The sequence below is a fragment of the Anomaloglossus baeobatrachus genome, chromosome 1 (genome assembly GCF_048569485.1).
Source record: "Anomaloglossus baeobatrachus isolate aAnoBae1 chromosome 1, aAnoBae1.hap1, whole genome shotgun sequence".
Lineage (NCBI taxonomy): Eukaryota > Metazoa > Chordata > Amphibia > Anura > Aromobatidae > Anomaloglossus > Anomaloglossus baeobatrachus.
This window is the reverse complement of record NC_134353.1, coordinates 635397102-635469190: the sequence shown is the minus strand read 5'-3', so window position 1 is coordinate 635469190 and position 72089 is coordinate 635397102.

Sequence of the window (72089 nt, the reverse complement as noted above, 5' to 3'; positions counted from 1 at the left end):
GTTGACAATGGTGAGGCCTGTTCTGCGTTGATCCTTTCTTGTTAAACCACTATATGGTCTTGACCACAGGGCTGCAGCTCAATTTCAGGGTGTTGACAATCTTCTTATAGCCTAGGCCATCTTTATGTAGAGCTACAATTCTTAATTTTTTCAGATCCTCAGAGAATTCTTTGGCATGAGGTGCCATGTTGAACTTCCAATGACCAGAATGAGAGATTGTGTGACACACCTGCTCCCTATTCACACCTGAGGCCTTGTAACAATAATGAGTCACATGACATCGGAGAGGGAAAATAGCTAATTGGGCACAATTTGGCCATTTTCATTTAGGGCATGTACTTTTGTTGCTGGCAGTTTAGACATTAATGGCTGTGTGTTATTTAGAGGGCTCATCAAATTTACATGGTTATACAAGCTGTACACTGATTAATTTACAGTGTATCAAAGTGCCATACCTTTAGTGTTTTGCCATGAAAAAATATAATAAAATATTTTAAAAATGTGAGGGGTGTACTCACTTTTGTAATATACTGTGTAGCGCCCAGGGATATGGGGTTCCTCGGTCCCGGGCAGTATATGGAATTGGAATGTCATTTTGGTGGCCGTTGCCCGGTCCCGTGCCCTGGGCCCCTTTTGCAATGGGGGATATTTACAGGGGGATTAAGAGTTATTGTCATGTGATGCCACCTGCGGGTTGCGGTTCGGGATGGAGAACCGCTGCTGCTGAATGTAGGTACTCCCAGAGCTGGTGGTGATTGCAGCAATGGTGTTAGGCCCTCCACAGGTAGGGCTGTGCCTGGGAGATGTAACAGGGGTAATAACGGAGACCACACCAGGTTTTAACAGTCTCTACTCACTTGGACCCAGGGATGGCTGGTTCAGGTCCCAGGAGTATCAGTGCCGATGTAGTGACCCAGGTTGCTCTGTCCCCGGCACTCTCTGAAGCTTGGGTCCCCGTAACATAGAGCGTTTGGGGGCCCCGACTGTCCCTTTTGGGGTACAGTCTCCTTCTCCGTACGACGGGCAGTACGGACCCTGCGGGGAGGTAAGTGTCTGAACCCCCGATCCTAGTTTACTGCTGATGCCCCCAGATTATTTGGTTCGGTGAAGTCCATGAAGGTGTCCTCACCGGGCAGGTATTTATCAAACTGTTTGAAACTGACGCTTGACCTAGGGCCCTGTGCCCTGTTCGTGTTCTGTTCCCAGCGGTATCTCCGGTACCAGTCCTGGTGACCTCTCTCCTGTGCCCCCAGGTCACCGTTACACGGATCCAGCTCAGGAATGTCTGTACACCTCTTTTGTGTACTACTCTCCAACTCACTATTGACCGACTGCTGACCCCTCCCACCAGGCTGGCTATACCCAGGGATTCGTTCCCATGCCGACCATCCCCTTACATGGTTAACCGTCTATGCCCAGTGTGGAGTGGAGAACTAGGATTTTGGTTGTGTTTTGGTAGTGTTGGCAGTAATACTCCAGGTCCCAGGGGTTAGGTCCTACATCCCCAAGAGGATGCAGTTCCCTGTAGTGCCCTGAGTGTCTCAGGGGCACTACAACTGCATCTATCCTAACCCCTAACCATTTTTGAAATTATCTTTACTACACTATACCCTACACTTCTCTCTATCAAGCTAATACCTAAATGTGTTTTTTTTTACTGCACTTCCTTTTATGTTTCATTTGAGAGGTGCTGGGGCTGCACTCACTCTCCACAGTGTCTATCGCCCTTCCTGGAACAGGACGTCATCAGGGGTTGGCGCTGCAGTCGCATATTACGGTTTCTTGTATCGCCGCCCCCTCTGAAGATGTTCTCTATGCTTGTTGATAGATGCTGTGAAATATGAGTGCAGGCAGCGCTGGCAATATGCTGCTATCTCTGTTGCCACCTTTCTTCTGTGAAAGAAGAGGTCAGGGGGACAAAGATAGAAGCCATGAGTGTCACTAGCACCACCCCACAGCTTCTAACACCGCCCTCCAAGACATCGTCATTATCATGCACACGCAGACCTGTAGTAGTGTTTGGCCACATGAAACGGCCATCGTCTCATATGGCTGTGTGACGCCCTGGGCAAGCCAGGGGTCACAGGTCACAACACCACCACACCCCACACTCCAGGTAGGCACATCACAGCTAAACTACAAACCCTTGTTGCCTTCCTCCAGAGGCTGATGATTCACACCAGGGGGTGGGCCAGGCGGTTGGCTCCGCCCACCAAGGAGATCACAGCTCTGGAGGCAGGAAGTACCAGGCAGTCCAGTGAGGGACGTGAAAGAGTAGCCCAGGCAGGGCAAGAGTGAAGTCTAGCTGAGGGCTAGAAAGGAGTAAACAACTAAGTGAAAGTGGAAAAGTGGAAAAGGAGGAAAGCAAGTGAGGTGACAAGAAGGAAGGAAAGCCTGAAGGGTCCAGCTTTGTGTAGGGCCAGAACAGCAAGGTCAGCGACGGCGGTGACTGTCTGGAGGGGGACCGTTTGGAAGTTCCTGGAAGGACCCCGTTGGCTGTGTGCCCGGTGGTCTGGAGCAGTGTTCCAAAGGACAGTCAGCACCAGGGCAGGGGCCTCTCGGACCCCGGCAAGGCTAGGAGTCGCCAAATTTGCCGAATCCGTCAGTGAAGGGGACGTAGATCCCCCAGCAACCAAGTCCCGATTGAAGGCAACAGCTCAACCTGGAGCAGAGAGACACCGCCACCGCCAAGGCACCAGTTTCTCAGGGCCAGCGCCTGCGGGCAAAGTATAGAGCTCCTCCGGCCCAGATTGTAGTCGGGGAGCGGGTAACCGGAGGGAATCCACCGCTACCACAAGTCAACCATAGGTGCAAGGAAGAGGGACATCACCGTCACCTACCGGGAGTGCAGGTGCAGCCATCTGTGGGACCGTCCTACCAGCCGTTTGGTTTACCGTACAAACTGTGTCCGTGTCTCAGGCTGAGTGAGTACTACAGTGCCGCAAGGCACAGCGCTGCCCCCGCGTCCCTGCGCCCACCAGGCCCCGCACCTCACAAACCATCACCGGGCCCCGGGATCACCAACCCCTGCCCACGGAGGGGCAACACAACACCTGGCTGCTCCGCATCACCATCCCCGGGACCCCCGCATTGAGCAGCGATGGTGAAATCACCACAACCGTGGGTGGCGTCACGAACTATAACAATCCCCGCACCCAACAAACCCCTTTCACTCACGGGCGAGGAGTGCCGCTCGAGAGACCCCCGGGATCCGGCCTACTGCTCGAGCCACCACTGAGCAGCGGCCGCCGGACCCGAGCAGAAGGGGGTGAGCGCGGTGTGCTGACACCCTCCTCCCCGCCCGCGACAACTTGGCGTCACGAACAGGATCTTACCGCTCTGCCGTCTGGTAGAGGTGCGCCTTGTTACCGCCGGAGGTATCCGGCAGAAAAATTGCAGAAGCCGCCATCTTTGGCGCGAAAAGTTCCCGCTCGAGCATCTTCTCGAGCAGTAGAGGCGCGAAGGCCAAGACGCCGCCCCGAGAGAGGAGGGGCCGAAAAGAGCTAAGGGGGACGAAATGGCGGCTGGCCGCATGTGAGCGCGGCTGTGGAAGCAGGGACGCCAGGACCCTGCGGCCATTTATTGGTTCCTGGAAGAGGCCGCTGCTAAAGATGCTGAGTCCGACCAACAACACCGTGGTCCCCGCGCCCGGCATGGCGGCGTGGGTGGAAGTCCGGACCGCCCAACTAAGCAGCCGTCTGCAGGTCCGCATGCAGCTCCTCCTGGAGGAGTGGGAGGCCGACATGGTGGAAGTGGTGGCTGCTATGTGGAGATGCGAGGTGGAGGAAGATTTGGAGGAACGGGTAAAAGACCCACGTCCCTGTATTCCCGAGGGATCGGCCGCTGCGGCTGAGGGGCCCGGCCTACACCCGTTCACCCTGCTGCCTCTCCCGCTACCCGCGTTAGCTGCTGCTGCCCCGCCACTAGGCCCGCTACCACCACCACCGGTAGCGGTACCCTGCCAATCCGCCCCGGCGGACCGACCTGCAGCAGAAGCTCGTGACCACCCTGAACCGCTTCTATGGAAGAAGCCAAAGGCTGAGCCCGTCAGCAAAGATGCACCGGAGGCACGGCGGGGATGCAGCTGCCAGGAGGCAGAGGAGGCCATGTCACAGCGGGGTCCCTCATTACTGAAGGTGCCAGTCGTAGCCGACACGGAGGGACTCTGGCTGGGTCCGTCCCCCGCACACGCTGAACCGGAGCAAACAGAAAGTACTCCCGGCTGGGAGCGGCGGCAACATCAGCTGCGCAGGGAGATCGATGCCCGAGAGGGGTGTAGAGCGGATGTGCATGCCCGCATGAATATGGAAGAAGATCACCTGCAGCGAGCTACCATTGGGGTCCAGAGCGGTGCACCATGTGAAGGTGGCACTAGAGCCCCACGAGTGAGAATGGACTGTTGAGCCGCAAAAGGCAGCGGAGTGCCGCTGCACAATCCCCGTTGGGACCACCAGTCAGCATGTTTACAAGTTTGTTTGAAAGTTTGAAAGAATGATAAGAAAGATGATTAACCGAAGTTTCACCTGATTCACCGTGTGATTTGCAACCGGCTGAAGCCGGCACCGTTGTCCCCGTGGGGACCGTTTAAAAATGCATGGGAACTATCCATGGACAAGACCGTGAACTTGCAGGGCAACCACAGACGTTAGTGGCTTGTAAATATGTTGGTTACCGTTACCGTTTTCCGCAATGCTGCCTCCGGAGAGGCAGGTTGGAGGGAGGGCCCTCAGCAGAGCAGGCTGGGGCCCAGCCACCAAAGGAACCAGTGGCTACCCTCTGGAGGGAAGGACAGATCCCGCTCGGGTACCGTGTGCTGGACTGTGGGTCAAGGGGTGCTGCCTGGGTTTTAGGGGCAGCATCAGGGCCAGGTTGCTTGGGTGGGAGAGAGCGGAAACCGTAACCGTAAACCGTTGCAACGTTAAAAGTAAATGTGCCTCCCGTCTTGGGAAGAGTTATTAAAAATGTTATATGTTGATTTTCCAAATGTTATCTTTTTCAGAAAAATAAAACCAGTGTAGGACGGCAGCCCGCGGACGGTCTGCATTTTGCTAAGGGGGAATGTGACGCCCTGGGCAAGCCAGGGGTCACAGGTCACAACACCACCACACCCCACACTCCAGGTAGGCACATCACAGCTAAACTACAAACCCTTGTTGCCTTCCTCCAGAGGCTGATGATTCACACCAGGGGGTGGGCCAGGTGGTTGGCTCCGCCCACCAAGGAGATCACAGCTCTGGAGGCAGGAAGTACCAGGCAGTCCAGTGAGGGACGTGAAAGAGTAGCCCAGGCAGGGCAAGAGTGAAGTCTAGCTGAGGGCTAGAAAGGAGTAAACAACTAAGTGAAAGTGGAAAAGTGGAAAAGGAGGAAAGCAAGTGAGGTGACAAGAAGGAAGGAAAGCCTGAAGGGTCCAGCTTTGTGTAGGGCCAGAACAGCAAGGTCAGCGACGGCGGTGACTGTCTGGAGGGGGACCGTTTGGAAGTTCCTGGAAGGACCCCGTTGGCTGTGTGCCCGGTGGTCTGGAGCAGTGTTCCGAAGGACAGTCAGCACCAGGGCAGGGGCCTCTCGGACCCCGGCAAGGCTAGGAGTCGCCAAATTTGCCGAATCCGTCAGTGAAGGGGACGTAGATCCCCCAGCAACCAAGTCCCGATTGAAGGCAACAGCTCAACCTGGAGCAGAGAGACACCGCCACCGCCAAGGCACCAGTTTCTCAGGGCCAGCGCATGCGGGCAAAGTGTAGAGCTCCTCCGGCCCAGATTGTAGTCGGGGAGCGGGTAACCGGAGGGAATCCACCGCTACCACAAGTCAACCATAGGTGCAAGGAAGAGGGACATCACCGTCACCTACCGGGAGTGCAGGTGCAGCCGTCTGTGGGACCGTCCTACCAGCCGTTTGGTTTACCGTACAAACTGTGTCCGTGTCTCAGGCTGAGTGAGTACTACAGTGCCGCAAGGCACAGCGCTGCCCCCGCGTCCCTGCGCCCACCAGGCCCCGCACCTCACAAACCATCACCGGGCCCCGGGATCACCAACCCCTGCCCACGGAGGGGCAACACAACACCTGGCTGCTCCGCATCACCATCCCCGGGACCCCCGCATTGAGCAGCGGTGGTGAAATCACCACAACCGTGGGTGGCGTCACGAACTATAACAATCCCCGCACCCAACAAACCCCTTTCACTCACGGGCGAGGAGTGCCGCTCGAGAGACCCCCGGGATCCGGCCTACGGCTCGAGCCACCACTGAGCAGCGGCCGCCGGACCCGAGCAGAAGGGGGTGAGCGCGGTGTGCTGACACCCTCCTCCCCGCCCGCGACAGCTGCACCTTGCAAGCTCCATACTGGCTGCATCTTGAAAGCTTCCAACCGCCTGTATGTTTAATGCATTATAATAAAGGATTTTTTTACTTCAGATGGTGAATACCACTATATCTTCTTCAATATAAAACATAGAATACTTTCATTCAGTTTGATGAACATTTCAGTGACAATTTCAGGCTGAATATCTGCCAATACAATTATTTTATGATCAATAAAGTTATTTTTTATTGCATGCATATAATAATATTAATAATATTTTAATAATGATATTGATTATCTGCGATATATGAATACGGCCTTACAGTTAGCTCTGTCTTGAGTTACTTACGTTGCCCAAGAAACTAAAAATCACATACTGTAGTATATTGCTCTTCATGTAATAGGCATCATTCCTATATCATACATCAAAATTATTGACATCCCTTAAGAATATTATATGAAAATTAAAGGAAAATTGTATGTTTGAGCAAAAGAAAAATTTCTATTTTTATAGCTCCTAGGCCCCAGGAGTGTTTGTCTGCCTGGTAAATATGAGGCTACACGCATGTAAAATCCCCTTGTCATCCATCAACGTGGGTAAAACCAAAGAGCTGTCAGCACGAGACAAAAGGTTGTGGACCTGCACAGATTAGGAATTGTTAGCCGTCAGTTTAAATTACCATTGAGCACTTGTAAGAGGACGTATGAGTATACAGCCCCCATGCAGAATGAGGAGAATGGCAAGAAGAGCAAAAACAAACTGGAAAAGAATAGCCTCAGAACTGTACAGTTCAGTTGAGTCTTGTCAGATGCCATCTCCATGTGCGGAATACTTTTGGAAGAGGTTCATGGTAGAAGCCTTTCCAAACATCATGCACAACCGAAACCTTAGAAAATGGTTTATGATGGCCATGATGAGGTCTGATGAAACAAAAACTATTTCAGGTACTGTACGTGATAACTGCTTTCAAATATTGTGCTGTATTATTTATTTATGATTCACGCGTTATTGTCAATATTCTCATGTGCATGGCACTAGGTACCTAAGGCACTCTCCCCCTTACGGAGGTGCCTGAGCAACATGTTCATTCAGTTCATACATTTGCTCCTTGTCAGGTCCCATATCCTGTGCTGCTAACTAGGGCTAGACAGGGACTCAAACACAGCCCTGCCACATAGCCTATGCCAACCCACATACAATATTGCCTTTACCCCGATCCCAAAATTAGAGTTCACCATGAGCCATAGCATAATTTTTTTGTCACACAACTCACCTCTCTCCTAAAGGGACTCACTCAATTCTAAATTGGGAGGTGCACAGCGCTAATGACGTCACATCTGCACATACCTGCTGGGAAGTGTGCACATTAAGCAGATACAGTACAGTTCACCTGTCCTTTTGATCAGATAGGACAGGCACACCTGTGTATTATTCTCGTGTATTTATACGGAAGTGAAAACATGACATTACCAGTGGTGCTCATATCCTGATGCAGAAGTGAACAACCTTTTTAGTCTGTGTTCACACATTGCAGTGGGTTTTTTACCGCAATTTTTGAAACTTGTGGTAAGACAGTGCTTTTTTGCCACAATGTTGGCAAAAACCTCTAAAAGTAGCCTTAAAGGGAACCTGTCATGTAATAAAAACCCTGCAGATATGGGGTTAATCGGCAGGTTAAAAATGTTCTGACGCCATTCGGCTGCCGCACTTAGAGCTCCAGTGCACAGGGGCACACATAGAGGGGTGTACACACAGAGGGGCACATGCACAGCGGGGTGAATGCACAGCGGGGCGCATGGACAGTGGGGTGCACACACAGAGGGGCGAACACACAGATGCACATGAAAAGGTCTATGCCACTCATCTGACGCTCTAGATTGATGAATAGGTGTACACAACATCATGAATTGGAAGCGTCTGAATCCAGCACATCTCCTTATCAAGACAAACTTGATTTGAGCCCTACACTACTACATACACTGCATACACTAAATACTATTTGCACAAACCAGTAAATACACTATACACTACACCCTCCTGTATATACACCCCAGTATATATATAGTATACACCAAGATATATACATTATACACAACACACACCAGCAGGGCCGCCACTAGGAATTTCAGGGTCCCATACTGGCAAACTTTTTGGGACCTTTTGAGACTCCGCTCAGGCTCCAACACAGCTCCACCTTCACCCCTCAAACGCTCCACATTCTCACCACCATTCTTACAAAAACGTGTGTATATATATATATATATATATATATATGGCCAAAAGTGTTAGCAGCACCCTTGAAGTTGTTCCAGAAAATGAAGTATTTCCCTCAGAAAATTAATAATACGCCCCCTGCACCACCCCTCTCCATAATACACCCTCTACACTGCTCCTCTCCATAATGTCTCTCCCACGTTGCCCCTATGTATAATATCCCCCAAACACACTGCCCCTCAGTATAATATACCTGCACACAATGCTCCTCTATGTAATATCCCTAATATCCCTCACACACACTGCCTCATGTATAATATCTCCACACACACTGCTCCTCTGTGTAATATCCTCCACACACATTGTTCCTCTGTATAATATACCCCCCACACACTGCCCCACTGTGTAATATCCACACACACAGTCCCTCAAGTTCACTGCCCCTTTGTATACTATCCCCCTACACAAGTTGTCCCTCTTTATATATATATATATCCTCCCACACACTACCCCCCTGTATACTACCCCCCCCCCCACACACACACACACACACATTGCCCCTCTGTATAATATCCTTCTGGTATATATCCTCCTGCTGGCATATATGTCTCCTTCCTGGTATTTATGTGCCCATCCTGGTATATATGTCCCCATTCTGGGCCCTTCCTCATATGTATATCCCCATCTTGGTTTATTGTCCCCTTACTAGCATATATGTCTTCCTCCTGGTATATATGTCCCCTTCCTGGTTTATTTGTCCCCATACTGGTATGTATGTCCCATCCTGGGTACCTCCAGGTATGTATATCCCCTCCTGGGCACATTCTGGTATATATGTCCCCATCCTCGTTTCTGTACTCTTCCTTGTATATACAGTGGATACGGAAAGTATTCAGACCCCTTTAAATTTTTCATTCTTTTTTCATTGCAGCCATTTGGTATATTCAAAAAAGTTCATTTTGTTCTCATTAATGTACAATCTGCACCCCATCTTGACAGAAATACCCAGAAATGTAGAAATTTTTGCAAATTTATTAAACAAGAAAAATTGAAATATCACATGGTCATATGTATTCAAACCCTTTGCTTAGACATTCATATTTAAGTCACATGCTGTCCATTTTCTTGTGATCCTCCTTGAAATGGTTCTACTCCTTCATTGGAGTCCAGCTGTGTTTAATTAAACTGATAGAACTTGATTTGGAAAGGTACACACCTTTCTATATAAGACCTCACAGCTCAAAGTACATGTCAGACCAAATGAGAATCATGAAGTCAAATGAACTGCCCGAGGAGCTCAGAGACAGAATTGTGGCAAGGCACACATCTGGCCAAGGTTACAAAAGAATTTCTGCAGTACTCAAGGTTCCTAAGAGCACAGTGGCCTCCATAATCCTTAAATGGAAGAGGTTTGAGACCACCAGAACTCTTCCTAGACCTGGCCGTGCAGCCAAACTGAGCAATCATGGGAGAAGATCCTTGGTGAGAGAGGTAAAAAAGAACCCCAAGATCACTGGGGTTGAGATGCAGTAGGGAGATGTGTTGTGAATGTCGTCTGTGTGCGTGCTGTTTTGAAGCTCCCTTTGGTGGTCAGGAATGGTAGTGGAGCTGAATCTGAGTCTGTGACTCAGACAGGTGTCGGCGTTAATTGAGAATTAGGGGAGTCCTATTGAAGACAAGTCAGGTCTATATAGGAAAGCGCTTTTTGCCTTGCTGGCGCCGGTTATAATTGTATATTCCTATGTCTCTGTTCCTGGTTTGCAGTTTTGTCCTTCCCTGTTTCCCTGAGCAAGACTTCAGCAGATAAGTTCTCAGTTTTTTGCTTCCTTCCTGGTTTACACCTTAGAGTGTTGTTTTTCCTTGTTTTACTTTTTATCTGTTTTCTTGCAGATGAAGTTTGGTTTCTCTTGTTTTGTGAGCATGGGGGTTCCCTTTGCTAGTTCTCCTGCAGGAAAAGGGATTTTCTCCCTTTCTAATTTGATTATTTGCTCTTCTATATTTTGTGTTCTTTTTTGTATTTTGTTTTCCCATTATTTACAGGAGTACCTGATATAGTGGGGGTGAGGTCGTTGGACCTCCAGGGCCATTTTTACTATCAGGAGTTTGGTATTTTTCTATAGGGATTTTGCACTGACCACAATCAGTTTCCTTTTCTTTTCTTTGTATCAAGGTAGTTGGGCCTCGCCTTTGTATGTGGCGGGGCTATCTACTCCTTTGGGGACTACTCTGAGGCATGGTAGATTTCCTAATTTCTTCTGTGAGGCGTAGCTAGTTTCTACAGATGTGACCTGGCTTCTAGGTGTTTAGGAACGCTCCACGGCTACTTCTAGTGTGGTCTGATAGTTAGGGGATTGCGGTCAGCCCAATTTCCAACTACTCCTGTTTTCTTGGTGTATTTTCACCAATGGGAGTTTTTTGTAATCTTCAATGGTTACCAGATAAAAGTATAACCGGCCTACAAAAGAAAAAAGGTACTCAAAAGACAGGAAAATATTCTTTTTATCTCCATTTATTTTTCCTCTTTTTCTTTGGGTACCGTGGAAGATTTTTTGTTGCCATGAATACAGAGCAGTTGGTTGGGCATGTTGAGCATCTCTCCTCTGAGGTCCAGGCAATTTTAGCTTATTTTAGACAGAATCCTGTTTTAGAACCTAAAATTCCTGTTCTTGAATTGTTCTCGGGGATAGATCTAAATGTTCAAACTTTAAAAATAATTGTAATTTGCTTTAAAACCTAAGCACTCTGGGAGTCCCGTGCAGCAGGTTAGGATTGTCATCTCTTTGTTGAGCGGTGACCCTCAGGACTGGGCTTTTTCATTGGCCCCTGATGATCCGATTCTTGCTACTGTGGATTCTTTTTTTCAGGCCCTGGGATTGTTGTATGATGAACCCAATGTTATTGATCAAGCAAAGAAAGCCTTGCTGGCTTTGATGCAAGGTCAGGATTCCGCTGAAATTTTTTGTCAGAAATCCAGAAAGTGGGCGGTCCTTACTAAATGGAATGATGATGCTCTTGTGGCACTTTTTCATATGGGTCTCGCGGATGCAGTGAAGGAGTTATGGTGGGATTTCCTGTTCCTTCTGGTCTCGATGCCTTTATGACTTTAGCCATTCAGATTGATAGGCGTTTGCGCGAGTGTAAAGGCCCCATCACACACACAGATAAATCTTTGGCAGATCTGTGGTTGTAGTGAAATCATGGACATATTGTTCCATTTGTACAGTTACAAACCTGGCACTGATTGTCCCTGTCGCGAGCGGGGAGGAGGGTGTCAGCACTGCGCTCCCCCCTCTGCTCGGGTCCGGCTGCTGCTGCTCAGTGGTGGCTCGAGCGGTGGGCCGGATCCCGGGGGTTCTCGAGCGGCGCTCCTCGCCCATGAGTGAAAGGGGATTGGGTTCTGGGATATAGTCTATTGTCCGTGACGCCACCCACGGTTGTGGTGATCTGTTAGCACCACTGCTGCTCGGTGTGGGGATCCCGGGAGTGATGGTGTGAAGCAGCAAGTTGTTATGTTGCCCCTCCGTGGGTAGGGGTTGGTGATCCCGGGGCCCAGTGTTGAGGTGGGTAGATGCAGGGCTTGGTGGGCGCAGGGACGCGGGGGCAGCGCTGTGCCTTGCGGCACAGTGGTACTCACTCAGCCTGAGACGTTGACACAGTTCTCGGTAAAACACACGGCTGGAAAAATGGTTCCCACGGATGGCTGCACTTGCTTTCCCCAGTAGGTGACGGTGATGTCCCTTTTCCTGCACCTAATGTTGTTGATGGTCTCGATGGGTTCCCACTGGTAACCCGCTCCCCGGCTTCAAGCTGGACCGGAGGAGCTCTACTCTTTGCCCGCAGGCGCTGGCCCTTAGAAACTGGTGCCCTGGCGGTGGCGGTGTCTCTACTGTAATGGTTGGGCTGTTGCCTTCAATCGGGACTTGGTTGTTGGGAGACAGACGTCCCCTTCACTGACGGATTTGGCAAATTATGGCGACTCCTAGCCTTGCCGGGGTCCGAGAGGCCCCTGCCCTGGTGCTGACTGTCCTTTGTACACTGCTCCAGACCGCCGGGCCACCACCCGTCCGCGGTCCTTCCAGGAACTTCCAAACGGTCACCCCTCCGGACAATCACCGCCGTTGCTGACCTTGCTGACTCCGTCCTGCACACAGCTGGACTAACTTCAGGCTTTTCTACTCTCACTCTTACTCTTTTCTTCTTTGCTCCACTACTACTTCACTTTCACTTCACTTAGCTCCTCTACCACTTCACTGTTTACTCCTCCACTTCCCTCACTGTTCTGCCTGGTTTCTCCCGCCTCCAGGGCTGTGAACTCCTTGGTGGGCGGAGCCAACCGCCTGGCCCACCCCCTGGTGTGAACATCAGCCCCTGAAGGAAGGCAACAAGGATTTTGGTTAGCTGTGATGTTCCTAACTGGGGTGTAGGGTGTGGTGGTGTAATGACCTGTGACCCCTGGCTTGCCCAGGGCGTCACATTTCCCCTTAGCAAAATGCAGACCGTCCGCGGGCTGCCCGTCCAACACCGGTTTTATTTTTCTGAAAAATATATAACATTATAAACGGTAACATATTTACATTTTTATTAATTCTTCCCATAACGGGAGGCACTTTTACTTAAACGTTGCCAAACGGTTCACGGTTACGGTTTCCGCTCTCTCCCACCCAAGCAACCTGGCCCTGATGCTGCCCCTAAAACCCAGGCAGCACCCCTTGTCCCCAAGTCCAGCACACGTTACCCGAGCGGGATCTGTCCTTCCCCTCCAGAGGGTAGCCACCGGTTCCTTTGGTGGCTGGGCCCCAGCCTGCTCTGCTGAGGGCCCTCCCTCCAACTTGCCTCTCCGGAGGCGGTAATGCGGAAACGGTAACGGTAAACAACTTATTTACAAGCCACTAACGTTTGTGGTTGCCCTGCAAGTTCACGGGCTTGTCCATGAGCAGTTCCTCATGCAAAACAACTTAAACAGTCCCCATGGGGACAACGGTGCCGGCTCCGGCCGGTTCAATCACTGGTAGACAATCAGATGACTTTTTCGGTATTATTTTCAGTTATCATCATTTTCAAAACTTTCAAACAAAACTTCAACAGAAACTCAGTGGTGGCCCCAACGGGGGCTGCTGCAGTGGGCATCCGCTGCCCTACTCTTACTCTTCTGCTGAGGCGGCCCCATCTTCCGCCACCAGCATATCAAACATGCACTGACATGCCTGCTGTGGCAGGGGTACCCAGTACCCATTTCCACCGGTACGCGGGGTATGAAAAACCACGGGGTCCCCTACATAGCGGGAACGCTCACTTGCCTCTTCAAACTCAGCAGCGGACCCGGGGCTGGGGCAGGAGTCGTCATCTCTTGTTCTTGCATCAGGCGGGTTGCCACCAGCTGTCACAGCCTCCTGGCCTCCGGCATCCATCACTTCAGCCCCTTCTGCGGTAGCACGGAGCAGCAGATTAGGCGAGCTTACACTGAGGCGCCCCATAAGTAACGGCAAGGGTGATGCATAGGCCGAGACTAGGCCGGGCCCCTCAGCCGCAGTGGCCGGTCCAGGTAGGACATAGGGACGTGGGTCACCAGTCGACTCTGCTACATCCATTCCCCCTCCGTACCTCGGGGTAGTCGTAGTCAGCATCTCCACCTCGCTGGTCCACTGCTCCATCATCTGGAGGATTTGTTCCTGTTGACGCTGGTGGAACTAAATCACCCGGGCCCTCATCCAGGCCACGATCCTGGGCTCAGGGTCTGGCACAGTCTCCACTGGGACCTCTGGCACCATGCTGTTAAGGGGCCGCGGTTCTAGCGGTTCCCCCTGGTGTACTTCAGGGACGTCCCGGACGTCTGCAGCCGGCAGGTCCGCCAGAGCGGCTGGGCAGGGTATCGCTACCAATTGGGCAGGTAGCGGGCCTAATGGCGGAGCGGCAGCAGCCATCACGGGTAGCGGGGAGATAGGCAGGGTGAGCGGAAGCCGGCCGGGCCCCTCAGCTCCAATGGCCGATCCTTCAGGAATACAGGGGCGTGGGCCGCTTACCCGCTCCTCCAAATCCTCTTCTACCTCGCGTCTCCACATAGCAGCCACCACATCCGCCATGTCGGTCTCCCACTCCTCCAGGAGGAGTTTCATATGGGCCTGCAGACGATTACTCAGCGGGACGGTTCGGTCCCTCAACCACGTCGCCGTGCCGGGCGCGGGGGTCTCGCTGTTATTGATTGGAGCGGACATCTCGGCAGTCGTGCTTTCCAGGAACTAGCAACAAGATGGCCGCAGGGTCCTGGCGTCCCTGCTTTCATAGCCACCTCACATGCGTCCAGCTGCCATCGCGTCCCCCTTAGCTCTTTCCGGCCCCTCCTCTCTTGGGGCGGAGTTTTGGCCTTCGCGCCTCTGCTACTCGAGAAGACGCTCGAGCGGGAACTTTTCGCGCCAAAGATGGCGATTTCTGAAATTTTTCGGCCGGATACCTCCGGCGGTTACAAGGCGCACCTCTACCCAACGGCAGAGCGGTAAGATCCTGTTCGTGACGCCAAGTTGTCGCAGGCGGGGAGGAGGGTGTCAGCACTGCGCTCCCCCCTCTGCTCGGGTCCGGCTGCTGCTGCTCAGTGGTGGCTCGAGCGGTGGGCCGGATCCCGGGGGTTCTCGAGCGGCGCTCCTCGCCCGTGAGTGAAAGGGGATTGGGTTTTGGGATATAGTCTATTGTCCGTGACGCCACCCACGGTTGTGGTGATCTGTTAGCACCACTGCTGCTCGGTGTGTGGGGATCCCGGGAGTGATGGTGTGAAGCAGCAAGTTGTTGTGTTGCCCCTCCATGGGTAGGGGTTGGTGATCCCGGGGCCCACCAATGTTGAGGTGGGTAGATGCAGGGCTTGGTGGGCGCAGGGACGCGGGGGCAGCGCTGTGCCTTGCGGCACAGTGGTACTCACTCAGCCTGAGACGTTGACACAGTTCTCGGTAAAACACACGGCTGGAAAGACGGTTCCCACGGACGGCTGCACTTGCTTTCCCCAGTAGGTGACGGTGATGTCCCTTTTCCTGCACCTAATGTTGTTGATGGTCTCGATGGGTTCCCACCGGTAACCCGCTCCCCGGCTTCAAGCTGGACCGGAGGAGCTCTACTCTTTGCCCGCAGGCGCTGGCCCTTAGAAACTGGTGCCGTGGCGGTGTCTCTACTGTAATGGTTGGGCTGTTGCCTTCAATCGGGATTTGGTTGTTGGGAGACAGACATCCCCTTCACTGACGGATTTGGCAAATTATGGCAACTCCTAGCCTTGCCGGGGTCCGAGAGGCCCCTGCCCTGGTGCTGACTGTCCTTTGTACACTGCTCCAGACCGCCGGGCCACCACCCGTCCGCGGTCCTTCCAGGAACTTCCAAACGGTCACCCCTCCGGACAATCACCGCCGTTGCTGACCTTGCTGACTCCGTCCTGCACACAGCTGGACTAACTTCAGGCTTTTCTACTCTCACTCTTACTCTTTTCTTTTTTGCTCCACTACTACTTCACTTTCACTTCACTTAGCTCCTCTACCACTTCACTGTTTACTCCTCCACTTCCCTCACTGTTCTGCCTGGTTTCTCCCGCCTCCAGGGCTGTGAACTCCTTGGTGGGCGGAGCTAACCGCCTGGCCCACCCCCTGGTGTGAACATCAGCCCCTGGAGGAAGGCAACAAGGATTTTGGTTAGCTGTGATGTTCCTAACTGGGGTGTAGGGTGTGGTGGTGTAATGACTTGTGACCCCTGGCTTGCCCACGGCGTCACATCCCCAATTTCACTGCAACCACAGATCTGCCGCAGATTTATCTCTGTGTGTGACAGGGCCTTAAGATAATGCATACTGATGTATTGCTTGTGGAATGGTTTTCAGAGGCTATGCAGTGTGATAGGGTCCTCTCTAAAGGTGCCTTCACACTTTAGCGATGCAGCAGCGATCCGACCAGCGATCTGACCTGGTCAGGATCGCTGCTGCATCGCTACATGGTCGCTGGTGAGCTGTCAAACAGGCAGATCTCACCAGCGACCAGTGACCAGCCCCCAGCCAGCAGCGACGTGCAAGCGACGCTGCGCTTGCACAGAGCCGGCGTCTGGAAGCTGCGGAGACTGGTAACTAAGGTAAACATCGGGTATGGTTACCCGATGTTTACATTAGTTACCAGCGCACACCGCTTAGCTGTGTGTGCAGGGAGCAGGAGCCGGGACTGGCAGCATGAGAGCTGCGGAGGATGGTAACGAAGGTAAATATCGGGTAACCACCTTGGTTACCCGATGTTTACCTTGGTTACAGCTTACCGCAGGCTGTCAGACGCCGGCTCCTGCTCCCTTGTTGCTCTCTCGCTGTCACACACAGCGATGTGTGCTTATCAGTGGGAGAGCAACAATAAAAAAACGAACCAGGGCTGTGTGTAACGAGCAGCGATCTCACAGCAGGGGCCAGATCGCTGCTCAGTGTCACACACAGCGAGATCGCTAATGAGGTCACAAAAAACGTGACTCAGCAGCGATCTCAGTAGCGATCTCGCTGTGTGTGAAGCACCCCTAATGCTAAGCGGCAGGGTTTTAGACGAATAAATGAGTTGTGTTTCTTGTGGGGTGACGCGTCTCACACTATTTCTGTCTGCCCTAAACAGGACAAGAGATTTGCTCGTTCATTTACTGTGGGTACTGTGCAACCTAAATTTCTTTTGTCAGTCTCTCTGATTTGCTCCTTATCCTCATTTTCGGCTATGGCCTTTCTTGATTCAGGAGCCGCCCTGAACTTGATGTGTGACGCCCTGGCAAAACCAGGTAGTCACAGTTGGGCCCCCGTATAACACCATCCCTCAATAGGAAACACACAGCCAACCATTAAACCTTAGTCACCCCCCTTAGGGACAGTTAGACACACTAGTGGGTGTGGCCAGGCAGTTGGTGCACGCCCACCCAGGGGTTTAGACAGCCCGGGGGTGGGAAAGTAGGGAGATCAGTTTAGAGCTCAGTGTGAGTGGAGGTCAGGCCTGTGTGTCAGGCCTGAAGCAACCTGACAGGTACCAGGGTAGGAGCCCTGGTGCCTTGGCTAGGAGGCAGACGGTGGTCTCCGTGAACAGGAGACGGGAAGATGGCTCGGTGGAACCAAGGTGGACCGGGCCAGGGTTGGAGCCCGCCGGTACCGACACGGGGAACCGACCCGGAAACCGTAGCAAAAAGGGGGGTACTCGGACCCTGAAGCCAGGAACCAGGACCTACTGTAACTGGATAATTAACCGATTGAAGCCAGGACTAGGGGTCCTGTCCCACGCAAAGTCCCTCATAGAAGACAACAGCCCACCGATTAGGGATCAGAGGTCACCGCCAAGGCCCATAGATCCCACGGGCCAGCATCTGCGGGCACGGCTCCTTAGGCCACAGCCAGCCAGGAGCGGACTCCTACATTTCATACAAGGAAGCCTTTTCTACTTAAACAGTGCAGGAAAAGGATAGAGACCACCAGCCAGGTGGGGGATCCCGAACGCAACCGGCCACGGCACCGGCCACGACTACCTTGGTTTACCAGAGACTCGTGTGTTTTACTGAAAGTGAGTACACCAACACCCCCTGCGGTCGTCATTTCCCCTGCACCAGAGCCATCGGGTCCCGGGGCCACCATCCCTGCCCACGGAGGGGTTAATATCTTGCTGCACAACATCCCCCTCGGGTGCCTCGGAACAGCAGCAGTGGTGTACCACCTCACCATGCACCGTGGGTGGCGTCACGAACCTATTACGGCCTAGCCCGTACATCTACGTCCCCCATTTTATTCGGCATGTCCGCGAGACCCCTGGGTCCGGAGACCCTCGAGCCACCACCCCTGAAGGTCTGGATCCGAGTAGCATCGGCTGCTGGCACGGGGGCGGCACAAATGGATTTTAGTTTTGCTAAGAATTGCGGTTTTACTATGGTACCTTTACAAACTCCTATTCCTTTAAGGGGCATTGATGCTACTCCCCTAGCTGAAAATAAACCTCCGTTTTGGACCTAGGTAACTATGAAGGTTGCACCAGCTCATCAGAAGGATTGTAAATTTTTAGTATGGCACAACTTGCACGATATTTTGGTACTGGGATTCCCTTGGCTGCAGACCCATTATCCGGTTCTTGATTGGAGATCCTTGTCTGTGGTTAGTTGGGGTTGTGAATGTGCGCATAATGATCTGTCTGTGCTGTCTATTTCCCCACCGCCGCATGGTGTACCTAAATAGTTGTCAGATTTTCTTGACGTGTTTAATGAGACTGGTTCTGATTCTTTGCCCCCCACAGGGAGTGTGATTGTGCCATTGACTTGGTGCCAGGTTACAAGTTTCCTATGGGATGCATCTTCAATCTATCCGTTCCCGAACATGATGCTATGAGAACCTATTTAAGGAGTCATTGGAAAAAGGTCATATTAGACCATCCTCGTCCCATATGGGTGACGTTTTTTTCTTTGTGTCCAAGAAGGATGGGTCGTTGAGACCTTGTATTGACTATTGTCTCCTTACTGTAATAAAATCACTTTTTAATATCAGTATCCATTACCCTTGATGTCAGACCTGTTTTCCAGAGTAAAGGGAGCTAAGTGGTTTACGAAACTTGATCTTAGGGGAGCATACAATCTCATGCGAATTAAGGAGGAGGATGAATGGAAGACGGCCTTTAATACCCCTGAGGGGCATTTTTAGTACCTAGTGATGCCTTTTGGGCTCACTAATGCCCCCTCTGTCTTTCAATCATTCACGAATGATATTTTTCAGGAGCTAATTGGCAAATTTCTGATTGTCTATTTGTATGATATTTTGATTTTTTTCTGACGATTGGGATGCTCATGTGCAGCAGGTCCGTAAAGTTTTTCAGATAATCAGGGAACATTCATTGTAAGTTAAGGGATCAAAATGTCTCTTTGGCGTGCAGAAAATTTCCTTTTTGGGGTTTATTTTGTCCCCGGCTTCTGTTGAAATGGATCCAGTCAAGGTTCAGGCCATTCATGACTGCCTTCAGATAACCTCTTTGAAATCCCTTAAAAAAATTCTGGTTTTTGTCAATTTTTGTCATAAATTTATAGGCAATTTCTCGAGTGTGGTTAAGCCTTTGACTGATTTGACCAAAAAGGGAGCTGATGTTGAGAATTGGACTTCAGAAGCAATTATGGCCTTCCAAGAGCTTAAAAAGAGGTCCACTTCTGCCCAAGTCCTGCAGCAACCTGAAGTTTCTCTTCCATTTCAAGTGGAGATAGATGCCTCAGAGATTGGAGCAGGTGCAGTTTTGTCTCAAAGAGATCCTAGTACTTCTAAGCTTAAGCCTTGTGCCTTCTTCTCTCGGACATTTTCTCCATCTGAACAAAATTATGATGTTGGTAATTGGGAATTATTGGCAATGAAGTGGGCCTTTGAGGAATGGAGACACTGGCTGGAGGGGGCGAGACATCAAATTGTGGTGCTGCTCACTGATCATAAGAATCTGACCTATCTTGAACCTGCCAAGAGACTGAATCCTAGGCAAGCTAGGTGGGCTCTACTTTTTAACACGTTTCAATTTTGTGGTCTCTTTTCTTCCAGGCACAAAGAATATAAAAGCTGATGCTCTCTCTAGGAGTATCTTTGCTGATTTTCTGGATGTTGCAGAGCCATCTAGCATCCTGAATGGAGGTGTGGTCCTCTCCGCTATTTTGCCTGATTTAAGGTTAGCACTTTAGAGATTTTAGGGGGACAAAACTGAGAGATGTCCTGTGGGGAAGCTTTATGTTCCTGATCAATGGAGGACTAGAGTTTTGTCCTAGATTCATTGTTCCGTATTAGATGGTCATCCTGAGATTTTTGGTACAAGGGATCTTGTAAGTAGGTCTTTTTGGTGGCCTTCTTTATCTCGGGATGTCAGGAGTTTTGTGCAATCTTGTGAGATTTGTTCCACATCCAAGCCTTCTTTTGCATGTTCTAGTGGGTTGTTGTTGCCATTACATGTGCTTAAGAGACCCTGGACTCATATTGCTACGGATTTTATTTCAGATCTTCCTGTCTCTCAAAGGATGATGGTTCTTTGGGTTATTTGTGACAGATTCTCTAAGATGGTCCATTTAGCACCATTACCAAAGTTGCCGTCTTCTTCAGAGTTGGTGCCCTTGTATTTTCAACAGGTGTTTCGTTTACATGGTATTCCTGAGACTATTACAGTGGCATACAAAAGTTTGAGCACCCCTGGTCAAGTTTACTGATATTCTGAACAATTAAGCAAGTTGAAGATGAAATTATCTGTAAAAACCATAAAGTTAAGGATAACACATATCCTCTGCATTTTAGACAAAAAAAAAATATATATATATATTTTTTACATTTTTAAATTCACAACAAAAAATAAAGTTGGCCAATGCAAAATATTGGGTACCCTGCATGGTTAGTACCCTGCAGCACCCCCTTTGGCAAGTATCAAAGCTTGTAAATGTTTTTTGTAGCCAGCCAAGAGTCTTTCAATTCTTGTTTGAGGGATTTTCATGCTTTCTTCCTTGGAAAAGTCTTCTTGTTCTGTAAGATTCCTGGGTCCTCTTGCATGCACTGCTCTTTTGCGGTCTAGCCACAGATTTTTAATGATAGATCAAACATTTTTGCTAATTATTAGGTCAAAAAAAGGCGGTTAGGCCTAAACAACTGTATGACCCTGTGTCAGCGCTACACCAAATGATATATCATATAAAAATTGCGCAACTCGACATATAAAAATTCAAAATTTTTATTACATAATTCAATAAACAAAGTATCAATAAGTGGGCATGGCGTCAGCAGGGAAGTAAAGACAAAAGACAATTGTTTCACAATAGGTCAAAATAATACATTGCATAAGATTGCTAGCCAAGTCTACAAAGTACACACATGCGTGATGTATTCAAAAGTAGTAAGATAAGCACATCCCCAGTGTACACAACACAATGAATCAGGGGGTAACAACCCCAACCAATTGTAGATGTCAATAGGCAGACAGTGCAGGCAGAAAAATATCTAGTGATGTTAATAAAGTTGGTAAAATATTCCAAGTCATTCAGTAACAGAGCCAGCTGCAATTAAAAGTACATATCATCAAAAGAAAAAATTAAATAGTCAGGCTCAGTAACTAACCAAACACTACGGTAAGTCCTGCAGGCACTAATTGCCAAAGGAGACCAGTCTATCAAAACGGGGGATCACTATAATGATCACGAGTGTGCTAAAGCAATCAGGGTAATGTGCATAATTACCTGGGGAAACAAAGGTCTTGTCTGGAAATCTCCTACGCGCGTTTCGACTGGCAGTCTTTTTCCAGAGAGAGAGTGTAATAGACTTTTGAATGTACCGCTCTTAAATAGTACGGGGTATCAGCTGATAGGGTGTGCGGGCACGTAACTGCAGCTTAGGACATCACTTCCTGTGTGGCGCATAGCAACGCTGACGCCACCGTCGTCACTGCCGATAGGGGCGTCTCCAGGTAAAGAGCGACGCGCATTAGAACAATGAAACGTCACTCACCCAGTGCAGACGCCCCCCAGCTGCATAGACGAGGGAGAAGTCAGCGCGCATGTCCACAAGTGAGTCCACAGATCTGCCGTATAGAAGGTAATAGGCAGGCCAGAGCCATATATCTTGGAGAAGAGGAGGATGCAGTTTTAATCATTAGGGCACAGATTGGTAAGGGAAGAAGGAAAATAGTAACATGATGGGGTAGGATTGATCACTAACACAATATGTAAATATTGTACAATAAATTAAAAATAGGGCAAATACTATAATTTAGACAACACCAATAGTGACATACATTAAATTACAACAGTATATATATCTATCCATAAATATGACTATATATAAAAATGATTTTTTATTAATATTAAAAATATATGTATATGTATTATATATAAAGTGCAAAAATGCAATAACAATGAAAATATATAAAAAATAATTCTCTTTATACATACATATTGAATATGAAGTGCAAATGTGCAATAGTAATAAATATAAGGTAGACATAGACACACATATTAAGCTATATATGAATTAAGTTAATATAAAATTGTATGGTGTAAAAAAAAACACCAAAGCGAAAACAATGCATAAATAATTGTGATAAAAAGTGAAAATACAACCAGAAGTGATGAGAAATAATATTGAATGAAAGAAACAGCGAGAAAGCTGTCAAGTTATGATGTATGTGAAAAAATAAACAATGCAAATAAATGTGTAATAAAATACAGTGAGTTGATGATCATGTGAAAAATAAGTGGAATATACATGATGCATAATTCAGAACCAATACGCAATTTAATTAATCAAGAAGTGAAAGTGTAAACGGGAGGAAAAAAAAAAAAAAGGGAGGAGGGTGTTTGTGTGAATGAATAGTGAACAATGTGAACAAATATAAAAGTGTTGCTGTGTATAATAATAAAAGAATCCAAAAAAGAAATTCACAACACACATAAGATGTAATAGTAATTAATACAAAAAATTGCCTAAACAATTTAATCACGTATTGAGCTGTTAATTCATCCATATCTTCTAATAAATATCCTCCTTCCTTCCTCCTGTTGCCCATATACGCATCACCACGCAGAATATCACATGTAGAACAGAGCAGTACATAATTGTATAAATGTAATATTAACTGAAATAGATAGAAAAATATATTAAAATTAAAAACATAAAAACTTAAAAACACAATTTAAAAATAAAAATTGATACAATGATCAGAAAAAGGATGAAAAGCTTAAATTTTCATTAAGTCCAGCCGGTTATAGGGTCCCTAGCATCCAAATCCATCTGGCTTCTCTTTGAGCCAGGATTTGACTCAAACTACCGCCTCAAAGGTCTGTGTGTATTCGATCAATTCCCTTGATACGAAGACCAGAGGGATCACATGAATGACATAACTTAAAATGTTTAGGGAGAGTTTTTAACAGTTCCACATTGTCTTCATTTGTAGCTGCCAGGATGTCTCTGACATGTTCTCTAGCTCTAATTTTCAAGGCTCTTATTGTCAATCCAACATATATTTTGGAGCAAGGGCACGTGGCATGGTATACGACCATCTTCGTTGAGCAAGTGATGGTTTGTGTAATCACGTATTCTTATCCTTGAGATGATAGGAACATTTTTGATGTTTCTTTATTTGGACAGGCTATGCAATTACCGCATTTTTTGCACCCCCAAACTTGTGATACACTAGTAGATGAAATCAACTTTTGGTTATTGGGGCTATAATAGCTTTTCACCAAATGTTCTTTTAAATTACGAGATCGACGAGCTGTGATGCATGGCTGCTTAGTCAAATATTCCTTAAGTACAGGATCGGCCAATAGAATAGGCCAATGTTTTTTGAACACATTGACCATCATCCCCCACTGTGAATGGTACTGTGTGACCAGTCTTACCTTGGGTATTTCCTTGGGTTTGTTCCTCGGATAGACTAAGTCCTGTCGTGGTGTGTATTTGGCCCGGTTAAAAGCTCTTTTAATACTTTGCTTGCTGTAGCCATGATGTAAAAATCTCTCCTGGAGGTCCATTGCTTGTTTTTCGAACACTTCCTTTGTAGAACAAATGCGTCTGAGCCTAAGAAATTGGCCAATGGGGAGAGAATTGATCACATGTTCAGGGTGTGAAGATGATGCATGCAAAACAGAGTTTACTGATGTTTCTTTACGGAAAGATATCTGTCTGCAAACAACCCTCTTCATCCTTTATAACAAGAACATCTAAAAAATCTATTTGGTATGGATCCGACTTGTATGTCAATTTAATGTTGAGGAGGTTGGAGTTTAATGTACAAAAGAAACTCATCAGTGGTACCTCGCCAAATCAAACATACATCATCAATGTACCGGGTCCAAAATATGACCCGGTCCATTGATGATTGATTGTCCAAAGAAAATAGGACGGCGCACAAGCCGCACCCATGGCTGTCCCCTGGAGCTGCAGGTAGAAGAATCCGTTGAAAATCAAAAAAATCTTTGTCAACCAGAACTCCAACATCAACAACAGAAATTCATTTTGTTCCCTCGTGTAGTTAGTCATAGATAGAAAAAATGAGACCGCCTTAAGACCATCACTGTGACGGATGCTAGTATATAACGATTCATTGTCACAAGTGACCAATAACATATCATCGTCAATGTGAAGTGAGTCAATTTTTTGTAAAAAATCCGATGTATCTCGTGTATACGATGGAATGGTTTCAACCAACGGCTTCAAGAAGGCATCAATATATTTGCCAATTTTTTCCGTCAAACTGCCTATGCCAGAATGGCATAAGTACAAAGTAGAGACAGATGGATCCTTAACATAAAGGAGGTCCAGTATTTCTTTGGTAATCAAATTCCTGTCCAAGGCTGTCTGCAGAATCTTTAGGATTTCACTCATATACAATAACAAAAGGTTAAACGTCAATTTTTTGTAGCAAGCACGGTCCCTTAACAATCTGCACGCTTCAGCTTCATATAACCTATTTGGCCACACCACCACATTGCCTCCTTTGTCGGCTGTCTTATAGACAACGTCTTTCAAGCTCTTAAGAGGTCTGAGACAACTACGCTCCATTGGAGAGTCTTTCAATTCAAGACTCTCCATTGGAGAGTCTTTCAGCCAAGAGTCTTTCAATTCTTATTTGAGGGAATTTCATGCTTTCTTCCTTGGAAAAGTCTTGTTGTTCTGTAAGATTCCTGGGTCCTCTTGCATGCACTGCTCTTTTGCGGTCTAGCCACAGATTTTTAATGATGTTCAGATCAGGGGACTGTGAGGGCCATTGAAAACCTTCAGCTTGTACCTTTTGACATAGGCTAATGTGGATTTTGAATTGTGTTTAGGATCCTTATCCATTTGTAGAAGTTATCCTCTTTTCAACTTCAGCTTTTTTACAGATGGTGTTATGTTTGCTTGAAGAATTTGTTAAACTTTAATTGACTCCATTCTTCCCTCTACCCGTAAAATGTTCCCAGTGCCATTGGATAGAACACAACCCAAAGCTTGATTAATCCACCCCCATGCTTAATGGTTGGCGAGATGTTCTTGTCATGACATTCTGTCTCCTTTTTTTCAGAAACATTTGGTTTGATCATTGTGGCCAAGGAGTTCTATTTTAACCTCATCAGTTAACACGACTTGTTTCCAAAATACATCAGTCTTTTTTAGATGTTATTTTGCATACTTCTGATACTAAATGTTATGGTTAGGACGCAGGAGAGGTTTTCTTCAGATGACTCTTCCATGAAGGCCATTTTTCTGTAGGTGTCTCTGAACAGTAGAACAATGTACCACAACTCCAGAGTCGGCTAAATCTTCCTGAAGGACTTTTGCAGTGAAATGAAGGTTCTGATTTGCCACTCTAGCAATCCTATGAGCAGTTCTCACAGAAATTTTGCTTTGTTTTCCAGACCTTATCCTGACCTCCACTGTTTCTGTAAGTGCCATTTCTGAATTACTTTTCGAACTGAGGAAAGGGCAACTTGAAAACGCTTTGCTATTTTCTTCTAGCTTTCTTCTGCTTTGTGGGCCTTCACCATTTTGATTTTCAGAGTGCTGGGCAGCTGCTTTGAAAAACCCATGGCTGTTGTTTTATTTGCACAAGGTTAGAGGAAGCTGGGTTTTTATAAAGCTGTGAAATTTGCCCTTTCCTAACTATGATAATGAACAAGCCACAAACCTAAAAGGCTAATTAAGGTCTGAAATGATAGTCAAAGTTATCTGAGCACACAAATCTCCAAGTGTGTTCAAACTTTTGCATTGGCCCATTTTCATTTTTGTAGTTTTTAAAATGTTAAAGATGAAAATATTTTTTTTGTTCTTACCTAAAATATAAAGGAAATGTGTCATCTTTAACTTTATGCCTTTTAGAGATCATTTAATTTTCAACTTGATTAACTGTTCACAATAATAGTAATTTTGACCAGTGGTGCTCAAACTTCTGCATAGCACTGTATGTCAGACAGAGGAGTTCAGTTTGTGTTTAGATTTTGGAGAGTATTTTGTTCTAGATTAGGCATTGAACTGTCTTTTTCTTCTGCTCTTCATCCCCAGACCAATGTCCAGACTGAGAGAGCTAATCAGACCTTGGAAACATATTTGAGATGTTTTGTATCTTCTGATCAAGATGACTGGGTTTCTTTTTTGCCCTTGGCAGAGTTTGCTCTCAATAATAGGGTGAGCTCTGCTACTTTGGTGTCGCCTTTTTTCTGCAATTTTGGATTTCATCTTAGGTACTCTTCAGGGCAGGTTGTGGCTTCGGCCTGCCCGGGTGTTGACTCTGGTGGAGAGAATGCAGCAGATTTGGGCTCAAGTAGTGGACAAATTGTTTCAGTCCCAGGAGAATGCTCAAAGGTTTGCCAACCGATGTAGGACAGTTGGTCCCCGGTTTAAGGTGGGGGACATGGTTTGGTTGTCTTCCAGGAAAGTTTCTATGAGTTTCCTCGCCTAAATTTAAGCCTAGATTTATAGGACCCTATAAGATTTCGGAGATTATTAATCCTGTAACGTTTCTTTTGGCTCTTCCTGAGTCGTTTAAAATTCACAATGTTAAAGAAACATGTGGAGCCAGTAGTTTCCACGGCGGCGCCTCCGGATCCTGTGTTGGTAGAAGGGAATCTGGAGTATGAGGTAGAGAAAATTTTGGATTCCCGTTTTAATAGACGAAAACTCCAGTATCTTGTTAAGTGGAAGGGTTATGGTCAGGAGGACAATTCTTGGGTCTTTGCTTCTGACATTCACGCTGACAAATTGGTTCGTGCCTTCCACTATGCCCATCCTGACAGACCCGGTGGTACTGTTGTGAATGTCGTCTGTGTGGGTGCTATTTTAAAGCTCCCTCTGTTGGCCAGGAATGGTAGTGGAGCTGAGTCTGAGCCTGTGACTCAGACAGGTGTCGGCGTTAATTGGGAATTAGGGAAGTCCTATTGCAGACAAGTCTGGTCTATATAGGAGATCACTTTTGCCTTGCTGGCGCCGGTTATAATTGTATATTCTTCAGTCTCTGTTCCTGGAATGGAGTTTTGTCCTTCCCTGTTTCCCTGAGCAAGACTTCAGCAGATAAGTTCTCAGTTATTTCCTTGCTTCCTGGTTTATACCTTAGGGTGTTGTTTTTCCTTGTTTTGCTTTGTATCTGTTTTCTTGCGGATGAAGTTTGGTTTCTCTTGTGTTGTAAGCATGGGGGTTCCCCCTTTGCTAGTTCTCCTGCAGGAAAAGGGATTTTCTCCCTGTCTAATTTGATTATTTGCTCTTCTGTATTTTGTGCTCTTTTTTGATTTTGTTCTCCCATTATTTACAGGAGTACCTGATATAGTGGGGGTGAGGTCGTTTGACCTCCAGGGCCATTTGTACTATCAGGAGTTTGGTATTTTTCTATAGGGATTTTGCACTGACCACAATCCTTTCCTTTTCTTTGTATCAAGTTAGTTGGGCCTCGCCTTTGCTAAATCTATTTTTCCTATCTGTGTATTGTGTTTTCCTACATCACCGTAATCTTTGTATGTGGGGGGGCTATCTACTCCTTTGGGGACTACTCTGAGGCAAGGTAGATTTCTTCATTTCTTTCTGTGAGACGTAGCTAGTTTCTCCGGCTGTGACGTGGCAGCTAAGTGTTTAGGAACGCTCCACGGCTACTTCTAGTGTGGTCTGATTTTTAGGGGATTGCAGTCAACCCAGGTTCCAACTTCTCCTGTTTTTTTGGTGTTTTTTGTAATCTTCCACAGTTACCGGATCATAACAGAGATGGGAGAAAGTTCACCTTCCAACAAGACAATGACCCTAAGCACACATCTAAAATAACAAAGGAGTGGCTTCAGAACAACTCTATGACCATTCTTGACTGGCCCAGCCAGAGCCCTGACCTAAATCCAATTGAGCATCTCTGGAGAGACCTGAAAGTAGCTGTCCACCATGGTTCACCATCGAACCTGACGGAACTGGAGAGGATCTGCAAGGAAGAATGGCAGAGGATCCCGAAATCCAGGTGTGAAAACCTTGTTGCATCATTCCCAAGAAGACTCATGGCAGTACTAGCTGAAAAGGGTGTTTCTGCTCAATACTGAGCAAAGGGTCTGAATACTTATGACTGTGATATTTCAGTTTTTCTTGTTTAAAAATTTGTAAAAATTTCTACATTTCTGTTTTTTTCTGTCAGGATAGGGTGCAGAGTGCACATTATTGAGAAAAAAAATTAACTTTTTTGAATTTACCAAATGGCTGCAAAGAAACAAAGAGTGAAACATTTAGAGGGGTCTGAATACTTTCCACTGTATGTCCTCCTACTGGTATATATATATTCCCATCCTGGTTTATTTGTCTCCTTCCCAGCATATATGTCCCCATCCTGTGCCCCTCTCGGTATATATATAAGCCCCTCCTGAGCACATTCTGGTATACATGTCCCCATCCTGGTTTTTGTCCCCTTCTTGGTATATATGTCCTCCTTTTTGTATATATGTTCTGGGCCTCTCCTCGTATATTTGTCTACTGCAAAAATTAAAAAACAAACATTTTACTCAGCTTCCACATTGCGCGGTGTCATTTCTGAGCCGCGATGCATTTCAGCTGGATATGCGGCCTCCGAAGCACATCCAACTGAAGCAAGGCAGGGGCAGGAGTCATGGGCCCCCCCACCACTCATCTTCAGCTCATGAAGTGCCTACCTATCCCCAATGGATGCCGAATCCTCACCACCTCTGTGTTGCCTGAAGCAGTGTGATGAGGACGCAGAATGATGACCTCATCATGCTGGGCCGCAGGATGACGCACTGCCTCCCTACTCTACTCCACTCACCTTGCCTCCCACCACATGTCTAATTTGCATGCAATGCCCTAGAAAGACTTTGCATGCACCTTAGTCATGTGCAGTGGCTGAAGCGACACTGCCGTGCCGCTCTGCTGCGTCTGTGACTAGGCCTCGGTGAAGAGGGAGGCCCGGGTTTGAGGCTTAACAAAGTTCTTCACCAGTGCCCTTCTTCACCAGTGCCCATACACCAGTCATGGTTGTAATGCCCTAACGGTGGCCCTGTACACCATTATATATACACTACAGTGCCTACAAGTAGTATTCAACCCCCTGCAGATTTAGCAGGTTTGATAAGATGCAAATAAGTTAGAGCCTGCAAACTTCAAACAAGAGCAGGATTTATTAACAGATGCATAAATCTTACAAACCAACAAGTTATGTTGCTCAGTTAAATTTTAATAAATTTTCAACATAAAAGTGTGGGTCAATTATTATTCAACCCCTAGGTTTAATATTTTGTGGAATAACCCTTGTTTGCAATTACAGCTAATAATCGTCTTTTATAAGACCTGATCAGGCCGGCACAGGTCTCTGGAGTTATCTTGGCCCACTCCTCCATGCAGATCTGCTCCAAGTTATCCAGGTTCTTTGGGTGTCTCATGTGGACTTTAATCTTGAGCTCCTTCCACAAGTTTTCAATTGGGTTAAGGTCAGGAGACTGACTAGGCCACTGCAACACCTTGATTTTTTCCCTCTTGAACCAGGCCTTGATTTTCTTGGCTGTGTGCTTTGGGTCGTTGTCTTGTTGGAAGATATAATGACGACCCATCTTAAGATCCTTGATGGAGGAGCGGAGGTTCTTGGCCAAAATCTCCAGGTAGGCCGTGCTATCCATCTTCCCATGGATGCGGACCAGATGGCTAGGCCCCTTGGCTGAGAAACAGCCCCACAGCATGATGCTGCCACCACCATGCTTGACTGTAGGGATGGTATTCATGGGGTCGTATGCAGTGCCATCCAGTCTCCAAACATCACGTGTGTGGTTGGCACCAAAGATCTCGATCTTGGTCTCATCAGACCAGAGAACCTTGAACCAGTCTGTCTCAGAGTCCTCCAAGTGATCATGAGCAAACTGTAGACGAGCCTTGACATGACGCTTTGAAAATAAAGGTACCTTACGGGCTCGTCTGGAACGGAGACCATTGCGGTGGAGTACGTTACTTATGGTATTGACTGAAACCAATGTCCCCACTGCCATGAGATCTTCCCGGAGCTCCTTCCTTGTTGTCCTTGGGTTAGCCTTGACTCTTCGGACAAGCCTGGCCTCGGCACGGGTGGAAACTTTCAAAGGCTGTCCAGGCCGTGGAAGGCTAACAGTAGTTCCATAAGCCTTCCACTTCCGGATGATGCTCCCAACAGTGGAGACAGGTAGGCCCAACTCCTTGGAAAGGGTTTTGTATCCCTTGCCAGCCTTGTGACCCTCCACGATCTTGTCTCTGATGGCCTTGGAATGCTCCTTTGTCTTTCCCATGTTGACCAAGTATGAGTGCTGTTCACAAGTTTGGGGAGGGTCTTAATTAGTCAGAAAAGGCTGGAAAAAGAGATAATTAATCCAAACATGTGAAGCTCATTGTTCTTTGTGCCTGAAATACTTCTTAATACTTTAGGGGAACCAAACAGAATTCTTGTGGTTTGAGCTGTTGAATAATAAATGACCCTCTGAATAAACTTTTCACAATTTTAAAAAAAAAAATAACATTCTTTTTTTGCTGCAGTGCATTTCACACTTCCAGGCTGATCTACAGTCCAAATGTCACAATGCCAAGTTAATTCCGAATGTGTAAACCTGCTAAATCTGCAGGGGGTTGAATACTACTTGTAGGCACTGTATATACTATATGCACTATATATATATCGTATACTACACTGTGTACTACACCCACCAGTATATTCAATGTATACTACACAGATCAGTTATATACATATTATTACATACACTATATACTACATACATACATATACACAATATAGAACACATTATCAAATGTACTCACCTATGCTGTCTCCTGAAGCAGCCGTGGCCTTCACACTCCTGCCCCACAGCAGTCATGACCATGGCAGAAGCCAATGGTCAGGAAGAAATGTTAGCCAGCGCAGAGCAGGACTTTGGATCAAGCCGGCTCTGCGCAGGCTAAAGCTGCCATGGCCTTTCGCCTCCCTCTCAGTCCCAAATGCCTAAAGTAATAACGGAGGGTGAGGGGAGGAAGAGCCCTGGATTACCTGCTGTGGCTTCTTAGAAGTGATTGGGAAAGGGTGATAGACTTTATCAAGATTCCTGGGATCCTTCCTACTACCCACATCCTGCTGCCCCAGCTTCAGACTCTGAGTCCCCACAGTCCAGCAGAAATCTGCATCAGTCTGTGGTGCCGTCACTTGCTGGACACAACAATTGTTTTCCACTATACAGAAAACATAATTTCTTAGGATTCCTGATGCTGAGCCTTGCAACTGCTGCACAGTGATATTACACTACACATGAGCAGCCCAAGCAGTTAAGTGACTCATCAGCCCAAACGGGTGTTCCAATACCCGTCTGGTGTACCTGTCATGCCAGTCCCTATATCTGTGTGTCGGCCAGGGAAGGGGGTACCCGGTCCCGGGCGGTTACAAATGGAAATGTCACTCTGGTGCATAAACCGTCCATTAAATACAGTTCCTTAAGGCACACATCACCCGAGTAAGGATATGTGCACACGCTGCGTTTTTTTGACGCAGCGTTTTTGTGCGTTTTTGGCCGATAAAAACGCACAAAAACGCACCCGCGTCGAAAAAACGTGGTTTGGTGCGTTTTTGGCTGCGTTTTGCTGCGTTTTTGATCTCTGCGTTTTGCTGCGTTTTTCCAATGCATTGCATGGACGGAAAACGCAGAAAAACGCAGGAAAGAATTGACATGTCCATTTTTTTTTTCAAGCTCAAAAACGCAGCTTAAAAAAAAAGTTGTGTGCGGACAGCAAAAATGAAAACTCCTAGACTTTGCTGGGGAAGCAAAGTCATGCAGTTTTGAGGCCAAAAACGCACCCGAAAAACGCGCAAAAACGCTGCGAAAAACGCACTGTGTGCACATAGTCTTAATGGGCCTTGTCCGTATCCTGTTCTTGACGCCAGAAAAAGAAGCTGTGTCGCCCAGGGAAGGGGGTACTCGGTCCCGGGCGGTTACAAATGGAAATCTCATTCTGGTGGCCGTTGCCCGGTACCGTGCCCTGGGGCTTCTCTTGTAAAAGGGGAATTATTTAAAGTAGGGGTGAAAGTTAGTGTACGTGACGCCACCTGCAGGTTGTGGTTATGGGTGTAGAACCGCCGCTGCTGAATGTGGGTACTTCTAGGGCTGGTGGTGGCTGCAGCAATGATGTTGGGCCCTCCGCAGGTAGAGCCGTGCGTGGGAGATGTGAAGAGCAATAACGGAGAACACACAGGGTTGTAATGAACAGTCACTACTCACTCCGACCCTTGGATGACTGGTTCAGGTCCCATGGAGTATCAGTGCCAATGTAGTGAACCAGGTTGCTCTGTTCCCGGCACTCTCTGTTGGTTGGGTACCCGTAGTGTGACACCCTGGCAAAACCAGGTAGTTACACAGTTCAGGCCCCCGCACAACACCTTTCCCACACAGGGTTAAACCAGCCGACCTGAAACCCTAGCCACCCCATCAGGGAAGGACAGACACACCAGTGGGCGAGACCAGGTGGATGGAGAACGCCCACCTAGGGGTCTGGAGAACCCGGCGCGGGAAAACAGTCAGTTTAAGTCAGTTTAGGTTGGAGTTCAAGTTTGGAGTGGAGGTGCCAAGCTGACAGGCGTCAGGGTTGGAGCCCTGGCGTGCTGGCTAGGTGGCAGATGGTGATCAGTGGCAGGAGGAGACGTGAAGACTGCTGTCGGAGATCCGAGGTGGACCGGGACAGGGTTGTAGCCCACCGGTACCGACACCGGACAACCGACCAGGAAACCGTGCACAAAGGGGGTACTTGGACCCTGAAGCCAGGACCGGCACCAATGGCCTAGCTAATTAGCCAATTGAGGGCAGGATTTTAGGTCCTGTCACAACCTAAGTCCCGAAAAGTAGACAACCACCCACAGAGAGGGATAGGGCATCCGCCAGGGCCCAGTAGATCCCACGAGTCAGCGTCTGATGGGCATGGCTCCCAACCAAGGGACCGGGAGCGGACTCCCGCATTACACACCGGGAAGTCCATCACTGAAAAATACAGAAGTGCAGAGGAAAGAGACACTGATCACCAGCCCGGGTGTGGGACCAGATATGTCGCGGGCGGCGGGGCGCTGCACTCGCTAACGCTCCGGTCCGGCGCTGCTGCTCGGTGGCTCGAGCGGTGGGCCAGATCCGGGGACTCGAGCGGTGCTCCTCGCCCGTGAGTGAAAAGGGAGTGGTTTGTTTGGGGATTTAGTCCGTGACGCCACCCATGGGTTGTGGTGAAGATGGGCACCACCGCTGCTGGTGACGGGGATCCCGGGAGCGAAGGTAGGGAGCAGCTAGGATGTTGTTTTCTCCCTCCGTGGGTAGGGGTTGGTGGTCCCGGGGGCCCGGTGGTGTGACGGGGAGGCAGGGTTGGTGAGGTGCAGGGTTGCAGGGACAGCGCGGTGCGGTGCCGGATGGCACGGGTGTACTCACTCAGCAATAGATGTACAAAGTCTCCGGTAAACCAAACGGCTGGATGGACGGGTCCCACAGCCGGCTGCAGTGTCTCTCCCCGGACAGGTGATAGTGGCTGTCTCTCACTGCACCTTTGTGTACTGTGTTGACTCCAATGGCTTCCCAACGGTAGTCCGCTCCCCGTTGTATAGATACCGGAGGAGCCCTTTTTGCCCGCAGGCGCTGGCCCTCGGATTTCTAGCGGTGGCTGTATATCCTCACGGTGTGAGCGGTTGCCTTCAATCGGGACTTGGTTGTTAGGGAACCCCCGGGGTTCCTGTCACATTTGGATTTGACTATTGACGGCGGCTCCAAGCCAGGTCGGGGTCCGATGGCCCTGCCTGTGTGCTTAGCTTCACTCCGTTCCCCGGTCCAGGACTGGTGGGCCACCGCCCAGCCCCGGTCCTTACGGCTCTGCGGAGTTCCACCAACTCCTGCAGATGGTCACCACCGTCTGCCAACCTTGCTGTCAGTGCCTGGGCTCCGACCCAGACACTTGTAGTTTTGTGACCTCTCACTTTCACCTCCTGAACTCATCTACTGCTTTTCCCGACTCCAGGCCTGTGAACTCCTCGGTGGGTGGGGCCAACCGCCTGGCTCCGTCCCACCTGGTGTGGACATCAGACCCTGGAGGGAGGCAACAAGGGTTTTTTGTCTGACTAATGTAACTGTCTGGGGGGTGGGGGGGTGTGTGTGTTTTGTCTGTGGCTACCTGGCTAGTCCAGGGTGCCACATTCCCCCTTGGTAAAATGCAGACCGTCCGTGGGCTGCCCGTCCATCACCGGTTTTATTTTTCAAACTGAAAAAGATAAATAACATGGGAAAAACAGGAAACATAAGCATACTTTAGGTCCTCTTAAACGTTACAACACATATATACATTTTTTATAACGGACGGACGGATGTCTTCTGCTCTCCCACCCAAGCAACCTAGCCCTGATGCTGCCCCTAAGAAGTGGGCAGCACCCCTTTACCCCAGTCCAGGTTCAGGCTGCCCGAGCGGGAACGGGTACGGTAACTCGCACCCGACTGTCACTTCAGGGGACCCCACGCCCAGGGGGACCCCTGACCCCCGGAGGATCGCCACCGGTTACGGTAGTGGCGGGCCTGGGCCATCACTTCCCTCCAGGCCCATCCTCCAAATCAGCCTCTCCGGAGGCGGCAACGGTATCCATCCCACAACATTATTTACAAGCCCACAAGTTCGTGGGTGGCCTGCAAGTTCTTGGCCATGTCCATGAGCAGTTTCTCATGTGGGCGGTAAAACACAGAGAGTCCCTCCGGGGACAACTTGCAGTCAACGGCCGGTATAATCACTGGTTGCTGATTAGGTGAAATTTCGGATTGATTTACGTTCATTCATTCAACTGAAACACGGTGCAGGGGGTCCCAACGGGGACAACTGTGTTGCAACGGAGGACCGCTGCCGATTCAACTCTCTTCAGAATAAACGCGGGCATTCACATCCGCTCCCCTGCCCAGGAGCCAGGACCACTTGGGTGCCTACAGCACCGGCTACGACCGGCCTCTCATACTGCCGTGGGCCCCACCGATCAGTGGCCTGCTCTGGATCAGCCGGTGTGGGGGACGGGCCCAGCTGGAGTCCCTCCATGCCAGCTACGACCGGCACCTTCAGTAATGAGGGACCCCGCTGTGACATGGCCTGCTCTGCTTGACAGCTGCGTCCCCGCCGTGCTTCAGCCGAGGCCGGGTGTCTGGACTTCTGGGCGAGGGTCGCCTCCGTTGCAGCCGGGCGGACTGACGGGGGGCCGTCGTCATCTCCGTCGCGGCCGGGATTGAAGCCGGGACGAGTGCCAGGGCGTTGACAAAGGTAAGGCCCGGGGGCCCCAGGTCAGGGCCCTCTACCACAGATGCTGCGGACTCCGCTACCGGTGGCAGGGGTAACGGGTCGGTCGGGGGGGTTGGCCGAGGGCATGGGCAGTGAGGGAGGGAGCGTGGTAGACGGCAGCAGGCCGGGTCCCTCAGCCGTATCGACCGGTTGTGGGTCACTTACCCGCTCCTCTGAGACCTCCTCCACTCTGGATGCCCAAACGGTTGTGGCCAGCCCCTTCATCTCCGACGTCCACTTCGCCAGCATGAAGTGGACTTGGGCCTGGAGCTCCTGGCACATCTTGCGGCTGGATCCAGGAACGTGTTTCTGGCGTCCCTGCACGCTGCAGCATTAGTTACATGCCGCCATTCTTAACCCGCCACCCCCTTGGTTCTCTTTAGCACTTCCCTCTTCAGGGGACGGGGCTTCGCTTTCGCGCCTTCCCTGCTCGAGGTAGATGCTCGAGCAGGAAATCTTCGCGCCAAAGATGGCGGCGCTTCAAATTTTTTGGCCGGACGCCGCCGGTGGGAACTGCAAGGCGCACCTCTACCAGTAGGTAGATCGGTTCTATCCTGTTCGTGACGCCAAGTTGTCGCGGGCGGCAGGGCGCTGCGCTTGCTAACGCTTGGGTCCGGTGCTGCTGCTGCTCGGTGGCACGAGCGGTGGGCCGGATCCGGGGACTTGAGCGGCGTTCCTCGCCCGTGAGTGAAAAGGGGGTGGTTTGTTTGGGGATTTAGTCCGTGACGCCACCCATGGGTTGTGGTGAAGATGGGCACCACCGCTGCTGGTGACGGGGATCCCGGGAGCGATGGTAGGGAGCAGCTGGGATGTTGTTTTCCCCCTCCGTGGGTAGGGGTTGGTGGTCCCGGGGCCCGGTGGTGTGACGGGGAGGCAGGGTTGGTGAGGTGCAGGGTTGCAGGGACAGCGCAGTGCGGTGCCGGATGGCACGGGTGTACTCACTCAGCAACAGATGTACCTGAATGAAGATGAAGTCTCCGGTAAACCAAATGGATGGATGGATGGGTCCCACAGCCGGCTGCAGTGTCTCTTCCCGGACAGGTGATGGTGGCTGTCTCTCACTGCACCTTTGTGTACTGTGTTGACTCCAATGGCTTCTCAACGGTAGTCCGCTCCCCGGTGTATAAATACCGGAGGAGCCCTTTTTGCCCGCTGGCCCTCGGATTTCTAGCCGGTGGTGGTGGCTGTATATCCTCACGGTGTGAGCGGTTGCCTTCAATCGGGACTTGGTTGTTAGGGAACCCCGGGGGTTCCTGTCACATTCGGATTTGACTATTGACGGCGGCTCCAAACCTGGTCGGGGTCCGATGGCCCTGCCTGTGTGCTTAGCTTCACTCCGTTCCCCGGTCCGGTACCGGTGGGCCACCGCCCAGCCCCGGTCCTTACGGCTCTGCGGAGTTCCACCAACTTCTGCAGACGGCCACCACCGTCTGCCAACCTTGCTGTCAGTGCCTGGGCTCCGACCCAGACACTTGTAGTTTTGTGACCTCTCACTTTCACCTCCAGAACTCATCTACTGCTTTTCCCGCCTCCAGGCCTGTGAACTCCTCGGTGGGTGGGGCCAACCGCCAGGCTCCGCCCCACCAGGTGTGGACATCAGACCCTGGAAGGAGGCAACAAGGGTTTTTTGTCCGAGTAATGTAACTGTCTGGGGGGTGGGTGTGTGTGTGTGTGTTTTGTCTGTGGCTACCTGGCTAGTCCAGGGCGCCACAGATACACCTGTCTGCGGAGGCCGGCCACCATCACCTTGGTTTACCAAAAGAACTGTGTGTTTATTGACTCCATACATCAGTGCAACCTCATCCAGCGCCAGGACAACCAAACAGTAAGTGTGCTGATCCCTGCAACCCTGCACAACACTTGGCCCCGGGGCATCCATCCCTACCCATGGAGAGGTTAACATCCAGCTGCCATCACATCTTCCTTGGGCACCCCATAACAGTAGCGGTGGTGCTACATCTCACCACTTACCGTGGGTGGCGTCACAGACAGTTACATAGTTACATAGTTACATAGTTACTTAGGTTGAAAAAAGACCTAGGTCCATCTAGTTCAACCTTCCTCCACCAGTTCTACATTTAGTCACTAAGTCATTTATAACCAACAATGTTTTGTGTACTGAGGAAATCATCCAGCCCTTTTTTAAAAGCTGTTATAGTATCTGCCATTACTACCTCTTGTGGTAGGGCATTCCACAGTCTGACCGCTCTAACTGTAAAGAACCCTTTCCTATTTAGGTTTCGGAATCGCTTTTCTTCCACTCGCAGTGAGTGCCCCCTAGTCCTTAGTACTGTCTTTGGAAGAAATAAGTCATGTGCCAGTCCTTTATATTGACCACACATGTATTTATACATATAAATGAGATCTCCTCTGAGACGTCTTTTTTCTAAGCTAAACATATCTAACTTTTTCAACCTGTCATCATATGGGAGGCCTTCCATTCCTTGTAATAGTCTAGTTGCCCGCCTTTGAACTGACTCTAACTTCTGAATGTCCTTTTTAAAATGTGGAGCCCAAAACTGGATCCCGTATTCCAGATGTGGCCTTACAAGTGATTTATAGAGGGGTAACAATACGTTGGGATCACGGGATCTAATCTCTCTTTTTATACACCCTAAAATCTTGTTTGCTTTAGCAGCTGCTGCTTGACATTGAGTGCTGCTGCTCAGCTTATTTGTAATGAGAATACCCAAGTCCTTCTCCTGTTCTGTAGTCCCGAGTTTACTTCCATTTAATGTATATGCAGCTATAGGATTACTCCGTCCTAGGTGCATTACTTTACATTTATCAACATTAAATCTCATTTGCCAAGTATCTGCCCATTCTGACATCTTATCCAGATCTTTTTGTAATATTGTACTATCCAGGTCAGTTTTTAATATCCTACATAGTTTGGTGTCATCGGCAAAGACTGACACTGTACTATCAATCCCATCCACAAGGTCATTAATAAAGAGAGTAAAAAGAATCGGTCCAAGCACAGATCCCTGCGGCACCCCACTGCTGACTACAGCCCATTTAGAGAATGTACCATTTATGACTACTCTTTGTTTCCTATCTTTTAGCCAATTCCTTACCCAGTTGCATATTGTGTCCCCTAGTCCTTGCTTCTGGAGCTTTAGTATAAGGCTATTATGTGGTACAGTATCAAATGCCTTTGCAAAGTCCAAATAAATCACATCAGCTGCATTACCAATATCCAGGTTTGAACTTACCCCCTCATAGAACCCCAACAGGTTGGTTAGACACGACTTATCTTTCATGAATCCATGCTGTTTGTCAGTTATCATATTATTTTCTGCAATATATTTTTGCATGTCATCCCTTAAAATGCCCTCAAAAACTTTGCATACTACTGATGTCAGGCTTACTGGACGGTAGTTGCCTGGATCTACCCTCTTACCTTTCTTAAATATCGGTACCACATCAGCAATCCTCCAATCCTGAGGCACCAACCCTGTTACAAGTGAGTCTAAAAAGATGAGATACAGCGGTCTGTCGATTACGGAACTCAATTCCCTCAATATTCGTGGATGAATGCCATCTGGCCCTGGGGATTTGTCAATGTTTAATTTACTCAGACGTAGGCGTACTTCATCTTGTGTTAAATTAATTATATCGGGTGGTGGACTTTGATTTTTCACTTGTTGAATGATCCCTGGTACAGTCAGTTCCTTGGTGAATACAGATGAGAAATGCCTATTTAATATCTCAGTCTTTTGTTTGTCCTCTATAACTAACTTGTTATTATATTTTAAGGGGCCGATACTATCCTTTGTTTTCCTTTTGGCATTAATGTATTTATAAAAGATTTTGGGATTTATTTTAATGTCATTGGTGATTTTTGTTTCAGTAGCTAATTTTGCTTGTTTGATTTCTTTTTTACATTTCCTATTGATATCTTTATACTCCTGCAATGCTATTTCTGTATTCTCAGCCTTTAAGATTTTAAATGCCCTTTGTTTTTGTTTTATTATACTTTGTACAGTCTTATTTATCCATAGTGGTTTCTTTTTATTCCTGGACATTTTATTACCACTGGGTATACGTTTTTTACAGGACTCTAGTAGTATATCCTTAAACTTACCCCATTTATGTTCGGTATCCCCAGTTACCATGACTTTGTCCCAATCTACACATTTAAGCTCTTCCCTTAATTTGTTGAAATCAGCTTTCCTAAAATTCCAGGTTTTAGCATTCCCCCTTTGAAATGTTCTATTGAATATTATGTTGAAGCTTACCATAGTATGATCGCTGGTGCCCAAGTGCTCCCGAACCTGTAGATCTGAAATTGTATCCGGTCTATTTGACAGGACCAGATCTAGCAAATTATCTCCCCTGGTCGGTTCACCTACCATCTGAGAGAGGAAATGGTCTTGAATGGTAGATAAGAACTTACAGCTTTTAGCAGAACCAGAAGATTCTATGTCCCACTGAATGTCTGGATAGTTGAAATCCCCCATAATAAGAACCCGATTATTATTATTAGCTGCCTTTTCAATTTGTTCCAGCATTTCACCCTCTATTTGTTCAGGTATGTTAGGAGGCTTATAGCAAACTCCAATTAGCATTTTTCCATTATTCCCCTCCCCATGTACATTTACCCATACTGACTCTACATTGTTGCTGTTCCCCTCAATGTCATCATACAACACAGGTTTTAGGTTAGATTTAATAAATATACACACCCCACCACCTTTTTGGCCTTTCCTGTCCTTCCTAAATGTACTATAACCCTGTATGTTTGTCACCCAGTCATGGCTTTCATCCAGCCAGGTTTCCGTAATGCCCACCACATCATAATCCATGGTTAACATAAGAGTCTCGAGTCTCCAATTCATTCATTTTGTTTGCAAGACTTCTTGCATTTGCCAGTAGACATTTAATCCTATTAACACCTTTATTACTCCTAGCCTCCCTATGTTCCTTGTATGTCCCATCCCCCCCTAATCCTTCATTGACCCCTACCGTCTCCCTGTCTCTATCTGCTCTATCTATCCCCTTATTTGCTCCACTACCCTCCCTCCCCCCCGATCCTAGTTTAAAAGCTCCTCCATCCGTCTGACCATTTTCTCCCCCAGCACAGCTGCACCTTCCCCATTGAGGTGCAGCCCGTCCCTACCGTAGAGCCTGTAGCCGACTGAGAAGTCGGCCCAGTTCTCCATGAACCCGAACCCTTCCTTCCTGTACCAATTTCTAAGCCACATATTTATCTCCCTAAGCTCCCGCTGTCTTTCTAGTGACGCTCGTGGCACCGGTAGTATTTCTGAAAACACCACCTTGGAGGTCCTGGACTTCAGCTTCTCTCCTAGTTCCCTGTAATCATTTTTAAGGACCTTCCACCTGCCTCTAACTTTGTCATTAGTACCAATGTGCACCATGACCGCTGGGTTTTCCCCAGCCCCACCCAGCAATCTGTCTATCCGATCCACAATATGCCGAACCCGAGCACCCGGCAGACAACACACTGTTCGGCATTCACGGTCTCGGCGACAGATGACCCTGTCTGTCCGCCTAATTATAGAGTCCCCTACCACCAACATCTGTCTGGGCTTTGCTGCACTCCTATTTCCCTCCTTCCTACAGCAGTTGTTTTCCTGGTTGCTAGGAGCAACATCCTGCTGTAGTGACCCTAGTCCAGGCCCTTCATTCCTAATATCAGCCAAACAGGCATATTTACTAGGTTGTGCCAGGTCAGGACTAGGCTCCCTGACACTTTTTCCCCCTACCTCTTCTTCTAACTGTTACCCAGCTACCTACCTCTGGGTCCTGATCTTCCCCACCTCCACCCTCCTCCATATCACTGGCCCCAGCCAGAGAAAGCTCAGTGAGCTCTAAACTCCTCTCCAGGTTTGCAATGCTCCTGAGTGTTGCAAGCTGCTTATTTAGATCAGTTACCTTGGCTTCCAAACACGCAACATGCTTGCATCGAGTGCAGACATAGTCACCCTCGAACGGCTGCTCAAGGCATGCATACATCTGACAAGATACACACCTGGTAGCATTGTCCATGGAGCACCTATCAAATGGGGATCAACAGTAAAGTAGAAAAACAAAGAGAAAAAAACCCAATGGGAAACGTCTAAGGATAAATTCAAACTATGTTCTTGTGTCAAACTATGTAATTGTGTTGAAACTATGCACTTATCTTAAATTCAGCACTTAAGTTCAGTTCAGCACCTCGCTCGCTCCAGTTTATAATAACTAATCCCGTACAATTACATCCCCCCTTTTATTCGAAGTGTTCGTGCGACCCCCGGGTCCAGTAGAGTCCCTCGAGCCATACTGCAGATCTGGATCCGAGCAGCACCAGCTGCTGGCACGGGGGTGGCATAGTAGCATGGAGCGTTTGGGGCCCGACTGTCCCTTTGGGGTAACAGTTTCCTTCTCTGAACAGCGGACAGTGCTGAACCTGTGGGGAGGTAAGTGTCCGAACCCCGATCCTAGTTTACTGCTGATGCCCCCGGATTATTTAATTCGGTGAAGTCCATGAAGGTGTCCTCACCGTGCATGTGATTATCAAGGATCTAGGGCCCTGTGCCCCGTGCGTGCTCCAGTCCCAGCAGTACTCATCCGTACCCGCCCTGGCGACCTCTGTCCTGTGCCCCCGGGTCACCGTCGCACGGACCCAGCTCAAGCACGTACGTACACCTTTCTGTGTGCCACTATTCTGCCTATCCCCTCTCACCAGGCTGGCTAATCCCTGGACTGGTTCCTACCTCTAGGCGACCATCCCCTTTCTTGATTAACCCTGTATTCCCGGTGTAGAGTGGAGAACTAGGATTTTGGTTGTGCTTTGGTGGTATCGGCACTGGTACTCCAGGTCCCAGGGAGTAGGTCCTGCATCCCCTAGAGGATGCAGTTCCTTGTAGTGCCCTGAGTGGCTCAGGGGCACTACATCTGCTATCCTGCTAGTACCTGCCACCCTGCCAGTACCAGACTGCCTGCTAGTACCAGCATACCTGCCAGTACCAGCCTGCTAGTCTGTTCTAGCTGTCCAGTCAGTTCCAGCCTTCCTGCTTGCACCTGAATCTGTACATGCTTACCTGACCCCTGGGTTCAGCTGGTACAGTACCAAACGTTCCACTGGAGTGGTACCTGGCAGCTACCTGCACCAGCAAGACTATCCTCCCCATCAGAAGCCCTAATGAAGAACCAGGTAGTCGCTTAGCTACGGTCCTCCAGGGTGAGCCTGGTCACAGAGTGCAGTGGGTCCACACCCACGTACATGACAGTTTGCTTAGGCCATGGACCCTGCTGGCTCTAAAACCACTATGCTTGCAGCACTGAACCAAGAGCTGATCCAGCAATGGGAGCAACAGGATTGAATTCTGTCCTAATTGCAGTCAGTGGACACCCACCTGAAAGCTATGATGCCGACAGGTCCATCTGAACCTTTCCAGTCTGCAGTACCTACTCCCACAATAAACCCTGCTCCTGGATCAAGTCTTCGTTTGTCTGCTCCTCCACGTAACGGCGACCCCAAGCAATGAGGGTGTTCCTTAACCAGTGTACTCTGCACTTTGAACTTCTGTCTCAGATCGGGCCAAAGTGACCTTTCTCATGTCTCATTTGAGTGGTGAGATCCTCGCCTGGATTAATCCTCTATGGAAGTGAAAGGATCTTGTCATCTCAGACTTGCAGGCCTTACTAGGGGCGTTCTGCAAAGTCTTCGCTGAGCCTGGCTGAATCACTTTTGTGGCATCCTCCCTTGTCACACTGCGTCAGGTTAATCTGACAGTAGGCCAACATGCCGTTCTGCTCCACAATCTGTCATCTGAAATAGGATGGAACAATGAGGCCCTGGTGGGAGGGCTTGTCCTGGAGAATTAAACCACCACCTCCGCCATAGATGAGCTGGTTTCCCTGGCTATCCGAATCAACCTCAGGTTTCAGGAATGCTCTAGAGGAGTGATGTGGGAGAAGAGGTCAATGGGTTTGGCTCTGTCCTTCCAGAGGCTAATGGTTCTGCAGTTTTTCTCTTCCTCAGCTCCTCCTGAACCCATACCAACTGACTGAGTGAAGCTGGCTAAGCATCTTCAGAAGGTCGGTCGCATTGAAGGGAAGTGCTTTTACTGTTGTAGTCCAAAACATTTAATCCGCTCCTGTCCTGAGAAACCAGAAAACTCTCAAGCCTAGGGTCTGTTGGAGAGGCTACCTTGGACAAGAACTGTTCCTCTCAGCCTCTGACTCTGTTAGTGTCAGTATCTAGTGGCAGCATCGGGTTTATTGAGTTGGCCTATCTGGACTCTGGTTCCGCAGGAAACTTAATTCAACAGGCCGTGGTGGATCAGTACCAGATTCCCATTCAATATCTTCCACGTTCTTTGGTGGTGTCATCCATTGATGGGAGAGCCCTGTCCGAGGCCATCCATTTTTTAACGAAGCAAGTGCAGCTTCAAGTGGGAATTCTGCAATCTGAGAAGATCACCTTCTATGCGATATCAGTCCTGTCCCATTCCCTGCTCCTGTTACTGCCATGGCTTTCATTTCACGAGCCTGTCTTGGACTGGAGATGCTGTGAGGTGCTCCAATGGGGTCAGTGCTGCCATGAGAAATGTCTTCTTTTTGTCTATTCTGCTTACCACTGATAACTTTGTCAAATTTTCCGGGTCTGCCACCTGCCTATTGGTTTCAGACATCTTCAATAACAGGTAAGTGGAGACATTTCATCCACATAGGCCATATGACTGCCCTATTGAACTACTTCTGGGTTCCTCACCTCCTTAAGGCCGAAGCTACCCTCTCTCCAAGGCAGAATCCCAAGACACATCCAAGTATATCAAGGATAATCTGGCAAGGGGATGTATGAAGAAGTCCACTTCTCTGGCTGGTGTGAGATTCTTATTTTTGAAAAAGAAAAATGTCTCTCTCCGGCCCTGTATAGACTATAGGGGCCTCAATCAGATTACAGTCAAGAATAAATATCCGCTGCTAGTCATACTGAAACTGATTGACCATCTCAGAGGCTCAAGAATCTTCTCTAAACTCATATAATCTGATCCGTATACGGTCGGGGGCCGAATGGAAGACTACTTTTAAAACCTGGGACAGCCAATAGGAGTATCATGTAATTCTGTTTGGCAGAGTAATGCCCATGCGGTCTTCCAGGAGTTTGTGAACACTATTTTCCGAGATCTTCTCTTTTCATGTGTGGTTGTGTACTTGGACGACATTCTGGTGTTCTCTCCTGACCTGTCTACACACAGTTTGCCAGTTCCTGCAGAGTCTGATGGAGAACCATCTGTACACAAAGTTTGAGATGTATGTTTTCGAACAGACCTCCTTTCCTTTCCTGGGTTACATAATCAATGATACCAGATTGAAGATGGATCCAGAGAAGGTGCTGGTGTTTCTGAAGTGGCCAAGTCTTAACGGTGTGAAAGCCATCCAACAGTTTGTTGGATTTGAGACTTCCTACTGTATGTTTATTCCACATTTCTCATCTCAAACTGCCCCTACTCTACCATGATCCATAAGGGGGCGAATCCAGAGATGTGGACTCCAGAGGCTGAGAATGCTTTTATCTCCCTGTAGCTGGCCTTCTCATTGGCTCTGGTGCTGCATAGACTTGAGATCAGCAAGCAGTTCTTCTTGGAAGTGGATGCTTCTTCCTCTGGGATGGGTGCAGGCCTCACGCAGAAATCTCCTACTGGCCGAATGGTAACCTGTGGCTTCTTTTCCAAGACCTATTTTGCGCCAGAGTGCAACTATTTGGTTGGTGACCGAGAGTTGTTGGCAACTAAGATGGCTTTGGAGGAGTGGCATTATCTACTAGCAGGGGCTGTTCTTCCTGGCGTAATCTACACCGGCCACAAGAACTTAGCCTACCTGTTGTTGGCTCAGAGGATGAATTTTCGCCAACCTGTTGGTCACTGTTCTTTGCCCACTTAGATTGTGTTCTCTATTTCTGGCCGGCTGATAAGAAACTCAAGCTCTCTAGGTCCTTTTCTTCTGCCGACCAAGAGGAGGAGCCTCAACACACCATTGAGCTCTCTGAAAGGTTCACAGTGGCTCCGGTAAGCTTGTCCCAGGTACAACCCGGAAATACTTTCATCTCAGAGACAGACAGGAGGTTAGTGCTGCAGTGGAGTCACGCTTTTAAGCATGCATTACTGGTGGCCAACCTTGCACAAAGACCTGCAAGAAGACCACTAAGAAGCTTCTCTCTGGGTGACTATTAACTCTACCTGTGCTGTCCACTCATTGGCAGGACATCGTGATGGACTTCAACACATACCTTCCGATGTTCTCTGGTTGCTCCATCATCTGGGTGGTAGTAGATTATTTTTCCAAAATGGCCCTCTATACTCCCTTGTCAAGTCTTGCATCTGCTCCTGTGCTCGCATGAGATGTTCATTTAGCATATTTTCCACCTGCACAACTTACGGCTCCAAATCATATATGACAGAGGTGTCCAATTAATTTCCCAGTTCTGGAGGGCTATCTGCAAGCTGCTGAGTGTTTCCTTGGACTGCTCTTCTGCCTACTGTCCACAATTGAACGGACAAGTGGAGCGAGTTAACCAGGTTCTGACAAATTTCCTGAGGCACTTTGTTAATTCTCACTACAGTGACAGTGGGTCAAACTTTTGCATACCAAGACATAAAATTGTATACTGAATGCTTTAAGATGATTTTCTTTGGAGTGTTCCTTTTGCAGATTTTTAATTGCTTTTAATAAATATACATAATAAAATTTATTTTGACTTATTTTGGTAGTGGTTGTGGCTGTTTTTTGTAGCACGTAGAAATAGAGTAGCATTACAAAGGAGACACTACTCATGCCAATTATGATCTACAGTCAACTCACCATTGATAACACCATTAAAACTTGACAACTATAACACCCTGGAATTAATGGTGCTGTAAAAATAAATAATAATAATAATAATACGAAAACAACATTAAACTTCACTACAAAATTCTTCCTTTCTTGTATGTTTTTGGTGATCTACTTTATAATATTTCCTGATGTTGCAGATTGTTCACAGAACAGTACGCATATTTCTTAGTATAAGCAGCAATAAAACAGCCTATGTAGGGTAGATATAATAAATACAGTGCATTAAACATCTGCATGTACACATAACCTGTGTTTAAGACTCATAGTTTTGTAGATCATAAACATATATGAAGTCTGGGTAATAAAATGTGTAAATGTATTTTACAAGAATATGTACATGTGGTGCGTGCACTACAAAAATACTTATGAGAAGAGTATGTGACTAGAGATGAGTGAACCTTTCAAATTATGTTTCACCAAGCATTGTCGAACAAACCCTATAGGACACTTTACACGCTGCAATATCGGTACTGATATCGCTAGCGAGTATACCCGCGCCCGTCGGTTGTATGACACGGGCAAATCACTGCCCGTGGCGCATAACATCGCTTACACCCGGCACACGGACTTACCTTCCCTTCGACGTCGCTCTGGCCGGCGAACCGCCTCCTTTCTAAGGGGGCGGTTTGTGCGGCGTCACAGCGACGTCACACGGCAGCTGTACAATAGAAGCAGAGGCGCGGAGATGAGCGGGCGGAACATGCCGCCCACCTCCTTCCTTCCTCATTGCCGGTGGACGCAGGTAAGGAGATTTTCGTCGTTCCTGCGGTGTCACACATAGCGATGTGTGCTGCCGCAGGAACGACGAACAACATCGTACCTGCAGCAGCAACGATATTAAGGAAATGAGCGACGTGTCAACGAGCAACGATTTTTCACGTTTTTGCGCTCGTTGATCGTCGCTCATTGGTGTCACACGCTGCGATGTTGCTAACGGCATGTTTGATCGTACTGACTCTTCCTAAGTCAAAAGTGGACTTCCTGAATATATGTTGGTACTCTTTGGCAACTCTTAAGGGTACTACATGATGTCGAGCGTGCTAGTACCCGCCCCGTCATTCCAGCGATATGTGGTGATCTCTGCTGTAGCGAACATTATCGCTACAGCAGCGTCACACGCACATACCTTGTCAGCGACGTCGCTGTGACCGCCGAACAATCCCTCCCTTAGGGGCGAGGTGCGTTCGGTGTCATAGCGACGTCACTGCGGCGTCTCTAAGCAACCGGCCAATAGAAGCGGAGGGGCGGAGATGAGCGGGATGTAACATCCCGCCCACCTCCTTCCTTCCTCATTGCTGGTGGACGCAGGTAAGGAGATGTTCGTCGTTCTTGCGGTGTCACACATAGCGATGTGTGATGCCGCAGGAACGACGAACAACATCGTACCTGTGGCAGCAGCGATATTAAGGAAAGGAACGACGTGTCAACGATCACCGTTTTTGAACGATTTTACAATCGTTGATTGTCGCTTCTAGCTGTCACACGCTGCGATGTCGCTACCGGCGCCGGATGTGCGTCACTAACGACGTGACCCCGACGATATATCGGTAGCGATGTCGCAGCGTGTAAAGAACCCTTTAGTACTCCATCATTTTATGTGAGGGGGGTTTCTTCAGTACCAATGTCCAGCTCTTATCACCACTCCTGCTTAGTTTCTGGACTTGGAGAATTTTCCACTTGGGTAGAGTATTGAGACACTTGGAGGATATCTTCATAATTGAGCTTACTCACTTTGGCTACAGTAGTATATTTGCGAAGGGTCATAGCTGGGTCACGGCAATTTGTGAGATGCATTGGTACTCAACCGTGCGTTACACTAGCCAGACTTCTTTCAGCTATGATGACTGTATCATCTTTGTATTTCATTGGTTCGAACAGGCCTTCATAGTTCTGACACTGTAGACCCATCTTAGTTTTATACCACATCATAGTTTCTGTATGGGGGTTGTAGGACCACAGGTCTTGAGTCCATAATCCTTGCAAGACTGATTTCTTCTCTGCAATTAGTGAATTTCTGATGGCTAATGAGTATACAAAGCATTTTCTGAATAGTTCTCTTTTTCTTGAGGGAAGTAGCATTGAGAGTATATACTTCCTTGGTGGTGGGACGCATGGCCAGATTTTTCATTCAATAATGTAAGTACTCCTCTCCATGTTTGGTGGGTAATATTGCGGCTAGCAAATTTTTGATACAGGGAGCAATCAAGCGTCTCAACTAGCGCAGGTAGTTGTATTAATATCTGTGATACCGTGGACAGTCGCCTGAAGGCGGCGCGGATGTGCCATATATAAGAATACTGATATTGGCTGACTCTATATTATAAATTGCCGGTGGAGGTGACCGTTAATATAATGGGGAACTATCTATATCCCTGTATTTAATACATTGGTCAGTCCATTGGCTTATCATGTAGTGTCACATACTACTTCCATGCTATGCAATGACAAATACTCGCAGTGATAGTAGGGATATGCCATAGGAGATATATGTATACCAATTTATTGAATTTTTGAAGTTATATACGATTATGGGGTATGTCTCTCTGGCATTTGATATACATCGCTGCGGTATTTGTCAAAGCTTAGGAATGGGTATTCCCAACTATTATGATAATGTCATGCAATTTTATACCTGCCTAATGTGATGCGTTTTTGCTCTTTATTTGTTATACTGATTAATGGATTGGATATGATGAGTAGGTAATTCTGGATCCATGTGCCCCCCAGGTGGCTCTCTTGTTTATTTATTTATGTAATAATTCATTGTGAATAAAATATTTAAGATTTTGATAAGCAATCTTGTATGGAATCACTTCTTTCTTGGCTGGTTATCTCCGATGCCAAGTTGTGGTCAAATAAGTTTGATTGAAGTGTGAATAGTCAACTGGACATTTGTGATTAACAAGAACTGTACCTGTGTCCTTCCATTTCCTTACTATGTTCCTCACAGTGGAAACTGACAGTTTAAATCTCTGAGACAACTTTTTGTATCCTTCCCCTGAACAACTGTTGAATAATCTTTGTTTTCAGATCATTTGAGAGTTGTTTTGAGGAGCCCATGATGCCACTCTCCATAGGAGATTCAAATAGGGAACAACTTGCAAGTGGCCACCTTAAATACCTTTTCTCATGATTGGATACACCTGCCTATGAAGTTCAAAGCTCAATGAGGTTACAAAACCAATTTAGTGCTTTAGTAAGTCAGTAAAAAGTAGTTAGGAGTGTTCAAATCAAGAAAATGATAAGGGTGCCCATACTTTTGCACCGGTCAAATTTTGTTTAAATGCGGATTGCACATTTTCTGTTAGTACACTAAACCTCATTTCAATCCAGAAATATTACTCAGTCCATCAGTTATTAGATATATGAAACTGAAATAGCTGTTGCAAAAACCCAAATTGTTATAAAGAAAAAAGGTTAACATTAATAGGGGTGCCCAAACCTTTTCCTATGACTGTATTTATTCTTCTCCTGAGGGGCAGTCCTTGGCCTCAGGAGATACCATTTTAAAAGCTAAATATATCTTTGTACCGTGTTAGCCAGTACACAATTTAAAGGCTTGCATTCTCTTTCTATATGGCCACTACGATTGCCTCTGTGGCAAATTGGCTGACCTAGGGAATCAAATCTGTCAGTAGGTCTCCTACCTGTCCAGTAGTAGTTGTCCTGGGGACTGTTGGGTGGCAACTTTCGGATAAAGAAAGGAAGGTCCTATTGATTGGGTTGGTGCTTCAACTCCTTTATTTCTTTGCATGGGGCTGCAAGACTTTTGGTTAGTTCCGCAACTTGACCATAAAGCTCTTCAGTATGGTCTTGTATCTGCTGGGGAGCGCAATGAACAACGACGAGTTTGGCTTAGGCACAGCATGTTCTTGGTCATTCACACCTTTACTGTATATGCATCCTTTGGACTTTGATACAATTCAACAAATTCTGTGTAGACTGGCACAGGTCTGGGTGGTGTGCTTGGAATTAATAGTTTTATGGCAGCCTTTAAAATTCCAAAAAATCACAATCAGGATGTTGCAGTGCTAGCATTTCTCAACTGGAACTTGGAAGTGTCAGACATTATACCCTCAATAAATTGATCTTTTCAAATTTGTTCAGCATTAATAGCTTCAGAGGGATCAGCTTCCTGTAAACTAAGGGCAAAATCTTTTAAAGATTCATGAGACTGCTGCTTTTTCCCAAAGAATCGGATCTTTAAGGCTACGTTCACACATCAATTTTTTGGCATCAGGCATAATCCGGCGTGTGCCTGATGCAACGGATCCGGTGCAGAATATGCAAAAACGGATGCGCCTGATCCTTTTTTTGATGGATCCGGTATACCTGATCTGTCAAATAATGGATCAGGTGCATCCGTTTTTTGCATCCGTTTAGTCCGGGGTTTTTTTGCTGGATCCGTTTTTTTCAATAAATTGGAGCATGCTCAGTTTAAAACAACAGATCCGGCGGCCGCATCCGTTTTTTGCCGCATCGCACCGGATCCGGCGTCCATAGGCTTCCATTGTAAATCACGCCGGATCATTTTTTTTTTTTCAGAGACAAAAAGCGTTCAATGAGATGTTCCATCCTGTCGCCGATTTGAGTAATTACGCCGGATCCGTCAAAAGCCGGATACAACGCAAGGCCATCAGGCACAGTCCGGCGCCAATACAAATCAATGGGGATAAAAGGGATCCGGCGCCGGATCCGTTTTATCCGTTTTTTTCCGGATTGTGCCTGATGGAAAAAAAACTGATGTGTGAACGTAGCCTATCTTTGACAGAGCTCTTGTTTCACATATAACTCTTAACCTGTGAACTATTTGTTCAGCAGTTTTCTCTACACTAGAAGGCCAAGACTTAGTGCAGAAGCCCCTAGCTGACCAATCAGTACCTTAACGTTTTGTTCCAGGCTCACTGGGTACAATTAGAACATTGCCTATATTTTCTCATTTAAGTCCTTTAATGTGTGGGGTTCTCCACTATAGCTGGGGAGCCTGGGTGCCTCAAAGTAGTAAGACTTTGTTAGGGTATGTCCACACATTGCATCTTTTTTCTGAGTGCATCTTTCTTGAATGCATCTTTAGTGCATCTTTTTTTCTTGTGGTCACAGAAAATGCAGCTTGTGGCCCAAAAACTCATGATGTTTTGCCATGCTTTTGCCTCGTTTTTGTTACTGTGTTTTTTAAAGGAGAAACAAAATGTGATAGGACAGGATCATTGATTGATAGCTAGAACAGATAAATAGATAGATAGATAGATAGAAAGAATAGCTAGAAAGAACATATAGAACAGATAGAAAGAAAGAACATATAGAAGAAATAATAAGAAAGAACAAATAGAATCGCTAGAAAGAAATAACAGAATAGCTCGATAGATAGAGCAATAGCTAGTTTGGCGAGCAGTTTTTTTAAATTATTTTTTGGTAAAAAAAAATGACATGGGGTCCCCCCATTTTTCATATCCAGCACAGAAATAGCAGCAGCTGCTGGCTGCAACCCTCAGCTGTCTGCTGTACATTGGCTGGTTATGAAAAATAGAGGGGATCCCATGCTTTTTTTTTTTAATTATTTGATTTCTCTAAAAAAAATGAAGTGTGCTCCCCCCCCCCATTTTTCTAAAACCAGCCAAGGTACAGCAGACCACTAGGGGCTGATATTATTAGTATGAGAAGGGCCATTGTTATTTGGCCCTTTCCAGCCTAACAATAGCAGCCCGCAGCCGCCCCAGAAGTGGCGCATCCATTAGATAAGCCAATTCTGGCGCTGGACCCAGCTAATTGGGGTAATAAGGAGTTAATAGCAGCCCATGGCTGCTACTAAACACTAGATTAGTAATGGCAGGCATCTATGAGACTCCTCATAGTCTCCTCATAATCTGTAAGTGAAAATAAATAAACACAAACACTCAAAAAATCCTTTATTTGAAATAAAAGACAAAAAAGAATCCTCTTTCACCACTTCATTAACCATAAAAACACCCCTGCAGGTCCTACATATACCACACGAGGTCCTATGACACTTTCAGCACTGCTACATCTGAAAGTCGCAGCGAGCGCAATATAACATGAGTTCCTCCTATGAGCTCCAGGCAGCGATTGAAGTGAGCCGTGCGATCAATGGTGACATCACTCAGGTGATTTGTGGTCACAGGTGGTAGACTCCGGCTGTAGCCGTGGCTAACCTGAGTGATGTCGCCACTGATCGTGCAGCTCACTTTAGTCTCTGCTTGAACCTCACAGCGGGCAGTCATGCTCTTTGGCACTCGCTCACAGCTTCAGATATAGCAGTGCTGGGAGCACTGTAGGACCTCGTGTGTATTACATCAAACCTGTAGGGGTGTTTTGGCGGTTAATAAAGTTGTCAAAAAGGGTGCTTTCTTGTCTTATATTCCAAATAAAGGATTTTTTGGGTGTTTTTGTTTATTTACTCTTACAGATTATTAATGAGGGGTCTCAAAGACACCTTCCAGTACTAAGCTAGGGCTTCGTCTTAGGGCGGCGTCACATGCTACGATATATCGGGCGATATATTGTCGGGGTCACGGATTCCGTGACGCACATCCGGCATCGTTAAAGATATCGTAGCGTGTGACAGCTACGAACGACTGTGAATGAGCAAAAATACTCACCTTATCGTTGCTCGTTGACACGTCGTTCATTTTCATAAAGTCGTTCCTCCTTCTGCGCGCCGGTTGTTCGGTGTTCCTGAGGCAGCACACATCGCCCTGTGTGGCACCCCGGGAACGACGAACACAGCTTACCTGGGTCCCGCCGGCAATGCGGAAGGAAGGAGGTGGGCGGGATGTTACGTCCCGCTCATCTCTGCCCCTCCGCTTCTATTGGGTGGCCGCTGTGTGACGTCGCTGTGACGCCGAACGTCCCTCCCACTTCAGGAAGAGGATGTTCGTCGCCCACAGCGAGGTCGTTCGGGAGGTAAGTACGTGTGATGGGGGTAAACGACTTTGTGCACCACGGGCAACAAATTGCCTGTGACGCACAAATGACGGGGGCGGATATATCGTCCCGTGTGACGCCGCCCTTAGTGGCAGCTGTGGGCCGCCATTAACTCCTTATTACCCCAATTGCCACCGCACTAGGGCAACCGGGAAGGCCTGAGTAAAGTGCTGGGACTGTCGCATCTAATGGATGTGGCAATTCCAGGCGGCTGCAGGCTGATACTTTTAGGCTGGAAGGCGCCCAATAACCTTGGGTATCCCCAGCCTGAGAATACCATCCCCCAGCTGTCGGGCTTTATCTGTACTGGGTATCATAATATGGGGGATCCTCCGCCAATTTTTTTTCATTTATTTATTTTACTATACAATATAGAGCTGCCCACCGGCATCTGTGATTGGAAGCGTCAGACATACTGCCACTCAGGTAAGCGAGGAAGCAGTGCATATTAAATGAAGAAGTATGAGTGGCCAGGGAAAGGGAATGAGCAGCCACGGGAGCAGTGTGACAACCTTCATGGTGACTCGGTAAGTATGAAGCGCTTGCTCCTACCCTTTTACACCAGCTTCTGGTCCCCATAAACTTTATATGGGGATCGGCATCTGGCCAGATACCAGGGATCAATCCCCCGCCAACCCTGGGTCAGACAGTGAGACAAAACACAAAAACAATTGACATGCCGCATCTTGGCTGTGTCTTTAAAAACGCAGCCAACAAAAGATGCACTGTGCAGACAGCAAAACAGAAATTTCATAGACTTTGCTGGGGGAAGGAAATGCATGCATTTGGGTGCATCTTTTGTCACCACAAACTTCACAAAAACACAGTAAAAGATGCAGTGTGTGGATGAGGCCTTAATGGCATTGATTGAGCCACAGAAATTGATGGGCTGCAGCTACTCACTTCACCCTCGTCTCCTGCAGACATGTTTACAGCACTGTATGTGTTATGCAGTAGTTCCTCTTACCTTCCTGCTGCTGCCTGCCTCTCCCCTCTTTGTCAGGGTACAGCAGAAGAAATTTCAGCTTAGGAGGAAAGGATGTCACTTTTGCAATTAAGCAGCACTGGTATGTGTATGGTCTCTGCATGCAAAAACAGCTGTGGCGCCATACAAATTCTTTAAGACAGTAAAGACTGACACTTTCTGAGGCAATTTTCTTCAATATCAACAGCATATATTAAAGGCCCTGTCACACACAGAGATAAATCTTTGGCAGATCTGTGGTTGCAGTGAAATCATGGACATCTTGTTCCATTTGTACACAGCCACAAACCTGGCACTGATTGTCCACAATTTCACTGCAACCACAGATCTACCACAGATCTGCCACAGATTTATCTCTGTGTGTGACAGGGCTTTTAGACTCTCTTCAGTGCATATAAGGCACACAGGTAACATCCTATTCGTGGCGCCAAAAATGTTGGTAACCTCGTGTGGTGCACAGCAAGGGTTGTGCTCCCGGCAGTCTGTAATAGCCTCATGGTGACCGTATGACGCCCCTGGACTATCAGGTCATCACAGGGTGTTGCACAACCTGCCCTCCTGTGCAGTATCCACCTCCTTCTTGGTTTTGGGTCCCCAACTATATGGTGTTGCCTACATCAGCTAATCAAATCCTAGGTACACTCTGCACCACACCCACCAAACACACCAGTGGATGGCTTGAGTGGAATAGAGTCGCCCACCTGGGGGGGTTGGAAGGGGAGGTCAGGAGTGTCAGTGAGGAGTTGTGTTTTGGAAGTGAAAGAGAGAGGTCAGGAGCAGGGCTCCTAAGAAGCTATCTAGGTGGCAGACGGTGGTATGGGCCTAGAGGAACTGGACTCCCGGTCGCAGGTGATCGTGGCAAGGGGCACGGATCTGTCAAGGAGGACAGCCGGCGGCCTTGCACCATTACCGGGCTGGGACCAAGGCACAACGGGGTACGTGGACTCTAGGTCGGGGAGTAGCTTCAGGCAACCCGATAATTTACCCGAGTAAAATGTCTTCAGGAGCCGTTCCTGTGGCGCCCCTGAGGCTTCCGTCGCCACAGGTCATTGCACCCCACCAGCGGTGTGATGCCCCATTCTGGGAGAGGAAGAGAGTGAACTCCGGTCCCCTGGTAAATCCACACTACACCCATTGTTAGGTACATACTGGGACCAGGGAAAGTGGCAGGCAACCCTCCCATGCTGCATGCTGAGAGGGGCTGTAAGACCCATCCCTGCTCCCATAGGGTGGTAGCTTAGCAACTGGGGAGGTGGGAGGAGCCATCTGAGAGCAGACACAGAGAGGAAGGTCTAGTGAAGTCAGTCTACCTCAGGGAGTGAGAGAGTGAGCATGTAGTTGGAGAAGAAGAACGAGAGAAAGGAGGGAGGAGGAGGCCTGCTGGAGGCAGGCAAGGAGAAAGAAAGAAAGAAAGAAAGAAAGAAGGAAAGAAAGCTCCAAGTCAGACAGGAGCAGAGAACCAGAAGGAGACGCTTCCTGGTGAAGACCCTGGGACCCAGAGGTCCAGGTGACACCACGTAGAAGACAGAAGGAGTCGCAGGGCCACGGGTAGTCCTAGAGGTACCACGGGCAGTCCTAGAGGTACCACGGAGAGGGCCTAGAGGCGCCACGGGTAGTTGTAGGCTACGGTGGCCTGTTCCACAGTAACATCGGTGGAGGGATCAAGCTGCGACAGGGGACGGTCCCTAGAGACTGGAGGAGTGCAAAATCATCTCCAAACAGTAAAAACCGAGGCCCAGGGACGCTGTAAGCTCCCAGGGCCAGAACCCATAGCAGACTTCCAGAAAAGGGGTAATCAGCCGACAGGTGACCCCCCAGCCTGGAGGCTGTAGTGGAGGCCAAGCCAGGTTTATCCTAACAAAGGCAAGGCTAAGGAAGACAGCAGAAGAAAGAGACACTAAGAGAAGGGCACCGGCTTTTACTCTCTGAATCACCCAGAAACGGCGGAGGTCCCTGACAGTGGTCCCAGCAGTCCAAGGGGTCCTACAGAGCTCTGACAAGAACTGTGAGTAAAGAACCTGAACTGCACCCTTGGAGTGGTCTCTGTTATTTCAGCTGCATAGACATTCACAAGCACCAACTGTGCCCCGGGCATTGCTCCACCTGTGGGGAGCAGTACCACCATTGCTGCCATAACATCATCCCGGTGGCCTCACACAGCAGCGGCGGCTTAATAGCCGCATACCACAGGTGGCGTCACGAACACAACCATTAACAAGCAAGCCACATATTTTACTGACACCCACCAGGGCCACGGAGCCGGGCCCAGCCACCACTGACTACCACCGGACTAGTCCGGCCCGGCACCGGGTGTCCCATAGCCCTGGGGTGGGCGAGTCAAATTTTGGCGCTGTGAACAGGATTTCGTGCCCGGTCTAACCGGGTACTGTGCGCCTGAAGAACCGTGTGACAGACTGTGTACTTTCCTGAGAAACCGCCGCCATTAGCGCTGCTGAGAGCGGGAAGAAGGGGGGCTTGCAAGAAGAAAGGGCGCGAAGAGAAGCCCCGCCCCTTTGTCCAAGAAAAGAGCGCGAAGCGGTGCCCGCCATGGAAGGCGGAAGAAGAAGCAATGGCGACTAGACAAGCTGGCCGACTGGCAGAGAGAGTCTAAACGCCAGACCAGCAGATAAAGAAAATGTACCTTATCGCAAGCGGAGTGATGCCGGCCGTGATGGGCTGGGCGCCCCTCTGGCGCCAGATGCAAGTGCAGCCTCCGGCCCCGCCGCCGAGAAGGGAAAGGGAGAAGACGAGTGGCGTGGTCGAGCACCCGAGCAGTGATCCAGCAAGCGTTCCCCGGGTCGGCAGCATGGCAGAGAGGCTGCAGGAGTGTACCCCAGGGACCGGGAAGATGCATCCCGAGCTGGACCTGCTCCGGGAGGAAATGCGAATCCTGGCTCGGAGACTGCGTAACCTGCAAGCAGAGGTGGACCGGCGGAGTGAAACACCGATGGTGCCGGAGAGTGTGGGCCACAGGATGGAGGCCGCGGAGCAGCGACCGGGTGAGCAATGTGAAGCCCCGACCCGTCCGGACCCACTGACCCACCAAGCGCCACCGCCCTGTCCCTCCACTGTCCCGCAGGCCTTCCCCGCCAGCCCCGCTGATGCCCGGTGGGGCACCGGAGGCCCGCCCGAAACCCCCGCAGACGGAGCCTGGGGAGGGGTGGACCCCGACCAGCTAGTGGGCCCCCTACCGAGTCCCCCTGTGAGTCTCCTGGGAGCGACATCCCCGGGAGTGCACTGGGACGCAGCGCCCATAGAGAGTAGGGGACTGCAAAAGCCCCTGCGCCCCAAGGAAACCGCACTGCCAAACGAGCTGACCTGCCGGAGATTGGTGCAGGAGTACCAGCAGGAGCGGGAGGCCCGGGAGGAGACGGCCTCAGAAGAACCGGAGTGGTGCCGCACTATGCCAGCGTGCAGCGTCTCCCCTGTCAGCAACAGCCGCAACACTACCCCAACGCAGGCCCAAGCCGCAGAACTGAGCAGCGGGCCTGCAACAGCCACGCATGAGACACAGACCCGGATCTCCATGGCTTGTTTGATGCAAGGTGCACGGCCAAAGAAGGACCCCTGCAATGAAGAGTAAGCAGCTGAACTGTACATAGCCCCTGTCTGCCCCTCATTCTTTTCGAAGATGACACCCTATCCTGCTGTACTGCCCCTAATGCTTTTTGAAGACGTCACCCCCCATGTTTATGTGTTACCGGGCCACTGAACTGGAATGTGGGCCCCGGTGGATGTGGATGTGTATGTGTCCTGTGTAACCAGGCCACTGGACTTAGTGGCTGGTATGTTGTTTATGTGTCTTATGTAACCAGGCCATTGGACTTAATGGCTGGTTGATTTTGTCCCATTGTTGATTGAAAGAAACGAACTGCCAGGCTACTGGACTTGTTGTAGCCAAAAATGTAATCAGTTGCACCCGTTGTGCCCCCTACCAGAATTATGGGGGAAGTGCCCAAACTGTGCAATGAACTGAAAGTGCACACATAGTTTCTTTATAAGAAGTTCGCAACGTTTACTGATATGTGCCTCCCATAAAGGGAAGAAATGTTTTATTGTTTTATGTTTTGCATACCAAAAATGTTTTGCAGTTCTTCCACATGTTTTTGTTGTTTTTCAGCCCGAGGACGTGCTGGGATTTGCTGTGGGGGAGTGTGGCGCCCCTGAGGCTTCCGTCGCCACAGGTCACTGCACCCCACCAGCGGTGTGATGCCCCATTCTGGGAGAGGAAGAGAGTGAACTCCGGTCCCCTGGTAAATCCACACTACACCCATTGTTAGGTACATACTGGGACCAGGGAAAGTGGCAGGCAACCCTCCCATGCTGCATGCTGAGAGGGGCTGTAAGACCCATCCCTGCTCCCATAGGGTGGTAGCTTAGCAACTGGGGAGGTGGGAGGAGCCATCTGAGAGCAGACACAGAGAGGAAGGTCTAGTGAAGTCAGTCTACCTCAGGGAGTGAGAGAGTGAGCATGTAGTTGGAGAAGAAGAACGAGAGAAAGGAGGGAGGAGGAGGCCTGCTGGAGGCAGGCAAGGAGAAAGAAAGAAAGAAAGAAAGAAAGAAGGAAAGAAAGCTCCAAGTCAGACAGGAGCAGAGAACCAGAAGGAGACGCTTCCTGGTGAAGACCCTGGGACCCAGAGGTCCAGGTGACACCACGTAGAAGACAGAAGGAGTCGCAGGGCCACGGGTAGTCCTAGAGGTACCACGGGCAGTCCTAGAGGTACCACGGAGAGGGCCTAGAGGCGCCACGGGTAGTTGTAGGCTACGGTGGCCTGTTCCACAGTAACATCGGTGGAGGGATCAAGCTGCGACAGGGGACGGTCCCTAGAGACTGGAGGAGTGCAAAATCATCTCCAAACAGTAAAAACCGAGGCCCAGGGACGCTGTAAGCTCCCAGGGCCAGAACCCATAGCAGACTTCCAGAAAAGGGGTAATCAGCCGACAGGTGACCCCCCAGCCTGGAGGCTGTAGTGGAGGCCAAGCCAGGTTTATCCTAACAAAGGCAAGGCTAAGGAAGACAGCAGAAGAAAGAGACACTAAGAGAAGGGCACCGGCTTTTACTCTCTGAATCACCCAGAAACGGCGGAGGTCCCTGACAGTGGTCCCAGCAGTCCAAGGGGTCCTACAGAGCTCTGACAAGAACTGTGAGTAAAGAACCTGAACTGCACCCTTGGAGTGGTCTCTGTTATTTCAGCTGCATAGACATTCACAAGCACCAACTGTGCCCCGGGCATTGCTCCACCTGTGGGGAGCAGTACCACCATTGCTGCCATAACATCATCCCGGTGGCCTCACACAGCAGCGGCGGCTTAATAGCCGCATACCACAGGTGGCGTCACGAACACAACCATTAACAAGCAAGCCACATATTTTACTGACACCCACCAGGGCCACGGAGCCGGGCCCAGCCACCACTGACTACCACCGGACTAGTCCGGCCCGGCACCGGGTGTCCCATAGCCCTGGGGTGGGCGAGTCATTCCCACCCGCTCCAAAATCGGGGTACTAGCGCAACGAGGGGGATAGAACTCTCCACTTAAAACGGTCCAGAAATTCCCAAGCGTGAACCCTGAGAGCAAGCTCCCTCAGTTAGCCACACTGGAGAGCGGAACCCGACTAGTTTCAAGCCATAGGGGCCAACTAAGAAGAGAGCAAGGTGCCAAGGGAAAGGTCACAGATCAACAGGCAACACCAGCAGAAACGGGATCTAAACGTGCTACCCTCAGTGGCAGCAGTGTCCAGAACTTTGGTTTACTAAGTTGTCGGTGTCAGCGTTATTGGACTGAGTGAGTACGCAAGTGACCCTTACCTCCCCACCGGCACATCCCTGTCACCATCACCGAGTTCCGGGGCATTCCCCCCTACCCGTGGAGTGGTTAAACACCTAGCTGCCCACTCCATCGCCACCGGGTACTCCCCAGCTGCAGCTGTGGTACTCCACCTTACCACACACCACGGGTGGCATCACGAACTGTAAATACACCGTCCCCTGTAAATATCTGCTTAATTCGAGTGGCTGCACGACCCCCGGGTCTGGACGCCTCTCGAGCCACCGCGGATCTGGATCCGAGCAGCCCGGCTGCTGACGCGGGGGCGGCATACTAGCCCATAATGGGAGGGGTTAGCATGCAGGAAAGAAACGGTTTCCTGTTAAAGGGGCAGATAGGACTCAGCTTGTGACAGGGATAAACCTATGGTCTGATGGTTGTCAAAGCCGCATGCCATGCGTGACCTGTAACAAAAGAAAGGAGACAAGCCGCATGCCATGCGTGACCTGTAACAAAAGAAAGGAGACTGGGACAGAGATAGTGTCCTCATAAGGAGCAGACTGAGACACACAGTGAACAACAGCGTCAGGTCTAGGACCCAATGAAAGGAAGGAGTGACTCCATAAGGAGGATCCAGAGATGCAAGGCCCCCAGCAGCTTATTGTTCCTTAAAGGTATCGGGCCAAGATAATATAGAATTGGAGCCAAATTGAGTGTTTTGGTTGGGAGGTTCCTAAGGGTCAAAAAGCTTGAAGCTTAAAGGAAGGGTGTCGCGTTTTTTTATTTTTGTATTAATAATAGTGATTATGAAATCAAGTATTTTTAATACAAAATTAAAATCACTGATTATTTAGTTTTTATTTAATTCTAATTTTACTGAAGGCACTGGGGGCTTCCATCTTGGATTTGGTGTTTATAACGACCGTTACTCACCTCCTTTATGGCAGCCCCGTGGGCATAGACTCTTGATAGTCGGGCTCCGACCCCATTTAGTAACATTAGAGAAGGCGTCTGCTGTGACCTGGACGCGCCTCCTGGGCTGTCCAGATGACAGCAGAGGGAGGAGATCAGCGCCATCATTGTGGAGCTCACAGCGTATGCTGTTTGCGCCACTTTACCCCTGTCAACCGCTGGGATGTGTGAGTACGGGGCGCCGGGCTGCCAACCCTCCCCTCCCCCGCCGTTACCGTCTCCAATGACACCCCCTCCCCCCGCTCTACCCAGCCCCACTCTCCCCCCCCCCGCCGCTGCTGCCGGCGTGCATGCAGTAGAGCTGTGTGTGTTTGTGTGCATGCAGAGCATGTGAGTACCGGCGCCCCTCCCCCCACCACCGCCACTGCTACCGTCTCCAATGCTCCAATGACACCCCCCTCCACTCTCCTTGCTGCAGGCGTGCATGCAGAGCAGTGTGTGAATACTGGCGTCCCTCCCTCACTGCCACTGCTACCATCTCCAATGACACCCCCCCGCTTCCCCACCCCCCCGTGCCGTGTATCTAATCCGGTCCTGTGTGATACTGTCCGCTGAGCTGTGTATTTAATCCTATCCTGTGTGATACTGTCTGCTGACCTGTGTATCTAATCCTATCCTGTGTGATACTGTCTGCTGAGCTGTGTATCTAATCCTCTCCTGTGTGATACCCTCTGCTGAGCTGTGTATCTAATCCTATCCTGTGTGATACTGTCTGCTGAGCCGTGTATCTAATGCTCTCCTGTGTGCTACTGCCTGCTGAGCTGTGTATCTAATCCTATCCTGTATGATACTGTCTGCTGAGCTGTGTATCTAATCCTATCCTGTGTGATACTGCCTGCTGAACTACGTATCTAATCCTGTCCTGTGTGGTACCGTCTGCTGAGCCGTCTGCTGAGCTGTGCATCTAATCCTGTTCTGTGTGGATACCGTCTGCTAAGCTGTGTACCTAATCCTATCCTGTGTGATACTGTCTGCTGAACTATGTATCTAATCCTCTCCTGTGTGATACTGTCTCCTGAGCTGTGTATCTAATCCTGTCCTTTATGATACCCTCTGCTGAGCTGTGTATCTAATCCTCTCCTGTGTGATCCTGTCTACTGAGCTGTGTATCTAATCCTCTCCTGTGTGATCCTGTCTGCTGAGCTGTGTATCTAATCCTGTCTTGTGTGATACCCTCTGCTGAGGTATGTATCTAATCCTATCCTGTGTGATACTGTCTGATGAGTTATGTATCTAATCCTATCCTGTGTGATACTGTCTGCTGAGCTGTGTATCTAATCTTCTCCTGCTGCTGAGCTGTGTATCTAATCCTGTCCTGTGTGATATTGTCTATTGAGCTGTATATCTAATCCTCTCCTGTTAGATCCTGTCTGCTGAGCTGTGTATCTAATCCTATCCTGTGTAATACTGTCTGCTAAGTTATGTATCTAATCCTATCCTGTGTGATACTGTCTGCTGAGCCGTGTATCTAATCTTCTCCTGCTGCTGAGCTGTGTATCTAATCCTGTCCTGTGTGATACTGTCTGCTGAGCGTGTATCTAATCCTTTCCTGTGTGATACTGTCTGCTGAGCTGTGTATCTAATCCTATCCTGTATGATCCTGTCTGCAGAGCTGTATATCTAATCCTGTCCTGTGTGATACCCTCTGCTGAGCTGTTTATCTAATCCTATCCTGTGTGATACTGTATGCAAGGCTGTGTATCTAATCCTATCCTGTGTGATACTGTATGCAAGGCTGTGTATCTAATCCTATCCTGTGTGATACCCTCTGCTGAGCTGTGTATCTAATCCTATCCTGTGTGATACTGTCTGCAGAGCTGTGTCTCTAATCCTATCCTGTGTATCTAATGCTGTCCTTAGTGACACTTAAGACATTTCTGGTCACCAGCAAGATGGCTCCGCACTGTGATCCTACTTTTCATTCTCTGTTATCCCTTGGAAACACCCAGGTTGGGAGGGGGAGGTGCCATCACACACAGGAGAGCAGATTCTGCCCACTTTTACTGCAGCTGTAATCTGAGCTATTTCTACAGTGGGATTTCTGTAGGATTTTCAGCAGCTGCTTCCCCTAGTGTTTAAGGCTATGTGCCCATGGGAGTTTGTACCTGCGGATATATCCGCAGGTACATCTTCAGGTTTCCCGCAGCTGCTCGCCGGAATCCGCAGCTATTTTTAGCTGCGGTAGTACAGCGAAATAGCTGCGGTAAACCTGCCGGCAGTCGTGCAGCTTACCTGCGGAAGTCCTGGCCCTATCTCCATAGTGGAGGGACGGGATTTCCGCAGCATATTCCGCAGCCACACGTATCCGCAGCATGGACACAGCACTCCCCATGTCCCATAGGACAACATAGGGAGTGTCTGGACATGCTGAAACCTGCGGATTTATCTGGAAAATCCAGAAAATCCGCGGATTTTTCGCAGATAAATCCGCAGGTTTAATTTCCCGTGAGCACATAGCCTTAGGGGGGCTTTACACGTTGTGACATCGCTACCGATATATCGTCGGGGTCATGTCGTTAGTGACGCACATCCGGCGCCGGTAGCGACATCGCAATGGGTAAATCCTAGGTGCGACGATGAATGAGCACAGAAGCGTACAATCTCGCTGATCTGTGTAACGTCGTTCATTTCCATAATGTCGGTTTGACCGCAGGTACGATGTTGTTTGTGGTTCCTGCAGCTCCACACATCGCTGTGTGTAAACCCGCAGGAGCGACAAACATCTCCTTACCTGCCTCCACCGACAATGCGGAAGGGAGAAGGTGGGCGGGATGTTATGTCCCGCTCATCTCCGCCCCTCCACTTCTATTAGCCGGCCGATTAGTGATGTCACGGTGACGTCGCTGTGATGCCGAACGCACCTCCCCCTTAAAGGAGGGATTGTTCGGCAGTCACAGCAACATCGCCGAGCAGATATGTGCGTGTGAAGCTGCCGTAGCGATAATGTTCACTACGGCAGCAATCACCACATATCGCATATGCGACAGGGGCGGGTGCTATCGTGCTGGACATCACTAGCAATTGCTAGCGATGTCGCAACGTGTAAAGCCCGCCTAAGAGTGGAAAATATCAAACTTTTTAATTTTTTTTTCTATTTTGCTCAATTAAAAATAAATAATATCTAAACAAAACATTAATACTTTACATTTTTTCGGTTATTGAATTTTTTTTTTTGGACACCTTCCCTTTAATTCCAGTCATATTGACAATACCACTTCTCTATGAGGATAATTAGACATGGAACCGCAGGATAATAGAATGGCTTCTATGAACTGTACTAAGCAAAAACAAAGAAAGGAAGATAGGGTATCCACTTTATAAAATCCAATCTATTCTTTATAACTGTATGAACTGTACTGTGGTGCTAGGATTAGTTGTGCTGAACCATGCAAGACCTCTGAGAACAGGAACAACCCTGGTCAAAGAGGAAAAAGTTTATCTGAAGTTGCTCTGTGCTACGAGAAGTTGTGTATATAGTTGTCATCAAGACTGTCTAGTAATGCTTTTATGTTTTTAAAGAACTGGTGGTCTCCTTTTCTAAAGGAGTCGACATCTGGTCCTGCCCAGCAGAAGCCATCAGCACCATACATCATGCACAGGCGTACCACCCTCACATCACAGGTGTACCATCCTCACAATGTAGTAGGGGGGCTGTTTGTAGACTGTTGAATATTATAGGATGTACTGTATATGTTTGTACCAAAGACTGCCATCTAGCAGCAAGTCAATTTAGGTTAGATGTTAGATAAGATACAGTAAAGGTAGTGGAATGGAAGAATGACAGATGGTGGGAAAGAGAACAGGAAGGAAAGCTTAAGAGGGGACCAGACTAGAATAGAGTTCAAATGTGAGAAGACATGGTCTCGGTACTAGGGCCAGTCAGGGAACCCTGAGGTAATCTTGAAGGATTTGAAGCCTACGGCACCCCCCAACGGGCTTACAGAATTGGACGAAGGTAAATGGAGTCAGGGGGAAGGAGACACAGAACTTGGAGCTTTGGAACGAAATCCAAGATAGCGGGGGGGAGCAGTACCCCTGAAGAGGAAGGAGGGAAAGGGATGCCATGTCTGTCTTAACGGTGTAAAGCATAAAACTGAACTCTTCTGGTTGGCTAAGCGAACAACTCTGGTATTGCGTGAGTTACTGACTGTCCACAACAGCGACTGCCCGCGTGGTGATGAACACCAGCCTGAAGAAATTAGTAAATTTCATGCACCCGACCTGAAGTCACATCTGCAGACAGAGTCTCCTTGGCGAAGGAGTGCAGTGCCTGTGTGGCACCTTCCCTCAAGAACACAGGACCCCATCTTTCATGTAGCATACCAGGGCATGAGAGAACAGCACATCACCCACAACTCAACTACCGTCCCATGCCACATTACATAATAATGCAGACTGTGTCTGATTCATGCTGATTCTCAATCTCAATCTCAAGAAACACAAAATACATGAAATGAGCTGCATAAACAAATCCAACAACAGAATCCGGAGCTGTAAAATGTACAATTAGGCTAGGTTCTAGGGAGTGTCATTCTGCATGATTAGTTCCTTAAATAAAAAGCTTGGAAATGCAGTGCAATATGCCAGCAGCATGTTATAGAGCAGGAGGAACTGAACATCTTAAGGTCTCATTCAGAGATCAGTATAGCACAAGCGATTGGACGATTGCATCTTCAAGTCCCATAAGGGGACTAGTAAAAACAGTAAAAGGTAAAAAAAAAAGAAAAAAAGAGTTTTTAAAAATCTGAAAAAGAAGTTCATATCACCCCCCTTTTTCCCCATCTAATGTATAAAGCTGTGTGTGTGTGTGTGTGTGTGTGTGTGTGTGTGTCTGTGTGTTTGTGTGTGTTTGTGTGTATGTCCGCTAATTGAATCCGCACTGTCGCATTTACAATCACAAAATTTTGCAGCGCCACCTCATTTGACTCAGGGAACATCATAGGCTATGTTCTGAGGGGAAAATTTGACCCCGTATTTTAGTTATTCACCAAAATACCTGCTTACATTAAAGTCAATGAAACTGGGAGCTCCAGGTCATTAATAGGAGCTCAGATTGCTTGCTATAGGAACAAAGACATTCATAGTATAAGAAGCTTATGTGTGAGGTAATATGATTTCGGTGAAGAGACGGATAGAGAGAGAGAGAAAGAGAGCGAGACAGACAGAGAGCCAAACAGACAGAGAGAGGCAGACAGGGAGAGAGACAGAGAAACAAACAGAAAGACAGACAGAGAGACAGATAGAGGGACAAACAGAGAGACAGACAGAGCTAAAGAGAGAGAGAGACAGAGAGATAGACACAGAGAGAAAGAGAGACGATAGAGAGACAGACAGAGAGATATAGAGAGACAGACAGACAGGGACAGACAGACAGAGACAGACAGACAGAGAGAGACACAGAGAGACAGACAGAGAGACAGAGTGAAAGAGAGAGGCACTGTCATGATCCAGGACCGGTATTCTCCGCTCCAGAGTTTCACAGACCCGGCCTGGTTATGTCAGGGGTTAACTGCCATCAGACTCGTTCTGGTTTCAGGAGACACTATATCTGGTCTCTGAACCTGCATTCCTATGCTGGTTATAGTTTTGCTCTGCAACCTGTGACTTGATCTGGTGAGAATTCCAGTTTGATCTGACTCCTTGTTACCGTACCCTGACCTGTACCCTCCCACGTTCGTCCGTCTATCCCTGTCCCTGACTTCCCGCTCCTGTCTGTTGTTTGTTTTCCTCTGCATACCTGATCTCCTGGTGTCCTACTCGGTTCTGTTTTCTGGCTTGATTTTTATCCTCCATTTGCTGTGACTTGACTCTCCTAGCTAGACCCTGACTGTTTGACTACTCTATTGTCCCCTGGTGGTTTGCCTATTAACTGCCTGCTGAAGTTACTCATCTGTACTTCAGCTGCCTTTCTGTTAAAGTGATACATTGACTCTCCTTCACTACTCCGCTGCCACCTAGTGGGGAATACGCTGTACTACGTCTTACTAGCCCTTTGTACAGCGTGACAGGCAGACAGAGAGAAAGCGAGAGAGGCAGAGATAGACAGAGAGAGAAACACAGAGAGACGGATAGATAAAGAGACAGACAGGAAGAGATAGACAGGAAGAGACAGACAAAGAGAGACAGACAAAGTGGGAGAGAGGGAGAGTGGGAGAGACACAGAGAGACACTTAGTTATAATCCCAGGTAACAACAGGTACTACAGCTAGTTGAAGATAAAAGTTTAAGAAATACACATAGTTGGTATCGCTGCATTCAGAAATGTCTGATCTATCAAAATATAAATTAAATTAGTCCGATCAGTAAACAACATAACAAGAAAAAAAAATCAAACCACCAAAATTACAGCTTTTTGACCGCCACAACAACAGAAAATGTAATCACAAGTGATCAAAAACTTGTATATATCCCAAAATAATATCAAAACCATCAGCTAAGGGAGCAAAAAACAAGCCCTCAAAATTGCCCCAGATCCCAAAAATATAAAGCGTTACGGCTCTCGGAAAGTCGTGACTTAAGCAAGATTTTTTTTTTTCAAAATCTCACCAGTTTTCCCACCATCTAAATACAACAAAAACTATACATGCTTGGTACACACATTGTCAAAACTGTTGGTACCTCTCGTTTAATGAAAGAAAAACCCACAACGGTCACAGAAATAACTTGAATCTGATAAAAGTAATAATAAATATAAAATCAATGAAACTGAGCAAATGAAAGTCAGACATTGCTGCTTTTCTGTTTCCACAGAATTTTTTAAAAAATTAAACTCATGAGATAGGCCTGGACAGAAATGATGGTTTCTTAACTTTATATTTTGTTGCACAACCTTTTGAGGCAATCACTGCAATCAAATGATTCCTGTAACTGCCAGTGAGACTTCTGCACATCTCGACAGGTATTTTGGCCACTCCTCAAGAGCAAACTGCTCCAGTTCTCTCGTGTTTGAACGTTGCCTTTTCCAGACGGCATGTTTCAACTCTTTCCAAAGATGCTCAATAGGATTTAGGTCAGGGCTCATAGAAGCCACTTCAGAATAGTCCAATGTTTTCCTCTTAGTCATTCTTGGGTGATTTTAGCTGTGTGTTTTGAGTCATTATCTTGTTGCAGGACCCATGACCTGCGACTGAGACCAAGCTTTCTGACACTGGGCAGCACATTTATCTCTAGAATCCTTTCATAGTCTTGAGGTTTCATTTTACTCTGCAAAGATTCAAGAGACCCTGTGCCAGATGCAGCAAAGCAGCCCTAGAACATAACAAAGCCTCCTCTATGTTTCACAGTAGGGACAGTGTTCTTTTGTTGATATGCTTCATTTCTCAGTCTGTGAACATAGAGCTGATGTGCCTTGCCAAAAGTTCCATTTTTGTCTGGGAGAATGTCCTATGGACAGATGAGAAGTTTTGTGGCTTGTCAATATGTAGTTTGGCAAATTCCAGTCTGGCTTTTTTATGATTTTTTTTTCAACAATGGTGTCCTCCTTGGTCGTCTCTCATGATGTCCACTTTGGCTCAAACAACAACGCATGGTGTGATCAGACAGTGATGTTCCCTGAGCTTGAAGTTCACCTTTAATCTCTTTAGACGTTTTTCTGGGCTCTTTTGTTACCATTCGTATTATCCGTTTCTTTGATTTGTCATCAATTTTTCTCCTGTAGCCGTGTCCAGGGAGGTTGGCTACAGTCCCATGGATCTAAAATTTCTGAATAATATGTGCAACTGTAGTCACATGAACATCAACCTGCTTGGAGATGGTCTTATAACCTTTGCCTTTAACATGCTTGTTTATAATTTTCTTTCTAATCTCCTGAGACAACTCTTTCCTTTGCTTCCTCTGGTCCATGTTCAGTGTGCTACAGACCATGTCTCCAAACAGCACAGTAAGTATCTGTAGCCCTATATACAGACCCACTGACTGATTACAAGATTGTAGACACCTGTGATGCTAATTAGTGGACACACCTTGATTTGACATGTCCCCTTTGTCACATTATTTTCAGGGGTACCATCATTTCTGTCCAGGCCTGTTTCATGAGTTTAATTTAAAAAAAAAAATTCTGTGGCAGCATGGTTGAAAAGCAATGTCGGACTTTCATTTGTTCATTTTCATAGATTTTGTATTTATTATTACTTTTGTAAGGTTCAAGTTATTTCTGTGACCATTGTGGGTTTTTCTTTCATTAAGTGAGGGATACCAACAATTTTGACCACGCATATATCTATGTAATTGTGCTGCCCTGGTGAATCATACTGTCAAAAAAACTCTGTAATTAAAAAAAAAAAACAACTGCAGAATTTCACTTTCTTTTCTATTTTGCCACACTTGAAATTTTCCATCCGCTTACAATCACATCAAATGTTAAAATGAAATGTGTCATTCAAAAGTACAACTCATCCTACAAAAAATAAACCTTCAAAAGGCTATATCAACTGATAAATACAAAAGTTACAGCTCTTGGAATAGGGGTAGGAAAAAACAAAAGCAAAAAAAAATAGCCCGGTCCTTAAAGGGTTAACATTCAAAAGAATAGGAGAAGCTTTATAATTTTTTTATAGATCCATACATGAAAAAAAAACACACTAATGGTAAAAATGGACACACGGAAATCACAGTGATGTAACATACTGATGACACCAGTACCAATTTTTAACGTATGTGTTGATGTTTGAATGAGGCCTTATACATAGTTTTGTGAGAAATGATTTAGTATAAGCTCTGTTTTATGCAATGAAATCCCTACTCTTTCTGTCTGACAAAAGGTCCAGTAGGTGGTCCTAGTCATTTCTCATTATTACGCATAACATAATTTATGCATATCTATGGTTTGATTTCTTTGTCTGTGTGAATTGGATGGGTTGTTACGGACACCTGGCGAGAAATTAATGTCAATAACAACTTTGGAAATATAGTTACTTACAAAATTGTGTTCAATACTTATTTCACCTGCTGTATTCTGTTTACCATGCTGCTGGCAGAGTGTACTGCATTTACAGGCTGACAGCTTCCCTTTAAAGGGCATCTGTCAGCATGTTTTGCCATGGATGCTGGAACCTGAGAATCTAGCTCTAGTAGTCAGAATACTGAGCTGTGTAAAACCCTGCCCACACCCCTGATTAACCAATTCTAGTGTATAGTGTACATTGCCAGCAAGCTGCCAATTTCTGGTGGGGGTAGGGTTAAACAGTTAGCTGTACAGGCATACACAGGACTCCTAGTCTAGCACTAATAATCTCCTGCTCATAAAACACTAATTGCATTCAAACTACAACACAAAGCCTAGAAATTGACACATCCCTGGAATAAGGCTGTCTGGCTCTAGACTGTGTTATGGTGGTGTCACACACAGCGACAACGACAACGACGTCGCTGCTACGTCACCATTTTCTGTGACGTTGCAGCGACGTCCCGTCGCTGTCGCTGTGTGTGACATCCTGCAACGAGATGGCCCCTGCTGTGAGGTTGCCGCTCGTTGCTGAATGTCCAGCTTCATTTTTTGGTCGTCACTCTCCCGCTGTGACGCACAGATCGCTGTGTGTGACAGCGAGAGAGCGACGAAATGAAGCGAGCAGGCAGCAGGAGCCGGCATCTGGCAGCTGCGGTAAGCTGTAACCAAGGTAAACATCGGGTAACCAAGGTGGTTACCCGATATTTACCTTCGTTACCAGCCTCCGCCGCTCTCACGCTGCCAGTGCCGGCTCCTGCTCTCTGCACATATAGCTGCTGTACACATCGTGTAATTAACCCGATGTGTACTATAGCTAGGAGAGCAAGGAGCCAGCGCTCAGTTTGCGCGGCTCCCTGCTCTCTGCACATGTTGCAGCACAGCGACGCCTGTCATTATGATCGCTGCTTCGGCTGCTGTGTTTGACAGCTAAGCAGCGATCATAACAGCGACTTACAAGGTCGCTGCTACGTCACCATTTTGGTGACGTAACAGCGACGTCGTTGTCGCTGTCGTTTAGTGTGACCCCAGCTTAACTCTCAAACTAAGAGTACGCTCACAGTGAGGTATAATGCGGAGGAGCGCAATGCAAGAAAAACATTGCATTGCACTCTGACCAATGTTAGTCATTGATGCAGGTCAGATCCAATGGTGTACCTTCAATAAAGGCAGGCCCCGCGACTGCTACGGGGCCCGTAAGCTGGAGGGGCCCGGGGGAGGCTGTCCGTGGTATCAGCTCCAGCATCGGGTCCCCCCCAGGATCGCACTTTCAAATGTATCGGCATCTCAGATGCCGATACAGTTGAAAGCGACAATGACACGCTGCGCTCTATGTCATTGTCGCCCTCTCATAATTGTCCCTGCTGTGCTCTGCCTCTGACAGTTCTTCAACACAGCGGTGATGTCACTAGTAAGTACCAGCTGCCACTGTGTTAAAGTACTAGGCAGAGCACAGACATCTGGCGAACTAGGAGCAGCGGCGGGGGACCGAGGTGAGGTGAGTATGCAGGAACAGTGGGGTATGCACCGGAGGGCCCCAGGTCCTCAGTGCCCCCCCCCCCCGTGCTTCATATAGTGCTGGTTAATCGCCCTCTGCTATCGGCTGGCTGGGCTAGGGCAGGGGGTCCTCATGCGGCTCTACAAGAGGCTGTTCCGGGGCTGCCTGTTTTTTCTATGTCTCCACTGCACCTTCAGATGTTCTTGTGCAGCACCGGGAGTGTCACAGTTAACCCTAGAACGCATACCTGGGGCCTCGCAGGCCTGCTAGGTCATTTGTTTTCTATGGTAGATTGAATTGCTTGCACGTTCTAGGGTTAACAGACGCTGCCCTGTCTGCTGTGATGTCACGCTTTGCGCCCTGGACTCCTGCTTCCTGCCGGAGAGGATCAATGGAG